General features: G+C 41.2%; 2 protein-coding genes across 2 annotated transcripts in view; one reads left to right on the plus strand and one right to left on the minus strand.

Annotated features, from left to right (window-relative positions):
- SLC27A2 (solute carrier family 27 member 2) overlaps positions 1-20520 on the minus strand; it is a 29577-nt gene extending 9057 nt beyond the window's left edge. The window contains exons 1-6 of the mRNA XM_070763503.1: positions 19953-20520; positions 12707-12916; positions 11495-11653; positions 10867-10991; positions 2844-3038; positions 14-104 (exon numbers count right to left, since the gene is read on the minus strand). Of these exons, the coding sequence (XP_070619604.1) occupies positions 14-104; positions 2844-3038; positions 10867-10991; positions 11495-11653; positions 12707-12916; positions 19953-20436 (1264 nt within the window). The 5' untranslated portion in view covers positions 20437-20520. The remainder of the gene's footprint in view (positions 1-13; positions 105-2843; positions 3039-10866; positions 10992-11494; positions 11654-12706; positions 12917-19952) is intronic.
- A 13256-nt stretch (positions 20521-33776) lies between these two features.
- Positions 33777-53673, plus strand: GATM (glycine amidinotransferase). Its single transcript, XM_070763467.1, has 9 exons — positions 33777-33966; positions 39461-39691; positions 43295-43490; positions 45137-45327; positions 46223-46360; positions 49360-49524; positions 50759-50822; positions 50932-51048; positions 52808-53673. Exons 1-9 carry the CDS (start codon positions 33898-33900, stop codon positions 52918-52920), a joined length of 1284 nt encoding a protein of 427 aa, XP_070619568.1. The 5' UTR covers positions 33777-33897; the 3' UTR covers positions 52921-53673.
- The last annotated feature ends 18416 nt before the right edge of the window (positions 53674-72089 follow it).

Here is a 72089-nt window from a genome sequence, read left to right on the forward strand (position 1 = left end):
AAAACATAGGTACCTTTAGGAACTTTTATGCAATAGCCATTTTCATCTCTGACAGGCTCATCTTTTTCCACATCATACTTAATGAGCTCGTATTGTACTACTTTCTAAGGGAAGCATAAAAATTGGCAAATTAGGGGTTTAAAACAGAGATTCAAATGCACTTTTATTTTTATATATTTGCAGCCTCTCCAGATAGGTTTAAGAGCTGCAATCTTAGAACATTTAAAAAAATTGTCATTTAAGAAACAAGGCCAATAAATACAGTATCAATACATGTGACTCCATTTTCATTTCGTATAGATAGATTATATTACAGTGGCAGTTGGATGTCGAGAAAACTTCCTCCCCTCTTTAAGTATTATCTCCAGTTCTGCTTGCTAGAAAGATAAGGAACTGAAAAAAAATTATTGCTTTAACATGCTGTTTGAGATACATTTTTGGTTTAGTTTGTTATACAAATGAAATAAATGAATAAACCAGTTTGTTTTTGTTAAGAAGTTAAATAAACTAAATTTATTATTGTCTTGCTGCAGGGATGCATGGTTTGATAGAGAGGATTATCCTTGGTTTGTTGTTGTAAAAATCCTCTAACCAATCCAGAAATGTTTGTTTGTTTATGTTTATGTTTATTTAGATTTGTATGCCACCCCTCTCCACAGACTCGGGGCGGCTCACAACAAAGTGAAAAAAAACAATTTACAACAAATCTAAATTTCTACTAAAAACATTTAAAAAACCCCATTTTCTAAACATACATACATACACACATACCATTCATAAATTGTACGTGCCCGGGGGAGATGTCTCAGTTCCCCTATGCCTGACGACACAGGTGGGTCTTAAGGAGCTTACGAAAGGCAAGGAGAGTAGGGGCAGTTCTAATCTCCGGGGGGAGTTGGTTCCAGAGGGCCGGGGCCGCCACAGAGAAGGCTCTTCCCCTGGGGCCTGCCAACCAACATTGTTTAGTTGACGGGACCCGGAGAAGGCCCACTCTGTGGGACCTAATCGGTCGCTGGGATTCGTGCGGCAGCAGGCGGTCTCGGAGATATTCTGATCCAGTGCCATGAAGGGCTTTAAAGGTAATAACCAACACTTTGAATTGTGACCGGAAGTTGATCGGCAACCAATGCAGACTGCGGAGTGTTGGTGAAACATGGGCATACCTAGGTAGGCCCATGACTGCTCTCGCAGCTGCATTCTGCACAATCTGAAGTTTCCGAACACTTTTCAAAGGTAGCCCCATGTAGAGAGCATTACAGTAGTCGAACGTCGAGGTGATGAGGGCATGAGTGACTGTGAGCAGTGAGTCCCGGTCCAGATAGGGTCGCAACTGGTGCACCAGGCGAACCTGGGCAAACGCCCCCCTTGCCACAGCTGAAAGATGGTTCTCTAATGTGAGCTGTGGATCGAGAAGGACGCCCAAGTTGCGGACCCTCTCCGAGGGGGTCAATAATTCCCCCCCCAGGGTTATGGACGGACAGATGGAATTGTCCCTGGGAGGCAGGACCCACAGCCACTCCGTCTTGCTGCAGGGATGCATGGTTTGCTAGAGGCCTCCAGGATTATCCTTGGTTTGTTGTTGTAAAAATCCTCTAACCAATCCAGAAATGTTGTACATACACTTTTAAAATGAACTAGAAAATGTCCAACAGGCATTGGATACTTAATTTTGGCTTGTTAATCTACAACAGGTAGGGAACTGGGTTTGCCTTCCCATAATCATGAAGAAATATAATACAGGGTCAACTCAAGCTGATTTAAAATGTAGGGGAGCATAAACAATTTAGGTATTTATTTTATTTGTTAACTGATTGCTTGAAATTTTGCATAGATGAAAAATTTGGAATGAAAAAAGTAATTTTAATCTCAGTGTTCAGCTGCGGCTAGGGTCCTCATGCAATAAGAACCATTTTTTCTTCTCCAATTTAGCAAGGAAATTGAACTTTACCCCTCTAGGTTGTCCTATCCTTGCTTGTAGATAAGATTACTAGCACATAGACTTGAGGGAAACATACAATTCCTTCAATCCAATTCTTTATTCCAAATCAAAGTGCCCCCAAATGTATACCTTTTATTTGTATTATTCTATAAAGAATTCATCCCCTTCTTCAGTTTTGGATTTAATTGTGGATGTATAATCTAGAAAATAGATAATAGAGACCTATCTCTACAATAATTACATTTTTTAGGAAAACCCCATACAAATTACTTTTCAAAGAAAGTTCATGGTTGACCACCAATAGCTGCTAGGAAAAAAAGAAACAATTAGCAAATACAAGTCCAAAGAGCATACATACATCTATGGTTGACCTATCCAGATTCCTAAGAGGTCAGTAAGGGGCAAGTACAAGTGTACTAGAGTGCCTTCCGTCCCCTGTCCTATTGCTCTCCTATATCTCCTATACCTTTCTTCTATTCCTATATCTCTTCTTCTATTCTTTCATTGATATGTTTTATTTCTATATCTTTTCTTCTATTCTTTCTTAGATATATTTTACTATGAGTATCTCCTCTATAATCTTCATCATGTATTTTACTATGTGTGTGTGTATATATATATGTAGATTGTTCTGAGTTCGGGTTTTCCCCCGTGTAATATTTTGAGTGTCTATGCAACGTTTCGGTGAAATCACATTCACCATCATCAGGCTGCAGTTATAAGCTTTGTGCTGCTGTAAATATATGTAAATATGTATGTATGTATGTATGTATTTTATGTATGTATGTATGTATGTATGTATGTATGTATGTATGTATGTATGTATATATATATATATACCCACTAAAACCCTCATTGTGTATTGGACAAAATAAATAAATAAATAAATGATACTTTTTCATACCTTGTGGAAGTAATTCAATCTTCCCACAGCTCCGATTTTTCCAGTATAATTAACAAATCCAACATTGGCTTCGGTGGCCGCGTAAAACTCATAAATACGCATGTCTCCAAATCTTCTAATGAATTCCCTCCAAACATCAGCCCGTAAGCCATTACCCACAGCAAGTCTTACCATGTGGTTCTGATCGTTGCCTTTCTGGAAAGAAACAAATCACAATTTCAGAAAAGTGTAAAAGATTTCTTGGAACAGAACAAACAAATCAAGGGGCTTTCAGCCAGAGCTGGGATTCAGCAGGTCTTGATCAGTTTTGGAGAACCAGTAGCAAACATTTTGATTAATTTGGAGAACCAGTAGCGGAAATTTTGAGTAGTTCGGAGAACCGGTAAATACCACCTCTGAGTGGTCCCACCCCATCTATTCCCTGAGTCCCAGCTGATTGGGAGGGAATGGGGATTTTGCAGTATCCTTACCCTGCCACGCCTACCAAGCCACGCCCCACCAAGCCCCACCCACAGAACTGGTAGTAATTTTTTTTGAATCCCACCACTGCTTTCAGTCTTATAGTTATAGAAACATTCTATGCTGATTTATCGGGGGGAATGGATTTTTATTTAGGAACAGAATATGTTGTCCTGTTGAAGTTAGTCCAATATTTCTCAGGTTGTGGTACTACTTCCTACTACTAATTCATCCCCTTCTTCAGTTTTGGATTTAATTGTGGATGTATAATCTGGAAATAAATAGATAATAGAGACCTATCTCTACAATAATTACATTTTTAGGAAAGCCCCATACAAATTACTTTTCCTGTTATACTTCTTATAACAGGAAAGCGATTTAGGCAAGCTCTCTCTGTCTCTTTTTCTCTCTCTCTCCCTCCCTCCTTCCTTCCTTCCTCCCTCCCTCCCTCCTTCTCTCTATCTCTGTTGCCAAAGTAGGGAAACAGTAAACTAGACCAAGAATAATAGGATGATAATCATCTACAACCAATGTAGATGATTGTAAATTGAATATTATCTGAACCTCCGATTCAATCTAAGACATTTTATTTATTTATTTTGTCAAGCGTGTATACGAATACAAAGTACAAACATTAATATGACTACAGTGTTCCCTCATTTTTCGCGGGGGATGCATTCCGAGACCGCCCGTGAAAGTTGAATTTCCGCGAAGTAGATATGCGGAAGTAAATACACTATTTTTTGGCTATGAACAGTATCACAAGCCTTCCCTTAACACATTAAACCCCTAAATTACAATTTTCCATTCCCTTAGCAACCATTCAGATTATTACTCACCATGTTTATTTATTAAAGTTTATTAAAAAAAAAATTTATTAAAGGCAGACGAAAGTTTGGTGATGACATATGACGTCATCAGGTGGGAAAAACCATGGTATAGGGAAAAAAACCCGCAAAGTCTTTTTCTAATTAATATTTTTAAAAAACCGTGGTATAGACTTTCCGCGAAGTTCGAACCCGCAAAAATCGAGGGAACACTGTATATAAAAGTACAAGCATGGTTTTGGGTAGATGATATTTTCTGACATCTTCTTTCATGACACTTCATGACACTTCATGACATCCTAGGGGAAGAGCCTTCTCTGTGGCGGCACCGGCTCTCTGGAACCAACTCCCCCCGGAGATTAGAATTGCCCCTACTCTTCCTGCCTTCCGTAAACTCCTTAAAACCCACCTTTGCCGTCCGGCATGGGGGAACTGAAACATCTTCCCCTGGGCATGTTTAATTTATATTTGGTATGCTTGTGTGTATGTCTGTTAGTATATGGGGTCTTTTAAATCTTTTAATTTAAATTTGTTAGATTGTTTATGATTTGTTTCCACGTGTTGTGAGCCGCCCCGAGTCTTCGGAGAGGGGCGGCATACAAATCTAAGTAATAAATAATAAATAAATAAATAAATCTTCTGGCAAAATGGTTGAACTAGAAGTGAATCTTCTTCCTATGCCATCAGAAAAAAGCTTTCACTCCATCTGTGCAGCCACCAAACATGGTGTTAAACACACTTCACTAAATGTGCATTAAGGTGTTGAGTATAAGCAACTGGGAAGCTTTATGTATTTATGTGTTCCGGGACACTTTCTTACAGAATTTAAAATTTGCGGATTGTTTTAATACACAATACAGTGGTCCCCCGAGTTTCGCGATCTCGATCATTGCGAAACGCTATATCGCGATTTTTCAACCCGGAAGTAAAAACACCATCTGCGCATGCGCGGCCTTTTTTCTATGGCCACGCATGCGTAGATGGCGCCGGGCAGATCAGCTGCTGGGCGGCTTCCCTGGGTCTTCCCCCTCTTGCTGGCGGGAGGGCGAGCGGCGGGCATCAGCGAGGAGTTTGCGTGGGCGGCGGGGAAACCCCAGCGCCGCTTCCCAGCTGAGTCCTGAAGCCAAACGCGGAAGTTCGCTTCAGGACTCAGCTGGGAAGCAGCGCGAGCGAACGGCGTGGGCGGGCGAAGGGCGGGCGCGCGGGCAGACAGGCGGTGGACAAGTGGCGGGCGGACAAGCGGCGGGCGCGGCAGCAGCGAGGAGTTTGCGTGGGCGGCAGGGAAACCCCAATCTTCGGCTCCTCGCTGCTGCGGCGGAAGTAAAAACACCATCTGCGAAAAACCGATCATCGCGAGGGGTCCTGGAACGGAACCCTCGCGATAATCGGGGGACCACTGTACACAAACTGGTAAAAGTGGCTAATTCTAAATAACTTGGTATATTAAGACATGGATCTATCGGCTCATTTGCCATTTTTTCCTTTTCTTAACTTTCGTCCCCTTTTCTCCTTTAATTGTGGACCTCTGAGATTAATTTTTCCACTTAGTAAAGTTTCTCTAGGGGGGTAAACAGACTATTATCCACCTCTGCGCCTGCTGTTTGTTTGTGTTTTTTGTTTCTCATTAATCCTTTTGTGCGTTAAGGAGAAAAATAAAAGCAGCTGCCATTAAAACAGCTGTGAAAATAACCACAAAAGTAACACACCTGCAAAATTATGTCAGAGAAAATATGGAACAAAATGGCTTGGATTTGTTGCTGCAATAAACATCTGTACAACATATATTGTTCACTTACGTGTAACCCTGCCCTGAGAAATTCATTTAGATGTGGTAACCAATTATTGCTATGTTGTATACAATAGTATTATGCATGAATACGTCTGAAAGTGCAAAAAAGAAATTCCTGCTTTTCCTGTTACCATAATAGAAATTGAGCAATATGCCTCCCAGATTAATTGCCAGAGAAGAAAATCTTTACTGGTACAGATTTATAACACCTGTAGGCTAAGCACCTTCCACCATTCAATGTCTCCTTGGATCATATTATCCCATCATTATCACAAATACATGTTATTCAGTCTTGTGAGCACTTCCTTGGTTTATGCAACTATTGTACTTATTGTATTTAAGGGAACGCCTTCTGCCGCATGAATCCCAACAATTGGTTAGGTCCCACAGAGTTGGCCTTCTCTGGGTCCTGTCGGCCAGACAATGTCACAAAGCCTTCTCTGTGGTGGTCCCGGCCCTCTGGAATCAGCTCCCTCCAGAGATTCGCACTGCCCCCACCCTCCTCGCCTTTCGCAAGAGTCTCAAGACTCATTTATGTTGCCAGGCATAGGACAACTAGATCAAGCCCCCTTCCTCTGTCTATGAAATGTAATGTGTAGTTGTGAATGAGTTGGTTGACTGATTTTAATATATATGGGAGTTTTAGTAGTAATTTTAATTATTAGATTTGTTGTTGGGCTGTTTTTTGTATTCTATTATTATTTTGTATTATTATTATTATTATTATTATTATTATTATTATTATTATTATTATTATTATTATTCTTCAGACTCTATAAAGAAACAGATGAAACAATCGATCACATACTCAGCTGCTGCAAAAAGATTGCACAGATTAACTACAAGCATAGACATGATGCTGTGGCACAGATGAGCCACTGGAACTTGTGCCGGAACTACCATTTACCAGTGGCAAAGAACTGGTGGGATCATAAGCCTGAAAAAGTGGTTGAAAATGAGCAAGCAAAACTACTGTGGGACTTCCGACTTCAGACTGACCGAATTCTGAAGCATAACACACCAGACATCCTGATTGTGGAGAAAAAGAAAGTATGGATCATCGACATCGCAATCCCAGGGGACAGCAGAATTGAGGAGAAGCAGCTAGAGAAATTAATGAAATACGAAGATCTGAAAATCGAGTGGCAACGACTCTGGCATAAGCCAGTGAAAGTGGTCCCAGTGGTACTTGGCATGCTGGGCGCAGTGCCAAAGGATCTCAGCGGACATTTGAAAACCATTGGAATTGACAAAATCTCCATCTGTCAATTGCAAAAGGCTGCTTTACTGGGATCGGCAAACATAATTCGCCGCTACATCACCCAGTCTTATGTGCTTGGGAACCGCCCGACTGGTGATGAAATACGAAATCCAGCATAGTGATCTCGTTTGCTGTGTTGTACTGACATAATGATAATGATAATGATGATGATGATAATGATGATGATGATGATGATGATAATAATAATAATAATAATAATAATAATAATAATAATAATAATAATACTGTATGTTGGACAAAATATTGTTAAATTCAGTATTAGGATCAATTTGGCCAAAAGGGCACTCTCTTTATCTTATATTGAAGGTGTTTTTGTGCTAAAACTTTTCCCCCCTTTACATAATCTGCTTAAATGTAACATTCATTGATTTGCCTAGATCAAATAATAGTATAAAAAAATGTCTACAGATGGAAAAGAGTTGTGGAAAGTATTTCAGAAGAAACCCTCCTTAGTTTTCTTGAAAGAAGGGGGAAATACTATCAGGCTTGCAATTTGGTTTTAGATCCAACAGGAAAATTGTTCTGTTAATGTAAACTTGTACTAAATGTAATGTTAATAATTACAGTTGGCGCTTCTTGTCTAGATTATCTCACGGAGCCAACAAAATGCCAAGCCAGCTGGCTTGAAATCAGACAATTAAATTATTCATGTTTGGCTTGCTGTCCCCTTGGAAAAATCGTTCAATCAGTAGATAATAGATAAGTTAATTTTTACTAATTGATCTTAATTATTTTAGCTATAACTATATAATGATTAGAAAGTATTCGAAAGTTTAGATTTTTATGTTATTATTGTATACAAAGAGATATTTCATTGACAAGTTTACTTTTCTGTATTGATCTAAACTAGAATTAGTCTTTTTTCTGTATTAAGAAGACTTCTATACTTAGTGGAGCAATGGTAGCTCCTTTACATGTTAAATGTTGTCTGTTTTGTTTTGTCTTATATTTTAAAAAATCAATAAAATATTTTTTTAAAAAAAGGAAAAATCTTTCAGACGTCTTTCTCCCCAGGCATCGTGTGGCTTTATGTCTTTTTAAAAATCAAACAAACAACTCCAAAGATTCTTCCATAATCTCGACCAGATTGTTTCATAAACTGCTTGTTTCTGTTTGGTTTGTAGACGAGGGGGTTGCAGCTGATATAAATATTTAGAAATGTAAATCTCCGCTTTTTATATTTACAGAAATACACTTCTATTTATTTGGAATTAACGGCTTCTCCCAATTGTCTTGAGCTGAGTGAAAAATTCTTTGCTTTTAATTCTTTGCTTTTAATTCGAACCATTTTATATATAAGGCAAGCACACACCCCTTTCATCCCAGCTAGCAAAAAAAAAAAAGTGGTTTGATGTTTATTGATTGAACATTATCAAAAAATTGGCAAAAAGCAGGGAGAGCCACATGAACCAGAATTAAAAAGAATTAAAGTGTTGGTTATGACCTATAAAGCCCTCCATGGCACCGGACCAGATTATCTCAGGGACCGCCTTCTGCTGCACGAATCCCAGCGACCAGTTAGGTCCCACAGAGTTGGCTTTCTCCGGGTCCCGTCGACTAAACAATGTCGTTTGGCGGGTAACAGGGGAAGAGCCTTCTCTGTGGCGGCCCTGGCCCTCTGGAACTCTAGAATTGCCCCCACCCTCCTCGCCTTTTGTAAGCTCCTTAAAACCCACCTCTGCCGTCAGGCATGGGGGGACTGAGATACTCTTTCCCCCTAGGCCTTTACAACTTATGCATGATATGTTTGATTGTAGGTATGATTGGTTTTAAAATAAGGGTTTTTTAGTTGTTGTAGTATTGGATTTACATTCTGTTTTTATTATTGTTGTTAGCCGCCCCGAGTCTACGGAGAGGGGCGGCATACAAATCCAATAAATAAATAAATAGATAGATAAATAAATAAATAAATAAATTAAAAAAAAAGAAAAAAAAAGGAAGAGGCCTCACTATTTATTATCTCCATATTATCTATCTGTCTACATCAAAAGACACAGAACATTCTAAAGCCGCTAAAAACAATATTGAAGGTAATTAGCATGTGCTGTCCCATAGGGACTGCCCTTTGGATATTCCACTTTTAACCTTTTTATGCCTATAATAATATCAGAAGAGAGATGGAAAGTAGAACACCAGGCACTTTCCTCTATACAAGAGAATATTCAGAGTTCCAGATTGAACTGTGGAGTCCGAGCTTGGTTGTTTTCTTGCAGATGTTTCATTATCAAACTAATGAAGCGCATTGATAACATTACCTAGTTTGGTAATGAAACGTCTGCAAGAAAACAGCCAAGCTCAGGGAGCACAGAGGACCGTATCAGAGCTGGACTTTCGGAAGCTAGCCAGCCCAAGCAGCAAACCAGCCCAACCTGATAAACAACCCAACCAACCAGCCACAGACCAGTAGATATGGAATTGAAGTCTTCAATGAAACACAGCAGCAGTAGGAAGCCTTGGAAAAATATATTTACTACTTATTTACACTACTAGTGTATACTATCTTTACTATGCATACTGTACATTACACTAGTATCTCACTACAACTATCTCAGTTACAATAACTCACAGGAACCAACGAATCAATACAGCAACTTCAAAGCACACTTCACACAGAGCAGGATCAGAGATCAGAGAGAGCGTGAACGAACGGAACAGCAGCGAGCAGAGAGCTCTTGCCTATTTAAATACTTTTCAGCTGATGAGGTTGCTGCATGCTTAATTGCCTCAGAATGACTCAGCATTCTCTATGTGGGCCTTCCTTCTGCATATTACCTCAAGATATGCTTAATCCTGAAAGACTGCGCCTTTCTCTATTCTGCATGTTGAAGGTGGCATGAAAGTTCCTTCATGGCACCAGACCAGACTATCTCCGGGACCGCCTTCTGCTGCACGAATCCCAGCGACCAGTTAGGTCCCACAGAGTGGGTCTTCTCCGGGTCCCGTCAACTAAACAATGTCGCTTGGCGGGACCCAGGGGAAGAGCCAACTATGTGGCGTCCCCGGCCCTCTGGAACCAACTCCCCCCAGAGATTAGAATTGCTCCCATCCTCATTGCCTTTCGTAAGCTTCTTAAAACCCACCTCTGCCGCCAGGCATGGGGGAACTGAGGCCCCCTAGGTCTTTACAATTTTATGCATGGTATGTCTGTATATATGTTGGTTTTACAATAGGGGTTTTTAACTGTTTATATTGGATTGTCATATGCTGTTTACTACTGTTGTTAGCCGCCCCGAGTCTACGGAGAGGGGCGGCATACAAATCCAATCCAATCCAATCCAATCCAATCCAATCCAATCAATATTTATATATATATTTATTTATTTTTATTGTTAACTGTACTTTTTTATTTTGTTGTAAGCCGCCCTGAGTCCTTTCGGATTGGGCGGCCTAGAAGTCGGATTAATTGATTAATAATTAGACATATGCCACCCAATCCCGTAGGACTCAGGATAGCTCACAACAATAAAAAAACCTGTACAATAAAAAGTCAAATTCAAACAATTACTAATGGTAAAAATGCCTCAATGTAACCCCATTAATAAAGACTAAAAACCCAATAATATTAATAATAACAATAAAAAATCATTAGATTCAATCAATAAGTAATCCGTTTGGTGAATGGGGACGATGTATCCAACAGGGATAAAGAGGTCAAAGTAGGGTTACCTTAGGCACATGGCATAAATAACGAAGCACTTCTCCAATGTACTGTATGACGGTCACCTTGTATTTTCTACAATCATCCCAAAACTGAGAAGCAGAGAATTTGGAGCGTAATACTAGGGTAGCGCCTGGGAAGGAAGGGAAAATGGGAAATAATTACACATTTATATTATTATAAATATAAATATAATTTATACTATAACAGTATATTATTTATTTATTTATTCATTTGTCCAATACACAAATACATAGGAAGAAAAATAGATATGTAGTAATATATATAAGGGTAAAGTGAACTTAGAGGAGAGGATATATGACAGAAAGAAAATATATATGATAAGTGAGAGAAAGGAAAGACAATTGGACAGGGGACGAAAGGCACACCAGTGCACTTATGTACGCCCCTTACTGGCCTCTTAGGAACCTGGAGAGGTCAATCGTGGAGAGTCTAAGGGAGAAATGTTGGGGGTTAGGGGTTGACACAATTGAGTCCGGCAATGAGTTCCACGCTTCAATAACTCGATTGTTGAAATCATATTTTTTACAGTGAAGTTTGGAGCAGTTCGTATTAAGTTTGAATCTGTTGCGTGCTCTTGTATTTTCTTTTTTAAAAATTATTCAGACTTCTTACCTTGCATGATGCAACCATTGACCCCAAGCAAGAGGGCAGAGCTGTGATATAAGGGCAGAGTGGTATAAATAATGTCCTCCGAAGTGACACCGCTCAGTATGATCAAACCACAAGCCACTAATACACGGTAATGTGAGATCACTGCCGCTTTGGGGAGACCTATGTGGGGGGTTGGGGAGGGAGGAAGGAAAGGTTAGCTGACTTCCCAAAGATGTGAACATATCCCCTTCCTTCAGGGAGGGCATACAGCAGCATCTGTGACCTGCAATATTTATCTATCTATCATCTATCTATCTAATCATCATCTATGATCTATGATCTATGATCTATGATCTATGATCTATGATCTATGATCTATGATCTATGATCTATGATCTATGATCTATCATCTATCATCTATCATCTATCATCTATCTAATCATCATCTATCATCTATCATCTATCTAATCATCATCTATCATCTATCTAATCATCATCTATCATCTGTCATCTGTCATCTATCATCTACCTATTGAGGTATCCCCAGGCTAATATGGTTTATGTATGGTATGACTGAGTTGTATGGTTATTTTAATGATATGGGTTTTTTAGATGTCTTTTTATTGGATTTGTTGCATTGTTTATCACTGTTGTGAACTGCTCCGAGTCTCCGGAGAGGGGCGGCATACAAATCTAATAATAATAATAATAATAATAATAATAATAATAATAATAATCATCATCATCAATCATCTATCATCTATAAATCATCTATCCATCCATCCATCCATCCATACTTCCCTCCTTCCCTCCATCCATCCATCCATCCATCCTTCCATCCTTCCATCCTTCCCTCCATCCATCCATCCATCCTTCCATCCTTCCATCCTTCCATCCTTCCATCCTTCCATCCTTCCATCCTTCCATCCTTCCATCCTTCCATCCTTCCATCCTTCCATCCTTCCATCCGTCCATCCATCCATCCAATCTCCAGTATTTCTGTATTTTCCAAATTACACATCGATTTACTTGGGAGTATTTAACTTATTGAATTCAATGTTCAATCGAACTTCTCAGTAAAAGTAAGAGTTGTCTTGCAAATCCTACTCCCCAGATAGTTTTTGCTAAGATAATGTTCTCCCAAATACATAGAATATCTTCCGTCATTCCCAATCACCACGTCCAATCCTTAAGAAAGCAGGAGCCAATGTAGTGACTTTTCGTTTACTCTACCTGTCGTTCCAGAGGTATAAATGTACATGGCGGGGCTTTTGAAAGAGACATCTGATCTCCAAGACTCTGGAATGGGCTCATCTGAAGCAGCTTCTATCTTGTCAAGGAAACTGTCCACCCCTTCAGTGTCGGATGTTCTACTTAAGAAATAAACAAGGACGTTTTCTTGCTTCAGGGTTGGCAATATGTCTTCAATGGATGCTTTTAAGTCTTTAGAAGAGAAGAAGAGAAGTTATTGTGTTAAGAAGGATATAGGGATGTAGGAAGCACCTGTACTTTCTTACTTTACATGGTCCGAGTGATGGGCTGCCAAAATTTTTACTGCCACACTATGGGTGTGCCTTATTTTGTGGGTGTGCCTTGATGGTTATTTTGTGGGTGTGCCTTGATGATCATGTGACTGGGTAGAAGTGGTTTGCCAGCCATGTGACCAGGTGGGAATAGCTTGACAATCATGTGACTCGGGTGGCTTGAAGGTCATGTGACTGAGTGGGTGTGGCTTACTGACTAAGATAAGTTTTGAAATAGGCGCTTGGACTCTTTTTCAGTGGATTAAGTCACATTATTTGAATAGCCACAAAAAGGACAAATGATAGACAGCATTATTTGATGAGGAGCACATTTTAACATTTTAAGGTTTTGTACTGAACCCACAAGGTTCAGTATGATAACAGATTAGGCAAGTAGCTCAATTTTCTTCAATTGCTATAAAAGTCCAGTTCTAGATAACAAACTTCCCAATCTAGCAGCCCCAACTAGGTGCTAATGATCTTCCCAGCTCTTACCTTGCAGTTTCTTTCATTGTTACTCTTTGCCAAGAATATTTTCCAAGCCCTAAGTGTTTGCAGGATTGTTTTCATTGCTCCAAATGTTTCTTTCCAGCCCTAACCAGGTTCTAACAATGTTCCCAGCTCTTACTGGCTTGCAAACTTGCAAGCTTTTTCATTGTTACTCTCTCTGAATAAGATTTTTAAAAGCCCTAACCAGGGGATAAAATAATGTGCTGAAACTGACCAGACTAAAGACACTAGCCAGATGAATACCTGGTAAAGTAGTGATGGGCGAACCCAACGGTGTTCGGGTTCGGCAAGTTCAGATGAACTTTACGCCAAATTCGGCCAAACCCGAACCGAACCTGAACCCGAACGGGGAATCCCACCAAGAGATTCCGGGGGTGGAGCTTTGATGTCACGTATACTGGCAGGTTGCTAAGGACGCCAAGGTGATCACTTCCTGGATTCCATGGAATCCAGGAAGTGTTCACCTTGGCGTCCTTAGCAACCTGCCAGTGATGTCAAGGCTCCTCCCCTGGAATCTCTTCATGAGAGGGATTCCCAACTCCTCCAAAGGGAGGTCTTCATGTAAAAATAAACATTGTTATTTTTACATGAAAGGACCGCCCTTTTCTTGCAGCGCCGCTGCGGTCTCCTTTCACATAAAAATAACAATGTTTATTTTTACATGAAGACCTCCCTTTGAAGCAGCTGGGGAATCCCTCCCACGAAGAGATTCTGGGGGCAGAGCCTTGATGTCACCGGCAGGTTGCTAAGGACGCCAAGGTGATCACTTCCTGGATTCCATGGAATACAGGAAGTGATCACCTTGGCGTCCTTAGCAACCTGCCGGTGACATCAAAGCTCTGAATGCCGAACACAACCGCGAACTTTTCCCGAAGTTTCAAAAAATTTCGTGTTCGTGTTCAGCATACCGAACACCGCAAAATTCAGTACGGACCCGAATTGTGTGGGTTCAGTTCGCCCATCACTACTGGTAAGCAGATTCTGTTCCCTATTTTCCTCCTCCAAAACTAAGGTGCGTCTTATAGTCTGAAAAATATGATATATACTCTCTTGAAAAACAGGCAGCAGAATTTCGTTTGGGCCAGTGCGTTTGCAGTGATAAAAAAATGACAATAAAGTTATCTTATTTTGACGATACATTTGGAGCAGTATCAGCCACTGAAGTTGCATAACGCCTTGTCTTCCTTGTACTGAAAGGTTTATTCTGGAGAGGGAGGGGCTCCTCTGCCTCCCCATCTCTAAGTGAGCTAAGCTATTTCCTAGGTGAGGGTGATTCAATATCCCAGGGAATTTCTTTGCTCTTTCATGCACTGGGTTTGTTTGTTTTTTAAAAGACGCCTGTAATGACGTGAACGAATAATTCTGCGGATTATTCCTGCGCTTCTGTTCTACGGCTCGTGAAACTTTGCCAAAAAGAGCCACGATGGCATTGTTCTCTTTTTGGAAAGCTTTGTCAAGAGAATAAGTCATTAATGATATACCGCAGCCTGTGTAAATCAATCAGCACAATCCTGCAAATTCGGATCGAGTGAAATCTACAGAAAAGGGCAGGTTTCATTTTAAGTGCCCTGGTGGGCTAGATCGGGTAATCTGCTGCCCACCAGATTTTGGGACTACAACTCCTATAAACCCCACATGACCATTGGCACCAGTGTTGTTGTAATAATTTTGAAAATCTATTTATTTGTTTTTGTCAAGTACGTATTGATGGTATACAAAGATATAATAATATTTATATAGATGATACTAGTAAAAGAGAAACATTAGGACAGGGGACGGAAGGCACGCTGGTGCACTTATGCATGCCCCTTACTGACCTCTTAGGAATCGGGTGAGGTCAACAGTGGATAGTCTAAGAAGGGTAAAGTTTTGGGGGTTAGGTGATGATACTAAAGAGTCAGGTAGTGAGTTCCATGCATCAACTACTCGGTTACTAAAGTCATATTTCCTCCAGTCGAATTTTGAACGGTTTACTTTAAGTTTGTATCTGTTGTGTCCTCGTGTGTTGTTGTGGGTGAAGCTGAAGTAGTCGTTGACAGGAAGGACGTTGTAGCAGATGATTTTATGGGCTATGCTTAGGTTGTGTTTAAGGCGACCACAAGTCCACAAATCATAAAGTTGCCAGGTTTGGGGACCCCTGCTAGAGCTGGCAGCCCCCCTGCCTACAATTTTGGAAGGCCTTGAAGAGTTAGATCTTCCCACCAGCATTGGGGTAGAGTGATAAAGGTGTAGTAAAGTATTTTCTTTGAGGGGGGGCAAGTGGGCAGGATTTTATGTAATAATTCTATAGTTTTTTAATGTTTTCGCTGCTGTTTTGCAAGCCTCTTTTTCCCCCCTGGGTTACGGTACATAAGATAAGTGGCTATACAATTCTTTTAAATATATAACATCAAGACGGTAAATCATTGTTATCCCAGATGTGTCCTTAAGTTTAAGTCAACTAAGTCTTTCTGCTTAATTGATCCCCATGCAGAATGGGGAAAAATAATAAGAAGACTGGCCAAAATGAACCAAAATATATCAGGAACATTGGATCATATTATTATCATATTATCATATGTGGTGGGAATGCCACAAAGCAAGAGATTACTGGGAGAAAATTAGGCAATGGCTGGAAGAGATTTTAGAGATAAAACTCAATCTGAAACCCGAATTATTTTTATTGGGAACAACCATTGACAAATATGAGAAAAAGAAAATATATTTAATGTTACATATTAACTGCGGCAAGGATAGCATACGCCCTGAAATGAAAAAATAAAGATGCTCCTACAGCAGGAGAAATCTTATTTAAAATTTTAACATGTGCGGAGATGGACAGACGGACGTTAGAGTTGAAGGACACATTAGATACCAATTATTTTGAAACCTGGAACAAATTATATAATTGGATAAAGAGGAGAACCAAGATTAAAGGCTAGAAAATATAAAGGAGAAATTATAAATTAATTGAAACTTAAACAGATATTGGAAAATTAATAGAGGGGGGAAAGGAATAATCAATGTATATGCTGAATAGATTATCATATACCTTTTCTCTTTTTTGTTATCTGTTTGTATTGTGTAATATTGTGATGTATATGTTATGTTTTAAAAATGTTTTATAGAAACATAGAAACATCGAAGTCTGACGGCAGAAAAAGACCTCCTGGTCCATCTAGTCTGCCCTTATACTATTTTCTGTATTTTATCTTAGGATGGATATATGTTTATCCCAGGCATGTTTAAATTCAGCTACTGTGGATTTATCTACCACGTCTGCTGGAAGTTTGTTCCAAGGATCTACTACTCTTTCAGTAAAATAATATTTTCTCATGTTGCTTTTGATCTTTCCCCCAACTAACTTCAGATTGTGTCCCCTTGTTCTTGTGTTCACTTTCCTATTAAAAACACTTCCCTCCTGGACCTTATTTAACCCTTTGACATATTTAAATGTTTCGATCATGTCCCCCCTTTTCCTTCTGTCCTCCAGACTATACAGATTGAGTTCATGAAGTCTTTCCTGATACGTTTTATGCTTAAGACCTTCCACCATTCTTGTAGCCCGTCTTTGGACCCGTTCAATTTTGTCAATATCTTTTTGTAGGTGAGGTCTCCAGAACTGAACACAGTATTCCAAATGTGGTCTCACCAGCTTTCTATATAGCGGGATCATAATCTCCCTCTTCCTGCTTGTTATACCTCTAGCTATGCAGCCAAGCATCCTACTTGCGTTCCCTACCGCCTGACTTAAAAATAATTTATAATATGCTATCCTTGCCACGGTTAATATGTAACATTAAATATATTTTCTTTTTCTCATATTTGTCCATGGTTGTTCCCAATAAAAATAATTCGGGTTTCAGATTGAGTTTTATCTCTAAAATCTCTTCCAACCATTGCCTAATTTTCACCCAGTAATCCCTTGCGTTGTGGCATTCCCACCACATATGATCATAGGATCCAATATTTTTTTGGCATATCCAACATGTTCCTGATATATTTGGGTTCATTTTAGCCAGTCTTAACCACTTTTCCTGTCTCATTATTTATAAAACCATTTAATGAAAAAAAAAGAGAAAGGAAAACTGATGCAAATGTTCAGTGACATATATACAGATATAGCCTTGTGTCTTTTAGAACAATTCAACACCTAATCTGAACTATTAATTTATTCATTTTTATTTATTTATTAATCAGATTTGTATGCCGCCCCTCTCCGCAGACTCGGGGCAGCTAACAGCAATATGGAGAGTGAAACTGCACAGATTTCAAATCAATAAAATGGAAATTAATTTAAAAAAAACAAAACAAAAGGACCAAGCTAAAATTATTATTTTTACCAATTCATTGGTGGAATGACTTGCCTTCAGAAATTATGGATGCTCCAACATGGAAGGTTTTCAAGAAGAAATTGGACGATTGTTTGTATGAAATAGTATAGGGTCTCCTTTTTGAGCAGGAGATTGGACTAAAAGACCTCCAAGGTCTCTTCCAACTCTGTTACTCTGAAAATCCCAAGTTGGGGGCATAGTTCCCTCTAAGCTGAGCAGTGAGCAATCGCTCACTTAAAAATCATCATCAACTCAGAGTTTTCCAAACCTGCCCAGAAGCCGAGAGGGAAAGAGTGAGAGGGAAGGAGAGAGAGAGGAAGAGAGGAAGAGAGAGAAACAGATAGAAAAAAGAGAGGAAGGAAACGAGAAAGAAAAAGAATGGGAGTACGGAAGAGAGAAAGAAAATCAAAATCTAGTTTGAAACTAGCTCAACTATTCAAGTGGCATTTTGATATTGATAGAGTTGCCCTATTATGAGCTCACTGTTATAGACACACAGTACAGTATTTTATTTTGAAATTCTCTGAGGCAAAACAGGGTGGTTTGTTTATTTATTTATTTATTTGTTTGTTTGTTTGTTTATTTATTTATTTATTTATTTATTTATTTATTATTTCTGTGCCGCCCAGTCCCGAAGGGACTGCCGCTCAGACACTATACTTTTCTGCCCCCCCCCCCAAAAAAAAAAAATTAGAGGGAACACTGGTTGGGGGTGTGGATTTGGAAGTTCTCCCTTTAATACGAGAGTTATCCAGATAGTAAGCTACAAAAGGCACATAGCTCTTGCGGGGAATGTTCACGGGGGAAGTTGGTATTACTATCATGTAGCGGGAAGCCAGCAGGACAGAACGAGCCATGCCAGTGGTCAGTAGATCATTGACTGGCATGGTGGTGAAGGTTAGAGATGATTCCGTTTCCCTCCAAGTGCAAAGTGCACACTGTAAATACGCTACCTGGATGCTACGGGCATGAACGCTGCTGCGATTCATGGCGGAATCGTTTCAGTTTATGGAGAGGACGTAATGTCGATACAGCGTGTGACAAAATGGGTTAATTTTCTGCACCATGTCATCAGTCACAATGAACGGCCGTCCACTTCTATCTTCATTGTGAATTTTCGTCCTTCTGAAATGGAAATTCCATCTCCATTTTTGTACTTTGCACTTGGCAGAAAATGTAATGAGGACGCTCCTCTCTAACCTTTGCCACAATGCCAGTCGATGATCTACTGGCCACTGAAACCGCTCGTTTGCTTCTGCTGGCTTCTGGCTACACGACAGTGATACCAACATTCCCCGCGAGAGCTTTGTGACTTGTAACCTCACTTTCTGGATAACCCTCGTACATTTCCCTTTCCCCTTCGGATGACAATCATTAAGTGTTGTACTACATGATTCTTGACAAATGTATATTTTCTTTTATGTACACTGAGAGCATCTACACCAAAGACAAATTCCTTGTGTGTCCCATCACACTTGGCCAATAAAAAATTCTATATTGTATTCTATCCTACCCTACCCTACCCTACCCTACCCTACCCTACCCACTCTACTCTACTCTTTATTTTATTTATTCATTTGTCCAATACACAATACGTAGGAAGAAAAATAGACATGTGATAATATAAAAGAGGGTGAAGGTGAGCTTAGAGGAGAGGATATATGAAAGGAAGAGAATATATAAGATAGGTGAAAGAAAGGAAAGACAATTGGACAGGGGACGAAAGGCACACCAGTGCACTTATGTACGCCCCTTACTGGCCTCTTAGGAACCTGGAGAGGTCTACTCTTCTGGGACCATGGACAGCAAGGATGAAGTTCTCATTTTCTGATTCAGAAAGGCCTCAAAGCCTTTGAGAAGGGGAGGCTCCCCTTGTATGGAGAGGGGCGGCATACAAATCTAAATAATAAATAAATAAATGAATAAATAAATGGACCCCACCCTTCTTCACATGGCCACAGAATTGGGGGTGGGGGGGTTGTCTGCGGGCCAGGAATCAAGGCGACCTCTCTCCATCTCCAACCTTTCCTCACAGCCTCAACCCCCTTCTCCACGCGACACACCTAGCCGGGACTTGGTGCATTGGAGTCCCAACCCTGGAGAAGGGAAAGGAGACCCCCTTCCTCTCCTCACCTGGGTCGGCCAGCAAGACTTTGGCCCCGCTGGCTTGGAAGCTGTGCACCAGCGACCGTCCCCGGACGTTGCAGTTGAGGCAGGCCAGGGCGCAACCCAGCTTGGCGCAGCCCAGCCAGATCCAGAGGTAGGCGGGCTGGTTGGCCAGGTAAAGGGCCACGCCGTCGCCCTGCCGGAGCCCGGCGCGGTCCCGCAGAGCCCGCGCCACCTGGTTGCTGCGCCGCTCCACCTGCCCGTAGGTGTAGACCTCGTCTCGGAAGAGCAGCAGCGGCTTCTCGGGCGCCCGGCGCGCTCGCTGCCCGAACACCTCCACCAAAGTGCGCGGGGGGCGCCGCGCCGCGCCCTGCCTGGCCCGCCGCCCCACGGCCATCAGCCTCAAGAAGAACCACAAGTCCTGGAAGAAGTAAGGGCACGCCAGCCTCCCCAGCAACGGCGGCAGGAGCAGCAGCAGCCCCGCCAGAGCCGTGCACAACCAGGTGAGCATGGCAGGTGGCCCCTTCCCCAGACGGCGCCGTCCCCTGTTGGCCGAGTTGGCAACAGGTGCGCTAAAGGAAGCAGCCACCGGGCGCCCGGGGGACCCAGTGGCACCGGGGGAGGGGCGTGTCCACCTCCTCGCCTCTCCCCCCTCTCTCGCCCTCCCCCCCCCACTAGCCCGGAGGCGCAGCAAGAGGCGCAAAGTTGCGCGTAAAGCGGGCCCGCTGGAACGCCTGCTGCGATGCTTGGCTTCCAACCGGGTTTCCACCAAAAGTTTCTCTTCTCAGACTGTCTCCCAACTTTACGCAGACAGGTAAAGAGTCTGGGGGCACTTGGAAGGGAGAAGGTAGTGACTCCCCCCCCCAATTTTTTTTAAAAAAGCATTACTTATTTGTACTCTACGGCAATCATTAACTGTTGGACCTCATGGTGCTTGCCAAATGTATATTTTTTTTAATGTACACTGAGAGCATCTGCACCAATGAGAAATTCCTTGTGTGTCCAATCATACTTGGCCAATAAAGAATTCTATTCTATTCTATTCTATTCTATTCTATTCCATTCCATTCCACTCCACTCTACCCTACCCTATTCTATTCTATTCAATCCTATCCTATCCTATCTTATCCTACTCTATTCTTGACAAATGTATATTTTCTTTTATGTACACTGAAAGTATATGCACCAAAGACAAATTCCTTGTGTGTTCCAATCACACTGGGCTAATTAAAGAATTATATTCTACATATTCTATTCTATTCTATTCTATTCTATTCTATTCTTGACAAATGTATCTTTTCTTTTATGTACACTGGGAGCATATTCACCAAAGAAAAATTCCTTGTGTGTCCAATCACACTTGGCCAGTAAAGAATTCTATTATTTTTCTCCATTATGTTGCAGATCTGAATAATTAATAAAAATGTGTAATTATGAGTAACATTCATAATTACACATTTTTATTAATTATTCAAAACCCCATAATTTATACTGCTCTTACGTCAACCAACATCGGTGTGCCCCTCTTTTTCCCTTTTCTTGCATTCCCCTTGCTCTCTCTCTCTCCATCTCCTCCTCCTACCTACTTACTCCTTCACTCCCCCTCTACCTCTGTTGTTGTTGTTATTATTATTATGTCAGTACAACACAGCAAACGAGATCACTATGTTGGATTTCGTATTTCATCACCAGTCGGGCGCTTCCCAAGCACCTAGGACTGCGTGATGTAGCGGCGAATTATGTTTGCCAATTCCAGTAAAGCGGCCTTTTGTAATTGACAGATGGAGATTTTGTCAATTCCGATGGTTTTCAAATGTCCGGTGAGATCCTTTGGTACTGCGCCCAGCGTGCCAAGTACCACTGGGACCACTTTCACTGGCTTATGCCAGAGTCGTTGCAGCTCGATTTTTAGATCTTCCTATTTCACTAATTTCTCTAGCTGCTTCTCCTCAATTCTGCTGTCTCCCGGGATTGCGATGTCGATGATCCATACTTTCTTTCTCTCCACGATCACAATGTCTGGTGTGTTATGCTTCAGAATTCGGTCAGTCTGAAGTCGGAAGTCCCACAGTAGTTTTGCTTGCTCATTTTCGACCACTTTTTCAGGCTTATGATCCCACCAGTTCTTTGCCACTGGTAAATTGTAGTTTCGGTACAAGTTCCAGTGGATCATCTGTGTTGTTGTTGTTGTTGTTGTTATTATTATTATTATTATTTATTGGATTTGTATGCGGCCCCTCTTCGAAGCCTTCTCTTCCTCCCCTTCCTACTTTCTCTTCCATCCTCTCTGTCTGTCCCTGAGTGTTATTTATCCTAACTCACCTCCTCTTTCTCCAACACTCCACGAGTTGCATTGGTTGCCGATTAGTTCCCGTACGCAATTCATAGTGTTGGTTATGTCCTATAAAGCCCTACATGGCAATGTGACAATAAAAAAATAAACCAGGTACATAAATTGGTTCTTGAAAACCACGTTTCTATTATACATGGGTTCATATCATGTCTGAAACTTACGTTTCCCTTAATGTAGTCATGACATCCTGATTTTCATGATCTGCTAAATAAAGATTGATTTTTCACTATTTGGGCATAAATGTCATGGCTTTCTTATTTTATGGTTTATACTCTGCTGCTTTTTGCTGTTGATACCTGTACTGCTAAAAAAAATAAAGGGAACACTTAAACAATATAACTCCAAGTAAATCAAACTTCTCTGAAATCAAACTGTCCACTTAGGAAGCAACACTGATTGACAATCAATTTCACATGCTGTTGTGCACATTCAACTTTGTACAGAAAGTATTCAGTGAGTATATTTCATTCATTCAGATCTAGGATGTCTTCTCTGAGTGTTCCCTATATTTTTTTGAGCAGTGTATTTATTACTTTCACTTTAAAATGTTCACCAATTTTAAAAAGGTTGTTAGATATTGGAATACTGAAAATTCATGCCTAGTAGGATAATTCTTTTAAATTCTGTAAGGCTTGTAAATTCACTGTTTCTTTTTTTCCCTTTTCCATGTTAAAATATTTAATAAAACTATAATAATAATAAAAGATGAAAAATAGAAAGCATGCCCTATATAGATGGATGCTTTGGGAGACTGTTAAAATATCCACTAGAGGGAACATTTTACTGTAAAGTCTCCGTTTTGTTTAAAACAAATACAGTACCCAGTTCAGTAGCAATCATATTGTAATCAGCATGTGGAAGTAGTAAACCAATCACAAACATACATACACACACACACAGACACACACAGAGAGAGAGAGAGAGAGAGAGAGAGAGAGAGAGAGAGAGAGAGAGAGAGAGAGAGAGAGAGAGAGAGAGAGAGAGAATACAGATCATCCATTTGGAACCCAGATCATCCATTTGGAACCCATATCGCATCTCAGATATCAACACCCTTGAAAATGTCCAAAGACACTTCACCAGAAGAGCCCTTCACTCCTCCACTCGAAACAGAACACCCTTTGAGACTAGACTTTCAATCCTGGGCCTAGAAAGCCTAGAACTAAGACACCTTAAACAAGATCTAAGTATTGCCCACAAGATCATATGCTGCAACGTCCTGCCTGTCGGCGACTACTTCAGCTTCAACCACAACAACACAAGAGCACACAACAGATTTAAACTTAATATTAACCGCTCCAAACTTGACTGTAAAAAATATGACTTCAGTAACCGAGTTACCGGACTCCATAGTGTCATCCCCAAACCCCCAACACTTTACCCTTAGATTATCTATGGTTGACCTATCCAGATTCCTAAGAGGTCAGTAAGGGGAGAGTACAAGTGCCCTAGAGTGCCTTCCGTCCCCTGTCCTATTGCTCTCCTATATCTCCTATACCTTTCCTCTATTCCTATATCTCTTCTTCTATTCTTTCATTGATACATTCTATTAGTATATCTACTTTTCTATTCTTTCTTAGATATATTTTACTATGAGTATCTCCTCTATAACCTTCATCATGTATTTTACTATGTGTATACCCACTAAAACCCTCATTGTGTATTGGATAAAATAAATAAATAAATAAATAAATAAAGAGAGAGAGAGAGAGAGAGACTTAAGCAAGTTATGTTGCTTTTGTGTTTAATTGTTGCAATGCTCATTATTATTTTTATTGAATCACAAGACTTGGAAAGGAATAAAAGGATTGTGTTCACTCCCCCTTTCATTTTATTTTTAATTGAAAGACAACTTTTTAGATTGCTCCAAGGTAAACTGAATGTTAAAGATAAGCATGTCAATGCTAGTTAACATAAAAGTCTGGCGTTTGAAAGGTGTTTTTTCTTTGGCTTGATTTTTAATCCTACTTTGGGGTGTGATTTTGCTGGGTTTTCTTGCATTTTCAGCCATAGTCTCTGACTGTGATCTTACTTTGGTCTGATATGTACTTACAGCCAAGCATTAATGAATGGTGGTGAGCCGGCCAGCTTTTATCAATGATATCAGCTGTATGCAAGCAAGCTTTTGTGTCAGGACTTTCTTTGGCCCTTCTATTTTAGGCCTAAACAGGAATGACACTCGACTGCATGCCTTGTTCAGTAGGTCAAGAATTATGATACTTCGGGTGCCGTAGACTGCAGCTGGTACAGGAAAGGGGATAAGGGAACACTTAAACAACACAATATAACTCCAAGTAAATCAAACTTCTGTGAAATCAAACTTAGGAAGCAACACTGATCGGCTATCAATTTCACATGCTGATGTGCACATTCAACTTTGTATTCAATAGCCCTATGTCTTTGCAGGGGTTTTTTTCCATTACTCGAACTTGCTCCGAGTAACATTCTTTCCAGCCCTAACCAGGTGCTAACAATGTTCCCAGCTCTTACCCACTTGCAAGCTCATTCATTGTTATTCTCTGCAAAGAAGAATGTTTTCCAAGCCCTAAGTCTTTGCAGGGTTTTTTCCATTGCTCCACTTGCTCAGACTGTTTCTTTCCAAGTGCTGATGATGTTTCCAGCTCTTACTAGCTCTCTCAGTATTACTCTCTCAGAATAATTTTTTTAAACCCCTTAACCAGAGGATAAAATAATGGGCTGATGCTGACCAGACTAAGGCTGCTAGCCAGATGAATACCTAGTAAGCAGATTCTTTTCTCTATTTTCCTCCCCAAAAACTAAGGTGTGTTTTATATTCCGGTGCATCTTATACTCTGAAAAATATGGTAAACTGTTCTATAGTAAAGCTGCTTGCTGCTGTGAAAGCAACAGTGAAACTGAAAGACTCTGCTGGTGTTTTGCATTTGGATCAGGTGGGGAGTGGGGAGTAGAACTCCTTAGCATCAGAGCTTCTTAATAATAATGTAAGAAATACTCATGCTCCAATGGTTATTTTGAAAAATCCTTTCTTATTGAGCACCTAGAAGGCAAGAGGAATAAATGTGGCAAATTTCAAGTGTCTAGGCTTTACGGTCCTGGAGATTTCGTGATTAATGTGTGAATGGTTTCCCCTTTAATATACCGTATATATATTTCCCATCTTTATTTATTTATTTATTAGATTTGTATGCCGCCCCTCTCCGTAGACTGGGGGTGGCTCACAGCAGTGATAAAACAATATACAATAGCAAATCTAATATTAAAGTCTAAAATAAGTTTTACATTAAAAAAACCCTTATATAAAAAACATAAAACTACCGGTACATGGCAAGGGGGAGATGTCTCAGTTCCCCCATGCCTGACGGCAGAGGTGGGTTTTAAGAAGTTTACGAAAGGCAAGGAGGGTGGGGGCAGTTCTAATCTCCGGGGAAAGCTGGTTCCAGAGGGTCGGGGCCGCCACAGAGAAGGCTCTTTCCCTGGGTCCCGCCAGCCGACATCTTCATCTCTTATGATCGCATCACATTTAAATATTAGCAATTAATATCATTCCCATCAATTCATTTATAAAGGGGGTAACCATAGGCCTTTTCTCTCTGTTTTTTCCTCTTATTTTTGAAGAAGCCAATAAAGTCTCTACCGTTCAAGTAAATCTACCGTTCAAGTAAAACTTTATGGCTTGTTATTCTCTGACCTTCTCAGACACTTCTCTTTTGTTCCTTAATTAGTTTAGCTGGAATGTTGCCCCTATGTATGACATGTCCTGGAGACCCCATGTACGTCGTGTCCTGGAGATTGTCTGGTTATTTATTAACATGCAATTGAAAGAGAAGTTTTGGTGGCTCAGCCACTGAGTTTAGAAGAAACAAACCAAGAGGTAGCCTTCCAGTTGCAGAAAGAGATTGTGCTAACTCCAATAACGGTCCCACCTTAGGAAGGCATTTCTTTGGCTGTCATGTAGTGCTTTTGTGGCATGTAGTTGGACTGGATTCCTGATGAAAAGCCCTCTCCCTCTTTTCCTGGGAAAGTTACAAGGCTCCCCTTCACCCTATTTAGATTTTGATCCTTCATCCTATTTAGATTTTGTTAACTATCCTCCAGTCCTGGTAGTGTGTCAACCAAAACACTAACCCAGCTCAATCCCATTTAGCTTCCAGAAGCCTTCCAAGAAGGCTTCAAGAGTTGTAAACCTAATCCTACGTAGCTTCTGCTCTGGCAATCTCACACTACTGACCAGAGCTTACAAAACCTTTGCCAGACCCATCCTTGAATACAGCTCATCTGTTTGGAACCCATACCGCATCTCAGACATTAACACCCTTGAAAATGTCCAAAGATACTTCACCAGAAGAGCCCTTCACTCCTCCAATCTAAATAGAATACCCTACGAGACTAGACTTTCAATCCTGGGCCTAGAAAATTTAGAACAAAGACGCCTTAAACAAGATCTAAGTATTGCCCACAAGATCATATGCTGCAACGTCCTGCCTGTCGGCGACTACTTCAGCTTCAACCACAACAACACAAGAGCACACAACAGATTTAAACTTAATATTAACCGCTCCAAACTTGACTGTAAAAAATATGACTTCAGTAACCGAGTTGTCGAAGCATGGAACTCATTACCGGACTCCATAGTGTCATCCCCAAACCCCCAACACTTTACCCTTAGATTATCTACGGTTGACCTATCCAGATTCCTAAGAGGTCAATAAGGGGCGAGTACAAGTGCACTAGAGTGCCTTCCGTCCCCTGTCCTGTTGCTCTCCTATATTCTTCTATTCCTATATCTCTTCTTCTATTCTTTCATTGATATGTTCTATTACTATACCTTCTTTTCTATTATTTCTTAGATATATTTTACCATGAGTATCTCCTCTATAAGCTTCATCATGTATTTTACTATGTGTATATAGATATATATACCCACTAAAACCCTCATTGTGTATTGGACAAAATAAATAAATAAATAAATAAAAAATAAGATCCCCATGGACAATTGGAGGGCCACTCTGGACTTGATGGGCTTTGGCCTGATTCAGCATGGCTCTTCTTAGGTTCTTATGTTCTTACATACACATACAGTTTATATAGATCATGTATATTTTTGTATGCCTGTGTGTAATATGTGTGTACAGGTATGGCACATATACATAGAATTAAATAGCATATTTTGGATGTTCAGTAATAGTAAATGGTAAATAGATAGGAAAATCGTATCTTTTTGAGGTGAGGGGAGGCCAAGCGCCCTAACCCTAACCCAAGCCAAACCCTTGATGTGAATGACGTCAAGCTGGCCACCTTTAAGCCAGTCACATGACCTTTAAGCAGGGGTGGGCTACTGCCCAGACTGGGGGGGAGGCGCAGTGAGGTAGCAAAAACAGAGCTCCACCCTAGATCACCCAAATTGCATTGAAAGATGTTGAAAAAAAATGCAGGGTGTCCTGCATAAGCCACGGCCACAGTGCGGCAGTAAAAATTTGGGTAGCCCTTCACTGCCTTTAAGCACCTCCCAGTCACATGATCGTCAAGCCACTCCCAGTTGGTCACATGGCCAGCATACCACACCCACAAAATAAGCCACGCCCACAGTGCGGTGGTAAAAAAATGTTGCATCTCTTCACTGCTTCCAGCAAGATAAAAATCAGCGGACAGCTTCTCTCTACTAAAACCATCTGAAGTCACCAAAGCCTCTCGGGACTTTTTATGGTTTAACATTATAATGTTGTTCCTTGAGATTATTAAGGCTAAAAGGATTCTAATGCGCATAATATCAAGAAATCTTTGAAGCTCTACCAAGTTGTCTTTCTTCATTTATACCAGAAGTGTTTTTGCACAGCATAAGCCCCTCAAGGGACAACATTATTCCTGCAAAACGAGCTGCTGGGAATCATTGTTGACGTGTTCCTCATCTCCTTCCCAGGGTGTGTGCATCCAATTTTCTGGAGGATCTTGGTATGAATGAAATCTACCCTCCCAAATTCGGCGTCTTCAACTTGCCATGCTATTCAGGGGTCACTGCTGCCTTTAAGGAATAGCAGGGTATAAGATGTCAGTCTTGTATTTATGGCCCAAGGCACATCTACTCTGCAGAAATGAGGATCAGCCATTTGGGAAACAGGCCTTCTGGGCATACAGTATGTTCTGCCGGGCTCTCTGGTAGGAGCCTCCCGAAAATTCAAGGGTACAAATTTCAGACACACACACACACACGTTTGAAAATTCAAAACAATGTTCTTTATCCCCAAATTCGAAATAAACTAAGCACTCTTTTTGTATTGCAAAGAGTACTTGTCCCAAAACAACCGGGGAGTCTGTACAATTTCCCTTAAGCAGTCATTAAGTACTTAGCTAGCAGCCGTGAAGAAACTTCACACCCCTTCTTCTTCCAACGAAGTGAGACACACACACACACACACACACACACACGTTGCTATGCTTTGTTTTCAAAGGCGTGAAAAAGCAACAAAGTCCAGAAAACACAGGATTCCTGACGAACTGCGATCAGATACTCTTCCTCAATGGCCAAACCCACATGCTGCTATTTATAGCAGCAGCCCTAATTACTGGAGCCCCACCCAAACACAGGTGGCCTCCCTTATCGCCTGTAATATGTCCTTACTTGGTCTCTTCTACGCATAATTCTGCCCTTGCGTGGGTCCAAAACGTCTTCATCCGAATCAATGAAGATAAGGGAGATTGACTGCCATGGGACAACTCTGGGGGACAACTCTAAGTTATTAACAATTTTATGTGCTTATTTAAAATATTTTTTGACATTCACATTTCGTTCTCTCCTTCCTTTTGCACCCTTTCTTTAATTATTCTATTCCACCATTCCTTTGATACTGTAGTAGTGTCACTTCTTGTCCTGCAGTGAGTTGATTATCACGGTGAGTTGACCATGGTGAGTTGATGATGGTGAGTTGGCTGTGGTGAGTTTATGATCATGGTGAGTTTATCATCATGGTGAGTTGATCATAGAGGTTGGCTATGGCAAGTTGATCACGGTGAGTTGGCTGTGGTGAGTTGATGATCATGGTGAGTTGATGATCATAGAAACATCTAGTCTGCCCTTATACTGTTTTTGGTATTTTATCTTAGGATGGATCTATGTTTATCCCAGGCATGTTTAAATTCAGTCAGGCCGAAGTCTTCATGTGGAGTTAGAGAGTTCAGCCTGACATACTGTGGATTTACCAACCACGTCTGCTGGAAGTTTGTTCCAAGCATCTACTCCTCTTTCAGTAAAATAATATTTTCTCATGTTGCTTTTGATCTTGTATTGGCAGTTCTGTGTTAGCAAATACTTCAAAAGAAAAGGATTTAGGGGTAGTGATTTCTGACAGTCTCAAAATGGGTGAACAGTGCAGTCAGGCGGTAGGGAAAGCAAGTAGGATGCTTGGCTGCATAGCTAGAGGTATAACAAGCAGGAAGAGGGAGATTATGATCCCGCTATATAGAATGCTGGTGAGACCACATTTGGAATACTGTGTTCAGTTCTGGAGACCTCACCTACAAAAAGATATTGACAAAATTGTTTTTAACAGGAAAGTATACACAAGAACAAGGGGACACAATCTGAAGTTAGTAGGGGGAAAGATCAAGAGCAACATGACAAAATATTATTTTACTGAAAGAGTAGTAGATCCTTGGAACAAACTTCCAGCAGACGTGGTAGATAAATCCACAGTAACTGAATTTAAACATGCCTGGGATAAACATATATCCATCCTAAGATAAAATACAGAAAATAGTATAAGGGCAGACTCGATGGGCCATGAGGTCTTTTTCTGCCGTCAGACTTCTATGTTTCTATGTTTCTATGTTTCTATGATCTTTCCCCCAACTGACTTCAGATTGTGTCCCCTTGTTCTTGTGTTCACTTTCCTATTAAAAACACTTCCCTCCTGGACCTTATTTAACCCTTTGACATATTTAAATGTTTCGATCATGTCCCCCCTTTTCCTTCTGTCCTCCAGACTATACAGATTGAGTTCATTAAGTCTTTCCTGATACGTTTTATGCTTAAGACCTTCCACCATTCTTGTAGCCCGTCTTTGGACCAGTTCAATTTTGTCAATATCTTTTTGTAGGTGGGGTTTCCAGAACTGAACACAGGATTCCAAATGTGGCATCACCAGCGCTCTATACAGCGGGATCACAATCTCCCTCTTCCTGCTTGTTATAACTCTAGCTATGCATCCAAGCATCCTACTTGCTTTTCCTACCGCCCGACCATCATGGTGAGTTGGCTGTGGTGAATTGATGATCATGGTGAGTTGATTATGGTAAGTTGATCATGGTGAGTTGGCTGTGGCAAGTTATCATAGATGCGACGGGGTTACCACATTTGGTACATACATAGTGCCCTATGCTATACCAGTGATAGAAGCTTCTGGGTGGATCAATAATCAGACGACACAGTTCCTGGGAAATACTTCACTAGCTAGAGCTGTAATTCCCATCTTTTCTTTGTATGTATGATGTGTTTTTTTTAAAAAAAATAATGTATTCTTATTTTAGGTTTTTCTTCTCTTTGTTTTGGGGTATGGCAAATGGTTTATCGGATCTGCACTGCTCTTTGGTTGTTTTCCTGAAGACATTTCATTACCCAGCTAGGAGACATCATCAGTGTTAACAGGAAAACATTGATATAGAAAGTAGAGTTCTGACCACTGAGGACTGTGTGCTTCTCTGCCAACCCTTTACTTCTTTTTTTGAGTTTCAGAGAAGATGACACTATTTCATCAATATGCCGATGATACCCAGCTTTACATCTCCACCCCATGCCCAGTCAACGAAGCGGTGGAAGTGATGTGCCGGTGCCTGGAGGCTGTTGGGGCCTGGATGGGCGTCAACAGACTCAAGCTCAACCCAGATAAGACGGAGTGGCTGTGGGTTCTGCCTCCCAAGGACAACCGCATCTGTCCGTCCATCACCCCGGGGGGGGGGGAATCATTGACCCCCTCAGAGAGGGTCCGCAACTTGGGCGTCCTCCTCGATCCACAGCTCACATTAGAAAACCATCTCTCAGCTGTGGCGAGGGGGGCGTTTGCCCAGGTTCGCCTGGTGCACCAGTTGCGGCCCTATCTGGACCGGGACTCACTGCTCAGTCACTCATGCCCTCATCACCTCGAGGTTCGACTACTGTAATGCTCTCTACATGGGGCTACCTTTGAAAAGTGTTTGGAAACTTCAGATCGTGCAGAATGCAGCTGCGAGAGCAGTCATGGGCTTACCTAGGTATGCCCATGTTTCACCATCACTCCGCAGTCTGCATTGGCTGCCGATCAATTTCCGGTCACAATTCAAAGTGTTGGTTATGACCTTTAAAGCCCTTCATGGCATCGGACCAGAATACCTCCGAGACCGCCTCCTGCCGCACAAATCCCAGCGACCGATTAGGTCCCACAGAGTGGGCCTTCTCCGGGTCTCGTCAACTAAACAGTGTCGGTTGGCGGGCCCCAGGGGAAGAGCCTTCTCTGTGGCGGCACCGGCTCTCTGGAACCAACTCCCCCCGGAGATTAGAACTGCCCCTACTCTTCCTGCCTTCCGTAAACTCCTTAAAACCCACCTGTGCCATCAGGCATGGGGGAATTGAGACATCTACCCCTGGGCATGTTTAATTTGTGCATGGTATGCTTGTGTGTGTGTCTGTTAGTATATGGGGTTTTCTTTTAAATTTTAAATGTTTTAAACTTACTCGGATTATTTATGATTTGTTTTTCTCTGTTGTGAGCCGCCCCGAGTCCTCGGAGAGGGGCGGCATAGAAATCTAATAAATAAGTAAGTAAGTAAGTAAGTAAGTAAGTAAGTAAGTAAGTAAATAAATAAATAAATCCCCCGATTATTCAGCATTCTTCTCAATGTTTCAGAGCTGCCCAGAATTGTCCTGATGCATATTTTTGATACCTTGACTTGACATTCATTTCACTTTCCTGTCGTTCTGGAAGGAAGCCCAGGTGAGGGAAGCTGGGAACAAAGCCAGGAAAAGCAGAATAAAAACTTGGTTCACTTGTGCACCTCTGGGCATAATTGAATTCCAGGGAGAGCAGAAGACCTGAATTGAATTAAGAGGTGCTTGGTCATCTCCCTTGATTAAATTTAAATGAACCCTTTATAGAGCGCTGGTGAGACCACATTTGGAGTACTGTGTTCAGTTCTGGAGACCCCACCTACAAAAAGATATTGACAAAATTGAACGGGTCCAAAGACAGGCTACAAGAATGGTGGAAGCATAAAACGTATCAGGAAAGACTTAATGAACTCAATGTGTATAGTCTGGAGGACAGAAGGAAAAGGGGGGACATGATCGAAACATTTAAATATGTCAAAGGGTTAAATAAGGTTCAGGAGGGAAGTGTTTTTAATAGGAAGGTGAACACAAGAACAAGGGGACACAATCTGAAGTTAGTTGGGGGAAAGATCAAAAGCAACGTGAGAAAATATTATTTTACTGAAAGAGGAGTAGATCCTTGGAACAAACTTCCAGCAGACGTGGTTGGTAAATCCACAGTATGTCAGGCTGAACTCTCTAACTCCACATGAAGACTTTGGCCTGACTGAATTTAAATATGCCTGGGATAAACATAGATCCATCTTAAGATAAAATACAAAAATAGTATAAGGATGGATCATGAGGTCTTTTCCTGCCGTCAGTCTTCTATGTTTCTATGATCATCAACTCACCACAGCCAACTCGCCAGCATCAACTTGCCATAGCCAACTTCTATGATCAAGTCACCACGATCAACTCGCCATGATCATAAACTCACCACAATCAACTCACCATCATCAACTCACCATCATCATCAACTCACCATCATCAACTCATGACCAACTCACTGTGATCATCAACTCATTGCAGGACAATAGGTGACACTACTACAGTATCAAAGGAATGGTGGAATAGAATAATTAAAGAAAGGGTGCAAAAGGAAGGAGAGAATGAAATGTGAATGACAAAAAATATTTTAAATAAGCACATAAAATTGTTAAGTTGTTCCATAACTTAGAGTTGTCCCCCAGAGTTGTCCCATGTCGAATTGTCCTGCACCAGGTTGGCCTTAGCCAGTTGTCCCATTCCCCTAGCATAGGGATAGGCAAAGTTGGCTCTTCTATGGCATGTGAACTTGCATTTCTAGCATGATTGGCTCAGGAATTCTGGGAGTTGAAGTCCACAAGTCATAGAAGAGCCAACTTTGCCTACCCCTGCCCTAGCAGAATTTTATCCCTCGGCTGGGATAGGCTCTGATATGTTTTTCGTCTGGTTAGGATAGAATCCAACCGGTGGTTAGGCGTCTCCCCTGCATCCTGCTGAGAGTTGGGAACGAGAGCCAGCGCCCAGGACCCTTCCCTGTTCATTTTAAGCTATAAAAAGCAACCCAGAAGGCGGAACGCGGCCCCGGGCTAAGTTGGGGCTGTGTTCGCCTGGCCCCCTTTCACCCCCCCCCAGCTGGGCCAGCCAATGGGCGCCGCGCAAGGGGCGTGCGCAAAGCTGCGCTCAAAAGCGCCCAGCCTTCAGCTCTTCTTTGGCTTGGAGCTGTAGGCGCGAGCGGGATTGGTTGCGCGCGCGCACGGTCGCTCCGGACAGGATCCGAACCAGCCCGGGAGGGAAAGGAAAAAAAAAAAAAAGCGAGGATGCTGCGCGTGCGGTGCCTGCGCGGAGGCAGCCGAGGGGCTGAAGCCGTGCACTACATTGGGTCGAGGGTAAGCGCCCCTGCAGCCGGCTGGGAAAGCAAGCACCCTGGTTCCGTTCACACAACCCGCTGAACCCGGGGGTATTAGGACAGCTCCTTGAACTCAGGGCCGCACAAGAAGCCCCCTAACCCAAAGTTGGAAGTTAACTTCAGCTGAGCCTTGTGCTTTGAATTCAAACTCTTGCTGGGGCTTGTCCAGACCTGATTCAGCGCGTTGTGTGTGCGCGCCAACAAACCAAGTTTAGGATAGTCTGAGCAACCGGGAGAGGCACGTCAGGGTTTCGGAGTCAAGAGCGTTTGATATTCAGTCGAGGGGGGTGGTCGCGATCCGAGCAATGCTTTGGGGGGTGCGCCGCAGAAACCTCTTCCACGCGCAAAGTCACAGGTAAGCAGAGGGAATTGCGTAGGTGTGATTTTTGAGGAGGTGCGGCTGGAAGGCGTGATCCTACTTGCCCATGGATCCCCCCTGAAGTGAAGCTGGGTTTAAAAAACCAAAGTAAAACCAAACGAAAAAAAAACCCCGAGATGAAAAGATAGTTAGGAAGATCCTAGATTGTGCAGAAATTGAGAGGTCGAAATTACAAAATTCAACAGAAAGAAGATGTAGAATAGTATCCAACATGGGGTCTGCACTGCTAAAATAAATAAATAAAGGGAACCCTCAAAGAACACATCCTAGATCTGAATGAATGAAATATTCTCATTGAATACTTTGTCCTGTACAAAGTTGAATGTACTGACAACAAAATGAAATTGATCGTCAATCAGTGTTGCTTCCTAAGTGGACAATTTGATTCCACAGAAGTTTGATTTACTTGGAAGTGTTCTCTTTATTTTTCTGAGCAGTATATTTTACCAATGTTTGGGGGGAAGGATGGAGATTGAAAATGTAAATTTGTATTGTTAAGCAAATTAAATACCCCAGAGCACATGATATTTATTAAGCGCTAAGAAATGTATTTTATTGAAAATCAATTTTAAAAAAGGAAAACCTCAGAGTAAACTTTCGAAAGGTGCCTTTCGGTTGTTTCTTTGCATTGAAAGATTCAACCAATTCGCAAAAGTTTGGAACTTTGAAAGGAAAAGTTCAGATCAGAATAGAGATTTTTATTTTTGTTGCCAAAAATGTGACACTTTTTGCCAATCAAATTTAAATGTCCTTGGAAATTCTTGCCTTCCCCTTTTCTCTCCAAAGAGCTTCGATTCCAATCCATTCATGTCTTTGATCCAATTAGGTTAATTTTGATTATATCCTTTGTTCCATTCATACAAGGGGAAAAAGTTGTGAAAATTAACTACAACTAAACCCCCTCTTGAACTAGCAACTGTTCACTTGCCTCAATCTGATCTATAGGCTCTCTGGCCTAAAGTCTATAATAAAAATATTGATTTTGACTTGTTCTTGGGGAAAAAAAGATTTAGCTCACCTTCCCCCCATCATCCCTGAATCTTGAAGTCCAGAGTCTAAATTGACATATGACATGTAGCTGCCTATCTCTGTTGTCCTGGGCAAATTTGGGGACAGTGTTTCTGTGCCAAAGTTTAATCTCAGGATGGAGGTGTCAACAGACTTATTCTTTAGATGCTCTGTAACAGACTGAGAGGCAGTTTGGTGTAACTACAGAAACTACAGAGTCAGGTAGTGCATTCCAGGCATTGGTCTCTCTATTGCTGAAGTTGTGTTTTCTGCAGTCAAGTTTGGAGCGGTTTACATTTAGTCTGAATCTATTAGGTGCTTGCGTATTGCTGCGGTTGAAGGCGAAGTCGTCATTAACAGGAAGGACAGCTGGGTATATGATTTTATGATTCTCCCAATGGAACCTGACAGACTCCCAAAAATGTGCTTAGAAGAACAGATGGGCACACCCAAACCCACTACATGGGTCAACCAACTTTCTCAAACCACCCTATATTTTGGTTTCTCAATGCAATACCTGCTTTCAGCTGGACATCAGGCCAAGGCAATATTTAAACAAAGAGTTTTAGATGTTAATGCACAAACTGATATTGAGGCACTTTCTAAGTGCAGGTCACTGAAATGGTTAGCCAAGAACAAAACAGCTTTTCAACTAGAAAAATACCTGACAATGGGTCTGACCCAATACCATAGAACAGCACTCACTAGGGCAAGACTTGAGCAGTTAGATTCTATGGTCAAATATGACGATTCCACCAAGTACCATATTTTGAGAGAACATGCATTTGCGGTGCACCAGAAATAGAAGACATTGCACATGTGCTACTCAATTGTAAACTATACTCCTCAGTAAGACCTCAGTATTTACAGCCCCTACTTGACAAAATCATACACTGGGACTGTAATAAACAATTATCATATTTTCTTCAGGGTACAAATATATATGTAGTTTCTAGAACTGCTAAGTTTATAGTCAGGGCTGTTCAGATGAGAATACGTTTTATAGAACATATTGGGGTGGCATGCAAAGGAGATGAACTCACTTAAGAATATTTTATATCAGTATCTTAGATTTGTTTAATATAATCCTTTGCACGAGTTATATTCTCATGTTTTACTACTCAATTTTAGCATATTGTAGTGCATTTTAACTTATTATTTATTCAAATTCCCTCTATTTTAGCCAATTTTATTGTGTATTTTAACCAGTCACAGTTTTATGACGACCGATGTGATCCTTTTCCTCGCTTTGATATGGTCGATTGACTAATCAAATAAAGTTGATATTGATTGATTGATTGTACAGTATATGATTTTATGAACTACGGTTAGATCAGTTCGGAGGCGATGTAGTTGCAAATTTTCTGATTGCAGTATTTCAAGTCTGGTGGAATAAAGTATTTTGTTGCGAGTGGCGGAGGGGAGGACTCTTCTTGTGAAATATTTCTGGACTCTCTCGGTTGTATTAATGTCTGATATGCAGTGCGGTTTCCAGACTGGTGAGCTATAGGCAGCTCTTCCCCACTCTTCAACTTTTTGCTGACCCAGCACAGATTCCTCTCTTCCCATTTTGGGCTGGGAATGTTGACCATTTACACACTGCAAGAAGATAGGGCATACTTGCTCCAAGGCAATTTGTCAGTCTAGTTTTTCCCAACAGCTGGTAGAGAACATTGCACCCTCTTCTGCTAAGGCTCGAGTAGAAGAACTTAGCTAAAAGTTGAATATCCTCTTCTTATAATACCGGAACATAGAAACGTAGAAGACTGACGGCAGAAAAAGACCTCATGGTCCATCTAGTCTGCCCTTATACTATTTCCTGTATTTTATCTTAGGATGGATCTATGTTTATCCCAGGTGTGTTTAAATTCAGTTACTGTGGATTTACCAACCACGTCTGCTGGAAGTTTGTTCCAAGGATCTACTACTCTTTCAGTAAAATAATGTTTTCTCACGTTGCTTTTGATCTTTCCCCCAACTAACTTCAGATTGTGTCCCCCTGTTCTTGTGTTCATTTTCCTATTAAAAACACTTCCCTCCTGGACCTTATTTAACCCTTTAACATATTTAAATGTTTCGATCATGTCCCCCCTTTTCCTTTTGTCCTCCAGACTATACAGATTGAGTTTATGAAGTCTTTCCTGATACGTTTTATGCTTAAGACCTTCCACCATTCTTGTAGCCTGTCTTTGGACCCGTTCAATTTTGTCAATATCTTTTTGTAGGCGAGGTCTCCAGAACTGAACACAGTATTCCAAATGGGGTCTCACCAGCACTCTATATAGCGGGATCATAATCTCCCTCTTCCTGCTTGTTATACCTCTAGCTATGCACCCAAGCATCCTACTTGCTTTCCCTACCGCCTGACTGCACTGTTCACCCATTTTGAGACTGTCAGAAATCACGACCCCTAAATCCTTTTCTTCTGAAGTTTTTGCTAACACAGCACTGCCAATACAATGGAACGTTTGAAGTGCTTGTGGGAGGGAGCCAATGATATCCCAAAATGGACGGATGCTGGGCGGATGTAGAAATTGAAATTAGCTGGTTCAACACCGTGCTTTTAGTTGCTCTTTGCCACCTCGTTCCCAGACTCTGCTATGGTTTGTTTAAGTCAAGTTGCATCACTATACTGCTAAGAGGATGGGTAGGTGTGGTACACTGAGCAAGAACACACGAACGCACAACAGGTACAAACTTAAAGTAAACCGCACCAAACTCGACTGCAGGAAATACGACTTTAGTAACCAACTTTAGTTGATGCATGGAACTGACTACCTGACTCTGTAGTATCATCACCCAATCCCCAAAACTTTACCCTTCTTAGACTATCCACTGTTGACCTCTCCCAAATCCTAAGAGGTCAGTAAGGGGTGTGCATAAGTACACCAGTGTGCCTTCCATCCCCTGTCCTAATGTTTCTCTCTTTCTCTCTTCAATCTTAGTATTTTACTAGATTGCTATACTGTACATACATTGTATATAAACATTGTTATACCTGTCACATGTTTTTTGCTCAATTTGAAAATGAAGGGAGACTAGGATAGATCTATTTCGGCCTTATTTTGGCCTCATCAGCTAGCCATACCCACTGGGACTTGAACCTGCAACCTTTGCCTTGTAAGGCAGAGAATTATCCTCTAGGCTACAGTATCCAATCCCTTCAGCTCTGCACCAGGGAAGGGTTACATATTTTTGTGTCGAATTGTTATATCTTTGTATACCACCAATACGTACTTGACAAAAACAAATAAATGAAATAAAAATAAAACTGATTCATAAGGCATCATGTTTGCGCACTGCCCTGGGTGAGATTGACAGCTGTCTAAATTTAATTCATAAGTAACAAATGTGGGAACTTTTCCCTTGCTTATTTACAGCAGGTCTCAATGGTCCTAATTTCTCTTTGTTGGTATAATTTGCAAGGCTCAATGATAAATAGAAATAGAAACATAGAAGACTGACAGCAGAAAAAGACCTCATGGTCCATCTAGTCTGCCCTTATACTATTTTCTGTATTTTATCTTAGGATGGATCTATGTTTATCCCAGGCATGTTTAAATTCAGTTACTGTGGATTTATCTACCACGTCTGCTGGGTTGGCCAAATAAATTCAGTGTTTAAATTCAGTGACTGTGAATTTACCAACCATGTCTGCTGGAAGTTTGTTCCAAGGATCTACTACTCTTTCAGTAAAATAATATTTTCTCATGTTGCTTTTGATCTTTCCCCCAACTATACGCTAAATACGCTTAGCTTGTCAATCAAAAGATCGGCAATTCAGCGGTTCGAATCCCTAGCACCACATAACGGAGTGAGCTCCCGTTACTTGTCCCGGATTCTGCCAACCTAGCAGTTCGAAAGCACGTAAAATATGCAATTAGCAAAATAGGATTCCATGCGCCTTTGGTGTTTAGTCATGCCAGCGTGCTATAGGTTTGCCATCATGTCCCTACACAATTTCTGACAAACGGCGGTCCAATCATTGTTTCCCGAGAACCTGAAACCTTACGACGGGCCCCGTCTAGTCACATCGCTATAATTTCCCGCCCCCTTCCGATTGTTGTTTTTGCTTTCAAATTTTCAGTTTGCAAGAGTTGTCACGGGATGGGTGCAGCGAACTTTCCAGAGCACCCAGGCTGCAGCGGCTTCCAATTCTCCCTGCCCTGCTACCGCTGCGGCTGAAACTTCCAAAGTTCCTGATCTGAGCCCAGAAAATTGTCCTGTCTGCTCCTACAATGAATGGGACCCATTGGAAGAAGTCATTGTGGGGAGAGCCGAAAACGCCCGTGTCCCTCCTTTTACAGTGGAGGTCAAGGTGAGACTTTACTCTCTGAAATTCAAGGAACGTTGAATGTGATAAGGCTGTCTTTTTATTTCTCCTAACATTGTTGGCCTATTCCTCCACCTTTTCCTTCCTTCCTTCCTTCCTTCCCTCCCCCTTCCTTCCTTCCTCCCTTCCTCCCTCCCTTCTTTCCTCCTTTCCTCCTTTCCTTCTTTCCTTCTTTCCTTCTTTCCTTCTTTCCTTCTTTCCTTCTTTCCTTCTTTCCTTCTTTCCTTCTTTCCTTCTTTCCTTCTTTCCTTCTTTCCTTCTTTCCTCCTTTCCTCCTTTCCTCCTTTCCTCCTTTCCTCCTTTCCTCCTTTCCTCCTTTCCTTCTTTCCTTCTTTCCTTCTTTCCTTCCTTCCTTCCTTCCATCCCCCTTCCTTCCTCCCTCCCTCCCTTCTTTCCTTCTTTCCTTCCTTCCTTCTTCTCCTCCTCCTCCTTCTTCCTTCTCCTTCTTTTCCTTCTTCCTCTTCCTCCTTGATACCGTATTTTTTGGAGTATAACATGCACCTTTTTCCTCCCTAAAAGAGGCTGAAAATTCAGCTGGGTCTTATACTCTCAATGTCGCTTTCCCCCCCCAACCCTAACTAGGTGCTAACAATCTTCCCAGCTTTTACATTGCAGATTCTTTCATTGTTACTCTTTGCGAATAATTTTTTCCAAGCCCTAAATCTTTGCAGGTTTTTTTCATTGCTCTCACTTGCTCCAAATAAGGTTCTTTCCAGCCCTAACCAGATGCTAACGATGTTCCCAGCTCTTACCCACTTGCAAGCTCTTTCATTGTTACTCTCTGTCAAGAATGTTTTCCAAACCATAAGTCTGTGCAGGGTTTTTTTCATTGCTATACTTGCTCCGAATGTTTCTTTCCAGCCCTAACCAGGTGCTAATGATTTTCTCTCTATAAATAAGATTTTTTTTAAAGTCCTAACCAGGGGCTAAAATAAGGTGCGGAAGCTGACCAGACTATGGACGCTAGCCAGATGAACATCTAGTAAGCAGTTTCTTTTCCCTATTTTCCTCCCCAAAAACTAAGGTGTGTCTCATATTCCGAAAAATAGGGTAAGTAAACTTTTAGACTCTTATATGAGTTTCCAGACTGGGAATCCTATTCATTTCTCCCCCCAGCAAAAGCAATGATTGTGCTTTAAAAAAACAACAGAGGGATGATGACCTGAGCTTTCATATATCCAAGTCCACAGAGGGCATGGAGGGTGCAAGCTGAAGTCGTCACATTTGCCAACGTGGCCAACCTGATGGTCTCAGATGACATTTAGAAGAACCCAACCCCCCCCATAAATAACATGAAAACATAACTTGAAAGTTGCTGAGCTGGTTGTTTGGGGTCCAGTCCGCATGACCACCAGCTTATCTCGGAAACTTTAGAGGACTATTACTCGTTGCTGGAAAAAAATCTCTCTTGGCCCTTGAACCCTACATGTGATTGAAACGGGGACTGCAGTCATTCCAGCAGCACAAATCTCGCAGTCTGAGTGTCAACAACAATTGGGGCATTGAGTTGAGACTTGTGGGAGGTGTCTTCAGGATCAGGAACGGCCTGTTCTCTAGTCTTCATAACCATTGTTAGGAATGTCTTTTCCTTGACTCCTCTGCTGTGTATCTTCTTCAGCAGCTCCCGATATGGACCAGTTCTTAGAACCGGTAGTAACAGTAGTGGGAGGCTCCGCTCACCCATCTCCTAAGTAGAAATGTATGGTTTTTCTTCCAAATCCATCTGAGCTAAGAAATTCCACACTTGTTAAACGAATCATAGAAACATAGAAGATTGACGGAAGAAAAAGGTCTCATGGTCCATCACGTCTGCCCTTATACTATTTCCTGTATTTTATCTTAGGATGGATATATGTTTATCCCAGGCATGTTTCAATTCAGTGACTGTGGATTTACCAACCACGTCTGCTGGAAGTTTGTTCCAAGCATCTACTACTCTTTCAGTCAAATAATATTTTCTCATGTTGCTTTTGATGTTTCCCCCAACTAACCTCAGATTGTGCTCCCTTGTTCTTGGGTTCACTTTCCTATTAAAAACACTTCCCTCCTGGACCTTATTTAACCCTTTAACATATTTAAATGAATTGATCATGTCCCCCCCTTTCCCTTCTGTCCTCCAGACTATACAGATTGAGTTCATTAAGTCTTTCCTGATAGGTTTGATGCTTAAGACCTTCCACCACTTTTGTAGTCCATCTTTGGACCATTGCAAGCAGGCACATAAATTGGTAGCAGAGCTAGTTAGAACCTGGTACTGATCTTTTTGTACCTTTTTGGGACCAAACCATTAGTGATCTCTCTATCAAACCACCTGGTGGAGGGATGAGTTACCTTGCTCTGTCTGGATGAAACCCAACAGAATTACTGTATTTTTCAGAGTATAAGACACACCAGAGTATAAGATGCACCTTAGTTTTGGAGAAGGAAAATAGGAGGGAAAAATCTACCTTCTAGGTAGTCATCTGGCTTGCATCCTTAGTCTGGTCAGCTTCAGCACATCATTTTATCCCCTGGTTAGGGCTGAAAAAAAATCATGTTTGGAGGGAGTAGCAATGAAAACAAACCTGCAAAAACTTTGAGCTGGAAAAAACCTTATTTCGGAATAGCAATGAAAAAAATCTGCAAGCCGGGATTATTGTTAGCACCTCATTAGGGCTGGAAAAAACCTTATTTTGGAGTAGCAATGAAAAAAATTTGCAAGCCCGGATTATTGTTAGCACCTCATTAAGAGCTGGAAAAACCCTTATTTCGGAGTAGCAATGAAAAAAATCTGCAAGCCTGGATTATTGTTAGCACCTCATTAGGGCTGGAAAAAACCTTATTTCGGAGTAGCAATGAAAAAAATCTGCAAGCCGGAATATTGTTAGCACCTCATTAGGGCTGGAAAAAACCTTATTTCGGAGTAGCAATGAAAAAAAATTGCAAGCCGGGAATATTGTTAGCACCTCATTAGGGCTGGAAAAAACCTTATTTCGGAGTAGCAATGAAAAAAAATTGCAAGCCGGGAATGTCGTTAGTACCTCATTAGGGCTGGAAAAAACCTTTTTTAGAGGGAGTAGCAATGAAAAGAAGCCTGCAAGCTAGGAAAATTGTTATCGCCTTGTTAGGGCTGGGGAAAAAAGCTTTGGAAAAGCTGCATTTCGAGGGGGCAAAATTGTTGAGGGCAAGAGGCTGATTCTGTAAACCACTTAAAGAAGAGTGCAAAGCATTGTGAAGTGGTATATAGATCTGAGATGGCTCAGTGGTTAGAGTGCAGTACTGCAGGCTACTTCGGCCGACTGCTAGTTGCAGTTCGGCAGTTCAAATCTCACCGGCTCAGGGTTGACTCCGTTTTCTGTCCTTCCAAGGTCAGTAAAATGAGGCCCCAGATTGTTTGGGGGAAATACACTGACTCTACAAACCATTTAGACCATATAAAAGCACTATGAAGTGGTATCAACAAACCACAACGAAGTGTGATATGGATTTTCCCCTTCTTAGGGGAGAAGGGGAATCTTCTTTTGTTCATCTGTTGAAAAAAACATTCATGCAATTGTCTAATCAATTGTTTCAGACCGACTTTGTTTTGTTTTGTTGTTGTTCGTCCAGGCTAATACCTATGATAAATACTGGGAATTTTATCAGAAGTACGGAGGCCAGAGTTTCCCCGAGGATTATATCAAGAAAGCCGTGGTTGAAATTGAAGAAATGTGCAATATTTTGAAGATGGAGGGAGTGGTTGTGAAGAGGCCAGAAGTTCTCAACTGGTCAACCAGATATAAAACACCCGATTTTGAATCTACAGGTACTTTTTACTGAAACTTCCAACCAAGTTTAGTCCTTTCCATCTGTGTATTTTCTGTAGTCTGCCTACCGTATTTTTCAGAGTATAAGAGGCACCTAGATTTTAGAGGTGGAAAACAAGAGAAAACGTATTCTGAACCAAATGGTGTAGTAATATATTATTTAATAAAATACCAGTGTAGCAGAATACTGTTTACAACCATGTACACTTTTTACAAACTTCAAACTTGACAGCTTTAAGTCTTGTGGACTTCAACTCCCAGAATTTCTCCTCCGGTCATGGTAGCTCAGGAATAGGAGTTTATTTATTTATTTATTTATTAGATTTGTATGCCGCCCCTCTCCGTAGACTCGGGGCGGCTCACAACAATAATAAGAACAATGTAAAAACAAATCTAATAATTTAAAAAACACTAAAAACCCCATTATTAAAAGCAAACACACACACAAACATTCCATGTATAAACTGTATAGGCCCGGGGGAGATGTGTCAGTTCCCCCATGCCTGATGGCAGAGATGGGTCTTAAGAACTTTACGAAAGGCAAGGAGGGTGGGGGCAGTTCTAATCTCCGGGGGGAGCTGGTTCTAGAGGGTCGGGGCCGCCACAGAGAAGGCTCTTCTCCTGGGTCCCGCCAAATGACATTGTTTAGTCGACGGGACCTGGAGAAGGCCAACTCTGTGGGACCTAACCGGTCGCTGGGATTCGTGCGGCAGAAGGCGGTCCTGGAGGTATTCTGGTCCGATGCCATGAAGGGCTTTATAGGTCATAACCAAGACTTTGAATTGTGCCACAAGTCTTAAACTTGCCAAATTTGAATACCCTTGCACCCCTTATGCCTAACCCAAAGGTCTTCAAACTTGACAAACTTTTCATTCATTTATTTTAAATAATTTTTATTAAATAATTTTTAAAAATGAAACAACATACAATACAAAAAAGAAATATACATAGATACAAATCAAACATACATAAAACTATACACTAATAGAAGCATAACCTAACCAAACCTAGAAACGTAAAACATACAAAAATAATATATATGTATTACAGCATTAAGTATCGTTATTATGTTCTCAATTCCTAATTCCTTCCAACGATCAAAAATCAATATATTTTTTAATTGTTAACTTATTCTTTTAATCACCCACATTTTGATTTGTCATAGAATTCTTTATTGGCCAAGTGTGATTGGACACACAAGGAATTTATCTTTGGTGCATATACTCTCAGTGTACATAAAAGAACAGATACATTTGTCAAGAATCACGAGGTTGAACCCTTAATGATGGTCACAGGGGTCAAACAGCAATGAAGAAACAATCAATATTAATAAAAATCTTAAGGATACAATACACAGTTACAGTCATACAGTCATAAGTGGGAGGAAATGGGTGATAGGAATGATGAGAAAAAACTAGTAGTAATAGTAGTGCAGACTTAGTAAATAGTTTGACAGTGTTGAAGGAATTATTTGTTTAGCAGAGCGATGGCGTTCGCGGAAAAAACCCTGCATCATAAGAATAGCAATCGTGCTGGAAATGTTGAACGTTGTGTGTGTATATCAGCAGTAAGCCTTGTACACAGCCATGATAAAGCACAGAGATGGAATAACAGGCTACTACGTGTGTGTTGATTTCCCTGGCAGGCATGTACGCAGCTATGCCAAGAGACATTTTACTTGTAATTGGGAATGAGATCATTGAAGCGCCGATGGCGTGGCGTGCTCGCTTCTTTGAATATAGAGCCTATCGCCCGGTCATTAAAGAGTATTTTCTCCAGGGAGCCAAATGGACAACAGCGCCGAAGCCCACGATGTCGGATGAGCTTTATGACCAGGTAGCATCTTCTGATTCTCCCAAATAATAAAATAGGAGAGAATATTTGAACTCTGGGATCCTTGGGGCTCTGTAAGCTTGGTTGTTTTCCTGCAGATGTTTCATTATCCAACTAGGTAACCAATAGAGTGGGGTTTGTGGAGAGTAGTAGTAGTAGTAGTAGTAGTAGTAGTAGTAGTAGTAGTACCAGGATTGTGGAAACTTTGATGCTTTCTGAACTTAGTTGTTTTGCAGACATCTTATTATCTAACTAGGTAATATTATCAGTGCTAAGAGGGAATGGGGTTTGTGGAGTGGAGAAAGAGGACCACTGTGGGATCTTTGATGCTTTCTGAACTTGGTTATTTTCATGCATCTCTCTCTCTCTCTCTCTCTCTCTATCTATCTCTCTATCTCTCTATCTCTCCATCTCTCCATCTCTCCATCTCTCTCTCCATCCACCCACCCACCCACCCACCCACCCATCTCTCTCTCTCTCTCCATCTCTCCATCTCTCTCTCTCTCTCTATTTATCTATCCATTTCTCCATCTCTCTCTCCATCCATCCATCCATCCATCCATCTCTCCATCTATCACTCTCTCTCTCTCTATCTATCTCTCCATCTCTCCATCTCTCTCTCTCTCTCTCCATCCATCCATCCCTCTCTCCATCTCTCTCTCTTTATCCATCCATCCATCCATCTCTCTCTCCATCTCTCTCTCTCTCCATCCATCCATCCATCCATCCATCCATCCATCTCTCTCTCTCTCCCTCTCCCTCTCCCTCTCCCTCTCTCTCTCTCTCTCTCTCTCATCCCCTGGGGAATGCAATTTGCCGGCTACAGCTCCTAAGGCTGTATGTTTTTTACCGTCTCTGGGTCCCAGGGACTATGTGCTATGTCTCTCTTAAAAATTAGGATTATCCCATCCGCACAGTGGAGGACAGGCACAAATTGGCTGCCCAGGGGAAATTTGTCACCACTGAATTTGAGCCTTGTTTTGATGCTGCAGACTTCATAAGAGCTGGAAGAGATATCTTTGTGCAAAGAAGTCAGGTGAGTCAATGAAGACGCCTCCCTCAGGTTTTCCTTAAATCTTATACAGTATATGTCTCCAAATCAGTGATGAAATCCAATATTTTTTTACTATCGTTTCTGTGGGCGTGGCTTGGTGGGTGTGGCTTGGTGGGCGTGGCAGAGGAAGGATACTGCAAAATCCCCATTGCCTCCCCACTCCTGGGTGATGGATATTGCAAAATGATCGACTGGTATGCATGTGTGTTTGGATAATTCGTTAGGGTTTTTATTATGTTTTTTTTTTACTGTTTTTATTATCTATATTTAACTTTTGTATCTTTGTATTGTATTATTCATTGTTGTAAGCCACCCTGAATCCCAAGGGGTTGGGCAGCATGGAAGTCCAAAGAATTAAATTTAATTAAATTAAAATCTCCATTCCCACCCCCAATCTGGGGCCAGCTGGAAGTGCTATAAATTCTATAAGTATACAGTTACATACTACACTGCTCAAAAAAATAAAGGGAACACTCAAAGAACACCTCCTAGATCTGAATGAATGAAATACAGTAGTCCCTCACCTATCGCTGGTGTTACGTTCCAGACCTGGCCGCGATAGGTGAAATCCGTGATGGGGAATTTATCGACTGATAGTACTTATTTAAGTATTTATATTGCAATTGTTTGGTAAGTTTTCATTGTTTTAAGTGTTTATAAACCCTTCCCACACAGTATTTATTTTAGATACAGTATTTTAGATACAGTATTTACAATTTTAGATTTATTTTTTTATAAAAACCCTGCCGATCGAGTTCGGCGGGCTGTTTAAATCTGCCGATCGACTTCTTCAGAAACCCGCGATGAAGTGAAGCCGCAGTAGGTGAAGCGTGGTATAGCGAGGGACTACTGTAGTCTCATTGAATACTTCGTTCTGTACAAAGTTGAATGTGCACAACAGCATGTGGAATTGATGGTCAATCAGTGTTGCTTCCTAAGAGGACAGTTTCATTTCACAGAGGTTTGATTGACTTGGAGTTATATTGTGTTGTTTAAGTGTTCCCTTTATTTTTTTTGAGCAGTGTATTTTTTTCTTTTTTTCAAAGTGTTAGCAAGTTAGCAATAAGGGGCGAGTACAAGTGCACTAGAGTGCCTTCCATCCCCTGTCCTATTGCTCTCCTATATCTCCTATACCTTTCTTCTATTCCTATATCTCTTCTTCTATTCTTTCATTGATATGTTCTATTACTCTATCTTCTTTTCTATTCTTTCTTAGATATATTTACTATGAGTATCTCCTCTATAACCTTCATCATGTATTTTATTATGTGTATATAGATATATACACACTAAAACCCTCATTGTGTATTGGACAAAATAAATAAATAAATAAAAAGTTCAAAAGTTCAAAAAAAGAGACGGGGTGGCACAGCAGGTAGAGTGCAGTACTGCAGGCCACTGAAGCTGACTGTAGATCTGAAGGTCAGCGGTTCAAATCTCATCACCGGCTCAAGGTTGACTCAGCCTTCCATCCTTCCGAGGTGGGTAAAATGAGGACCCGGATTGTGGGGGCAATAGCCTAGCTCTGTTAAAAAGTGCTATTGCTAACATGTTGTAAGCCGCCCTGAGTCTAAGGTGAAGGGCGGCATAAAAATTGAATAAATAAATAAATACTGATAATTTGATGTTTTCAGGGATACCAACACAAAATTATTATTTTTTTAGTTTTTTTTTTAAAAAACCCACCTTTATTACTTTACAAGTAACTCAAGGTGAGGATTCTATCTAAAACTCCTTTCTCCTCCTGTTTTCCCCACAACAACAGCCCTCTGAGGTTGTGTTTAGACATGTGGAAACTAGAATTGTCTCCTTCTCCAGTGTTCTGCCAGGCTCTCTGATAGGAGCCTCCTGAAAATTCAAGGGTACAAATTTCAGACACACACACATTTGAAAATTCAAAACAATGTTCTTTATCACAAAATTCAAAATAAACTAAGCACTCTTTATGTACTGCAAAGAGCACCCGTCCCAAAACAACCGGGTAGTCTGTACAGTTTCCCTTAAGCAGTCATTAAAGTTAGCAGCTGTGAAGAAACTTCACATCCCTTCTTCTTCCAATGAAGTGAGACACACACGTTGCTCTGCTTTGGTTCAAAGGCGTGAAAAATCAACAAAGTCCAGAAAACAGCAACACGCGATTCCTGAAGAACTGCGATCAGATATTCTTTCACAACGGCCAAACCCACATGCTGCTATTTATAGCAGCAGCCCTAATTACTGGAGCCCCACCCAACCACAGGTGGCCTCATTTTCTCTTGTAATAATCCTTCAGTTGTTGTCTCCTATGCATCACTCTACGCATGCGTGGATGTGTCATTAATTCTTGTTCAGAATCCAAGGATGATACAGATGATTGATCTCCTCCTGGGCTGTCTACCAAACTCCCCTCTTCCCTGTCACTCAGGTTTCATCGGCAGATGCCATCGGGAGCAAAACAGACCTGCGGCATGTGGATGTCTCCCCCACATCCATTTGCACATTTCTTGGGGCAGGAGCTGGGCCAGAGCTAACCACAACATCCAGTGGTAGCTCTAAATAAATTTATCATATCTTGGCTAGTCACTGTTACCCAGAAAAAATAAACAGAACACGTAGCAATAGCGCTTAGACTTACTGTATATACCGCTATACAGTGCTTCACAGCCCTCTCTAAGCGGTTTACGGAGTCCCCAACAATCTGGATCCTCATTTTACTCACCTCAGAAGGATGGAAGGCTGAATCAACCTTGGAGCCAATCGGGATCGAACTGCCAAACTGCTGGCAGCCCGTAGTCAGCAGAAATAACCTGCAGTACTGCCTTCTAACCACTGTGCCACCAGGGCACACATACCTGGGAATGCCGCTGTAACAGGACAGAACTTACAAAATTTGGGAAAATCCAAATATCCTCTTTGATTCAGATTATAGCGGGAGATTTGATTAAGTTTGTCTTCAATTATAAACCAGATGCATTTTTGCATTCATTTCTCCATTGTCGCAGGTTACGAATTTCATGGGCATTGAGTGGATGAAGAGACATCTTGCTCCGGATTATAGAGTCCATACTATTTCTTTCAAAGACCCCAACCCGATGCACATCGATGCTACTTTTAATATCATTGGCCCTGGGATCGTGCTTTCTAATCCAGATCGCCCCTGTAATGAGGTAAGTATCCAGATATATGCAGAGTTATGCAGGGGGACTAGATTAGATACCAGAATATTATTATTATTATTATTATTATTATTATTATTATTATTATTTATTAGATTTGTATGCCACCCCTCACCGAGGACTCGGAGCTGCTCACAACAAGAAAACAGTACAAATCCAATTTTTAAAACAGTTTAAAACCCTTAACATAAAAACAATCACACATCTCATACAGACCATACATAAAGTGGAAATGGCCCAGGGGAATCAATTTCCCCATACCTGACGGCAGAGGTGGGTTTTGAGGAGTTTGCGAAAGGCAAGGAGGGTGGGGGCAGTCCTAATCTCCGGGGGGAGTTGATTCCAGAGGGTCGGGGCCACCACAGAGAAGGCTCTTCCCCTGGGTCCCGCCAGACGACATTGTTTCATCGACGGGACCCGGAGAAGGCCAACTCTGTGGGACCTAACTGGTCGCTGGGATTCGTGCGGCAGAAGGCAGTCCTGGAGATATTCTGGTCCTATGCCATGAAGGGCTTTATAGGCCATAACCATATAATGTGGCGATTAAAGAACCAGATAAATGACAATTTAAAATGACAATTTGCTCACAGTCACTCATGTCCTCATCACCTCAAGGTTTGACTACTGCAACGCTCTCTACATGGGGCTAACTTTGAAAAGTGTTCGGAAACTTCACATCGTGCAGAATACGGCTGCGAGAGCAATCATGGGCTTTCCTAGATACGTCCATGTCGCATCAACTCTCCGCAGCCTGCACTGGCTGCCGATCAGCTTCCGGTCACAATTCAAATCTTTCCCCAAGATCATTCACACATTCCGTTAGACTTTATGGAAACTGCAGTTTAATGTTTCCAAATGTAAAAAAATGCACTTGGGCCAAAGGAATCCTCAATCTGAGTATTGTATTGGCAGTTCTGTGCTAGCAAAGAACTTCAGAAGAGAAGGATTTAGGGGTAGTGATTTCTGACAGTCTTAAAATGGGTAAACAGTGCGGTTAGGCGGTAGGGAAAGCGAGTAGAATGCTTGGCTGCATAGCTAGAGGTATCACAAGCAGGAAGAGGGAGATTGTGATCCCGCTGTACAGAGGGGCGGCATACAAATGTAATAAATAAATAAATAAATAAAGTAAGTAAGTAAGTAAGTAAGTACGGAAGGAAGGAAGGAAGGAAGGAAGGAAGGAAGGAAAGAATTCTATTCTATTCTATTCTATTCACGACTCTCTTAGATCGATCTCTTCAAGAAGGCAGGCTGGACAGTCATTCATCCGCCACTCCCTCTCATCCCGGACGGTAGGTTCAGCTCTGTTTCCATACGGAAGCCCTGACTTGAGAAGGCAGCGTTCTATTGTTGATGGTTGCATGGTGAGACCTCCATAAGTGCTGATGTTTTCATCTCTAGATCATCCGCTGTGGATGTCTTCCAAATGGCTTTCCATGAACGTCCTGATGCTGGATGAGAAACGGGTGATGGTCGATGCCAACGAAACCCCGATCCAGAAGCTCTTTGAAAGCCTAGGTAAGACCAATTTAGCCAGAGGGGCCCAAAATTTCATGGAACCCTCATTTTCAGAGTTTGTGTCTCTGAAGGATACTTCAACCCAGATTCCTCCAACTCAGTGTTTCTCCAACTAACTGTGCTCTAGAAGCGTGAATCTCTTCTAGATCCAAAGTTCAAGTTGGAGTTTGGAAGTTCAACATCTTTGAAGGACACCAAGTCAGCAAAAGCTGCTGTATGCCCAAAATGATGAACTTTATACCTGATCAGTCCTTTTGAGATGTGGCTGGCCTCTTAACCTTCAAGATGTCTGCCTGTACCTTGACCTTTCTTCAAGGTTAAGAGAAGGCTAGATGTCCTTCATATTTTAGAGATAGGTGAGGTCTCCCTCAAAGAGATACCACTTAATCTTTCTGTTCAGCCCTGGGGGAAAAAAGAAGAAGAAGATATAAGATGTAAGAAGTTCGATTTTGAGCTGCTCAAAGTTGACTCAGTCTAGCATCCTTCTCGGGTTGGTAAAATGAGGACTCAGATTGTTGGGTGCAAGAGGCTGAGTCTGTCAAGCACTTAGAGAGGACTGTAAAGTCGTATATAAGTCTAAGTGCTATTGCTATGAGTCCTCCCTTTACCAACTCAGAGGCACACAGAGTTGGCCTCCTCTAGGTCCTGTCAACCAAACAAGGTAGACTGGTGGGACTTCGGGGGAGAGCCTTCTCTGTTGCCGCCCTGGCTCTTTGGAAGCAACTCCCACCCAATGTCTGCACTGCTCCCACCCTGCTGGTTTTTCATAAGGCCACAAAGACATGGCTATGCCAGCAGGCTTGTGGATCCTAAATTAACACCAACTTGACCACCTGTACGAACATGAGTTCGTGAATAGTATGTATGTGGGTCATGTGTTGCCTTGTTATGAGTTTTTTAATCAGGGTTTTAGAATTTTACTTTTTTATCTTGACTTCTTCTTATTGCTATTTGTAATTTTATAATTTTGTAATTTATATTTTTTGATAATTTTATACTGTTGTTAGCCTCGGGATTCGGCGGCATAGAAGTCTCTGAGTCGACGGAGAGGGGCGCCATACAAATCTAATAAATAAATAAGTCAAATGAAATAAATAAATAAATAAATAAACAAACTCCCAGGTTGGTAAAATGAGGACTCAGATTGTTGGGGGCAAGAGGCTGACTCTGTCAACCGCTTAGGGAGGGTTGTAAAGTGGTATATAAGTCTTAAGTGCTATTTATTTATTTGTTTGTTTGTTTGTTTATTCATTTATTCATTCATTCATTCATTCATTCATTCATTCATTCATTCATTCATTCAATTTTTATGCCGCCCTTCTCCTTAGACTCAGGGAGGCTTACAACATGTTAGTAATAGCACTTTTTAAACAGAGCCAGCCTATTGCCCCCACAATCCGGGTCCTCATTTTACCCACCTCGGAAGGATGGAAGGCTGAGTCAACCTTGAGCCGGTGATGAGATTTGAACCGCTGACCTTCAGATCTACAAGTCAGCTTCAGTGGCCTGCAGTACAGCACTCTACCTGCTGTGCCACCCCGGCTCATATTGCTATGAGTCTTCCCTGATTGCACAAATATTGGGGCCATGGGACTCGAGACCTTCGTAGAGTCTTCTAACCAAGGCTTACATATGCAATATCATAACTAGAAATACTATTGCTTTGGCCGTGTATGCCTGTGTCTGACTTCTCATTCATTCACGAGGAGGTGGGGGGAAATTACCTTCCAGAAATGGCCTTCTCTTCTTTTGCTTGCAGGCATTTCAACCGTCAAAGTCAACATCCGTCACGCCAATTCTTTGGGAGGAGGGTTCCACTGCTGGACCTGCGACATACGTCGCCGTGGCACCTTGAAGTCTTATTTTGATTAGGAGGCGGGCCTGTCCGATGCCACAGGCTACCATCCAATGGGAATGCATGAGTCGTAAGAGGAAGTTAGCTTCCCCTGGATCCTTGAAAACAATAATGATTGAAACCAATGTAGATGCATGAGTTGCTGTGCTTTGAATCAGGTTCCTTCTCCTTCTAACTCAGTGTTTCCCAACCTTGGCAACTTGAAGCTGTTTGGACTTCAACTCCCAGAATTCCCCAGCCAGCGTTCGCTGGCTGGGGAATTCTGGGAGTTGAAGTCCAAAGAGCTTCAAGTTGCCAAGGTTGGGAAACCCTGTTCTAACTTGTGCCCCCTTCCGTCCCCTAAGGGTCTATCCACATATTATACACAGGGAACGAGGGCCAGAGGTAATTAGTGCTTCTTGATAAATGGTTGGCGTTTGAGGGATGGCTTCCATTATTTGAACCTAAGAAGAGCCCTGCTGAATCAGGCCAAAGTCCATTGAGTCCAGCATTCTGATGTTAGTAAGTTGGTGAAAATGCCGCTGTGGGTGCCGCCATCTTGGATTTTGCTTCTGCGCATGCACAGAAGCTAATTTATGCCTCTGCGCATGTGCAGAAGCTATTTTTGATTGCTGCGGCAGCGCGGGCACTAGCAAAACAGACACGTAAGTAGGGCGTCACCCTGAGCAAACTGGCAGCAAAAGGATCCAGAACCCACCCCTGCTACACAGATAACATGCCATCAGTGAAGATGGGTTAAATAAAAACCCTTTCTGGCCACGTGCCACATTGAATGGTCTCGTTTCGTCATGACTTTAGAGATGTAGGCATTGAAACTCAAGCAAGGAGAAGCATAGGACTTCGGGGTCATTAAAAGTTGAGCCTACGGGGGCTCTACTAAGCCCCCATAGGGCTCAATATTTCAGGACCATGGAGAGCAACTTTATACAGGTGGTCCTTCCCTAATGACAGTGATGGTGAACCTTTTTTTTCCTCAGGTGCCGTGCTATAGTGCATGCACAAGTGCCTACACCCATAATTCAATGTCTGGGGAGGGCGAAAACAGCTTCCCCCACCCCCTGGAGGCCAAAAACGGCCTGTTTCCGAACTTTTGGTGGGCCCAGTAGACTCGTGTTTCGTGCTCCCCAGGCTCCAAAGGGTTCCTTAAAGCCATGAGAGGATAAAAACACCCTCTTCCATCCCTCCAGAGGCTCTCTGGAAGCCAAAAACGCCCTCCCAGAGCCTCTGTGCGAGCCAAAAATGAGCTGGCCGGCACACACATGCCTATTGGAGCTGAGTTAGGGTGACGATTCACGTACCAGCAGATACGGTTCTGCGTGCTACCTGTGGCACTCGTGTCATAGGTTCGCCATCACTGCCTTATGATAACCATTGAGATTGCAACTTCCTTTTTAAAAAAAATATATTTTATTTTTTAATTTTTTTTAAAAAAAACCAAGGCAGACACATAAAAACACACAACATAAAAGAAAAATACACATACAGTGATACCTCATCTTATAAACGCCTCATCATACAAACTTTTCGAGATACAAACCCAGGGTTTAAGATTTTTTTGCCTCTTCTTACAAACTATTTTCACCTTACAAACCCACCGCCGCCACTGGGATGCCCGCCTCTGGACTTCCGTTACCAGCGAAGCCCCCGTTTTTGCGCTGCTGGCTCCCCTCCATGAGGCTCCCCTCCATGGGAAACCCCACCTCCGGACTTCCATGTTTTTGTGATGCTGCAGGGGAATCCCAGCAGTGGAATCCCAGCAGCGCAAAAACAGGCACTTCACTGGCAACGGAAGTCCGGAGGTGGGGTTTCCCAGTGAGGGGAGCCTCAGTGAAATCGCAGCATCGCAAAAACACAAGGGTCTGGAGGTGGGGTTTCGAGGACTTTGGTGTTTTTGCGATGCTGTGATTTCACTGATGCTCCCTTTGCTGGGTAACCCCACCTCCGGACTTCCGTTGCCAGCGAAGCGCTTGTTTTTGTGATGCTGGGATTATCCTGCTGGGATTCTCCTGCAGCATCGCAAAAACACAGAAGTCCAGAGGTGGGGTTTCCCATGGTAGGGAGCCTCAGGGAAATCCCAGCAGTGCAAAAATGGGCGCTTCGGCTGGCAAAAGGGATGAATTTTGGGCTTGCACACATTAATTGCTTTTCCATTGATTCCTATGGGAAACATTGTTTCGTCTTACAAACTTTTCACCTTAAGAACCTCGTCCCGGAACCAATTAAGTTTGTAAGACAAGGTATCACTGTATCTGGGATGGTTCACATTCCAATTTTCATCACAAGCATATACGGAGTTATATACATTTTTACATCAATTGCGAACATTTTTGTCTATATTCACTGTGATTGCAACTTCCATTGCTAAACGATACAGTCATTTACTGAGTTATATCTGATTTTACAACCTTTTTTTTTCTTTTTTGGCCATGGTGGTTAAGTGAATTTGCATGGTCGTTAAGCCAATCTGGCATCCACCCATTGGCTTAGTTCATTGGAAGCCTCTCGCCAATCCCATTGAAAGCAACATATAGATCCTACATTCTTTGAATATGCAAAGCCCTTCCTGAAATAATGTGTGGTCAACTGGCCCTGAGACCCTTTCTGCTATCTCAGCAGTGAAGAGGGGTCCTCCAGCTGGCATTTGAGACAACACTGGGCTCTCCCTGTTTTTAAGTCTTCACTCCAAGAATATACAAACTTTTATGACAATCTACTCGATTCCTGAGTTTCATGGTTGACATTACAAATCTACCTCTGTTTAAACTTATTACAGGAAGGCAGCTAGACAGGATTAGACCTCAATTAAACGGGAATCGTTCCATTCCCATTTAATAGTCTTTAAGAACAATGTGAAATTTAAGATAAAACAGAACAAAGAAAGATTTCTACTACTTTTGTATTTTACACTATTTAGATTAAGCTATACTCCCCCTAGAATGCATCCTTATGCAGATGTTACTTAAATTACTCCAGGTTTGTGAACTGATGACCTTTATAAACCTTGCTAGACGCAATGATTGCATCAGACTACAATCCCAACTAATCCCAACCAAAGTTCGAACGATTAATCAATGGAACGAGGTTGTGGGTACTCCCAACACCCAAGGTTTTAAAGAAGAAATTGGGCAACCACTTTGAAATGCTACAGCTGAGCAGGGGTTTGGTTTAGAAGACCTCTAAGGTCCTTTCCAAATCTTACTCTGCTTTTCTATTAATGTCCAGTTGCTGCACCTTGATCAGAAGTTGTAGATGGTTGGTGAAGTCCCATTTGGGATTGTTGGAAGTAGAGTGAGAGTTATTCATGTTTGGATATCAAAGCTATTTCCCCCCACCAGGAATAGGTAGCTATTAGATGGATCTAAAAAGAGATTTGCATTGCTGGACAAAGAAAATATTTGTCCTACAAATGTATGGTGTGTCTATTCCCCAACTTAAGTAATCACACTTATATGCTTCAAAAGAGTTATATCCGCTGCTATATATTAGATTTCTAAATGCCTCTTTTTAATTTCCTTCCTCCCAAATCTTTGATTAGATGCCTTTAGTCAGCAAATGCTTTTTTTTTTACCCAATGTACCTCCGATCTTTGAGTATTTTGTACACTTTTCGTTTTTGCCTTACTTTGTTTTCAGTCTTTCCTTGATTTGATGCCAATCTTTTGGGAGAATCTGTTTACATAAATCAAATGTACTTAATAATTCTCGGCAGAAAGCACGTGATTAACCCATTGCTGTTTTCTCTACGTATTTATGCCAATAAAATAAATTTGCACTCATGCAGTTTGGAGTTTGTTTCTTTTGTATGCGACCGGGTTGTATAATGGGCAGATTGATTTTTGCTTCCTGGACAAACTACATTGCTCAAAAAAATAAAGGGAACACTCAAAGAACACACCCTAGATCTGAATGAATGAAATATACTCATTGAATACTGTGTTCTGTACAAAGTTGAATGTGCTGACGACATGTGAAATTGATTGCTTCCTAAGTGGACAGTTTGATTTCACAGACGTTTTATTTACTTGGAGTTATATTGTGTTGTTTAAGTGTTCCTTTTATTTTTTTTTTGAGCAGTATATTCAGCTCAGAGGCTGACCTCCTTTGCCATGCTTTTCCATGTGGCAGACCTCAAATTTAACATCTGGCAGCAGAGTAAGACTGGAAAAGAACTTTAAATGTATTCCTTGTTTAGTAACTACTCCTACTCTTTTCATCCTATACATCAATGACCTCTGTGATAATATCGCAAGCAACTGTGTGCTTTTTGCCGACCATGTGAAACTTTTCAACACCACCGACAACACACCCACTCTCCAAAAAGACCTCAACTTTGTCTCAGATTGGTCTAACACCTGGCAACTTCAAATATCAACCAACAAATGCTCTACCCTCCACATAGGCAAAAAGAATCCAAACCACATTTATGAACTGAATAAACAAATTCTCGCAGCCAACCCACACTCAGTAAAAGACCTTGGAATACTAATATCAAATGACCTAAGTGCTAAAGCCCACTGCAACAATATCGCCAAGAAGGCTTCCAGAGTTGTTAACCTGATCCTACGTAGCTTCTGCTCTGGCAATCTCTCACTACTGACTAGAGCCTACAAAACCTATGCCAGACCCATTCTCGAATACAGCTCATCTGTCTGGAACCCACACCACATCTCAGACATCAACACTCTTGAAAACGTCCGAAGGTACTTCACCAGAAGAGCCCTTCACTCCTCCACTCGTAACAGAATACCTTACGAAAATAGACTAACTATCCTGGATCTTGAAAGCTTAGAACTGCGACGCCTAAAACACGATTTAAGTATTGCCCACAAGATCATATGCTGCAACGTCCTTCCGGTCAATGACTACTTCAGCTTCAACAGCAACAACACAAGAGCACGCAACAGATTCAAACTTAACATCAACCGCTCCAAACTTGACTGTAAAAAATATGACTTTAACAATCGAGTTGTCGAAGCGTGGAACTCATTCCCAGACTCAGTGGTGTCAGCCCCCAGCCCCAAACATTTCTCCCTAAGAGTCTCCACGATTGACCTCTCCAGGTTCCTAAGAGGCCAGTAAGGGGCGTACATAAGTGCACTGATGTGCCTATCGTCCCCTGTCCAATCTTCTTTCCTTATCTCATATATCATACATTTTCTCTCCTTTCCTCCAACTTCTCTTCTTTCTTACTTTCTATCATTATATATATTACTTAATGTCTATTCTCCTTCATATGTATTGTATATGGGACAAAGAATAAATAAATAAATAAAATAAATAAAATAAAAATAACCAAGCTTTGGACCAGCAACTTCCATCACAAAGTGTGACATTGTGTGATGGCCACTGGGTTTCCTGCTTATAGGTGACAAAACTAATCAGTTCCATACTTGCCCCTCCCCAGCCCTTTGGAAGGTTCATCTTGATGCTGGAATAATTAGCACGCTGGAATTGATGTATGCATTTACATTGGAGAGGAAAGGATTATAAGAGAGTAAACAGGCACGCACGGGGAATACGCATTGAAAGTGTGAATCTAACTGTCCTCTCCCTACTTTGTTCTAAAACCATTTTTCTCACCTGGTGGTAAAAGCTTTGATTCCCCCTGGAGATGCCTTGGCTAGTCGGTGTTTGCTTTTCTTATTTTAGTCATGTTTTGATTTCTTTTGGAAAATTGCACCCTCAGGAAAAGCAACAGAGGCGGAAATTGCGCTAGAGGGCAGTGTGGTAGCATCAAACATTGCAGGACTATCCCGTACTTGTAATATACATAGATATAACATTAATCTACTATCCCGTACTTGTAATATAACATTAATCTACGAAAACAGAATATAACATTGTTTATGTACATAAGATGGATACTGATAAGAGGGAACAATTTGACAGGGATGGTACTCTTATGTATGCCCCTTACTGATCTCTTAGGAATCGGATGAGATCAATAGTGGAGAGTCTAAGGGTAAAGTTTTTGGGGTTAGGTGATAAAACTACAGAGTCAGGTAGTGAATTCCAGGCATGAACCACTCTGTTACTAAAATTGTATTTTCTATAATTAGGTTTGGGGCGGTTCACTTTAAGTTTGTATCTGTTGTGTGCTCTTGTATTGTTGTGGTTGTAGCTGAAGTAGTCATTGACAGGAAGGACGTTGTAGCAGATGATTTTATGAGCTATGTTTAGGCGGTGTAGTTCTAAGCTTTCTAAGTCCAGGATTTCAAGTCTGGTTGTTTAAGATATTCTATTAGAAACATAGAAACATAGAAGTCTGACGGCAGAAAAAGACCTCATGGTCCATCTAGTCTGCCCTTATACTATTTTCTGTATTTTATCTTAGGATGGATATATGTTTATCCCAGGCATGTTTAAATTCAGTTACTGTGGATTTATCTATCACATCTGCTGGAAGTTTGTTCCAAGGATCTACTACTCTTTCAGTAAAATAATATTTTCTCATGTTGCTTTTGATCTTTCCCCCAACTAACTTCAGATTGTGTCCCCTTATTCTTGTGTTCACTTTCCTATTAAAAACACTTCCCTCCTGGACCTTATTTAACCCTTTAATATATTTAAATGTTTCGATCATGTCCCCCCTTTTCCTTCTGTCCTCCAGACTATACAGATTGAGTTCATTAAGTCTTTCCTGATACGTTTTATGCTTAAGACCTTCCACCATTCTTGTAGCCCGTCTTTGGACCCGTTCAATTTTGTCAATATCTTTTTGTAGGTGAGGTCTCCAGAACTGAACACAGTATTCCAAATGTGGTCTCACCAGCATTCTATATAGTGGGATCATATTGCAAGTAGAGGAGTGGAGGGCTCTTCTAGTAAAGTATCTCTGGACATTTTGTAATGTATTTATGTCCGATATGTGGTGTGGGTTCTAGACAGATGAGCTATATTCAAGGATTGATCTGGCTAACGTTTTGTATGCTCTGGTTAGTAGTATGATATTACCGGAGAAGAAGCTACATAATAATAATAATAATAATAATAATAATAATAATAATAATAATAATAATAATTTATTGGATTTGTATGCCGCCCCTCTCCATAGACTCGGGGCGGCTAACTACAATAATAAAAACAGCATGTGACAATCCAATAATAAAACAACTAAAAACCCTTATAATAAAACCAAACATACACACAAACATACCATGCATAACTTGTAATGGCCTAGGGGGAAGGAATATCTCAACTTCCCCATGCTTGGCGGTATAAATAAGTCTTGAGTAATTTACGAAAGACAGGGAGGGTGGGGGCAATTCTAATCTCCGGGGGGAGTTGGTTCCAGAGGGCCGGGGCTGCCACAGAGAAGGCTCTTCCCTTGGGGCCCGCCAAACGACATTGTTTAGTCGACGGGACCCGGAGAAGGCCTACATAGATTAGGTTAACAACTCTTGAAGCCATTTTGGCGATGTTGTTGCAGTGGGCTTTGGCGCTATTTTTCCATCCTGTCCCACTCTTAACTTGGAGATTAGGGGGTCTATTGTGAGCTCAGCTGAGCCATCTCAAAAGGCAAGCCCATTTTACTCCTTACCCATTAGGCATTACAATCCTCAAAGACCCATATGAAAAGGAAGGTTTAAGTCAGGATGGATGGAACCTCTTATGGGAAAGATTTGTGTCTGTTTCCCCTCCCCCCTCTTTCTGGATCCCATCTTGTTTTCTTCTGTATTGTGTTTTTATTGCTCGTTGTGAGTTACCCAAGCGAGCAGCACCTGAAACAAACAAGCAATAAATAAATACGATTTCCAAAAGCTTGAGCAGGGCTAAGCAAGTCTCCAGGGAAACCTTAAGAAAGATATTCCTAGACACCTCTTTGTCGGTAGGCTTGGGGCTGTTGAATATAGACACTGTGTTCCAGCCCATGTTTTTTTTAAAAAAAATATTTTTTATTAATTTTTAACGAGTTTAATATACACACAACATAAAACAGTGCATAGTGAAATGTGCCCACCACCCAGACACACACACATTCCCCACCACCAAATCGGGGGTGTTTCTTATATAGGCCACTTGACCCAAGAGCAATATATCTATTTACATATTATAGAGTGATTCCAATTTATTTGTTGTAGCTTGGTCTCGGATTCTGCTCATCGTATATCGTCTTACCTTGTCCCACCGTCCCATCAGTTGTCCCAATTCAGTTTCATTATACAAATTTATCCTTTTATCCATAATTTCAAATGGAATATGGTCCACCATGTACCTATACCAATTTTGCATTGTCCATTTTGTCGCATCCTTCCAACCCAAAACTATTACTGCCTGAGCGCTTTCTATTGCTGCTTTTTTTATTTCTCTAAGTTCTCCCATCGCATTACTTTTAACTGGTACTGCCATTTCCTTAGTGATTGTCCATTGTATATTTAGCATTCTATTGATATCCTCTTTCACTTTTTGCCAAAATTCCTGCACTATCGGGCATTCCCAAAACATATGCATAAACACTCCTTTATCTTGACACCCATGCCAACAATTACCCCTGACATTCTGCTGAAAGTGTGCGAGTTGAACGGGAGTAAAATACCACTTATGTAACATTTTCCTTCTCATTTCCCTGATTCTTGTATTTTTAATTTTCCTTATATTTTCTACTATATTTTCCATCTCTTGTACCTCTACTTGTATCTCATTTTGCTGTTCCACCCCATGCTATGACAGAATCAGGGATGAATGTGAGTGAATGGTTCTAAATAACATGGTTTTTTTAGATTCGATAAATTAGTTTTTAGCATGTTTAAGGGATTTAGTTTTAAACTCTTAGTTTTAATTTTTGATTTCTACTGTCTCCTGCCGCACAAATCCCAGTGGCTGATTAGGTTCCACAGAGTCGGCCTTCTCCGGGTCCTGTCAACTAAACAATGTTGTCTGGTGGGACCCAAGGGAAGAGCCTTCTCTGTGGCGGCCCCGGCCGTCTGGAATCAACTCCCCACGGAGATTAGAACTGCCCCCACCCTCCTCGCCTTGATTCCTAATTTCTGGCCAGTTCGTAAAATCTAAACTCTATTTGATACATACTTTAAATTAGAAATAAACATACATACATATATGTATTGTGTATTGGACAAAATAAATAAATAAATAAATAAAATAAATATTAAAACACCTATCAAACAAAATTAAACTCACTATTAACGCATATTTTATCATTGTATATATTTATGCCAATTCATCCTCTATGACTATGCGCAACTTTTTCTCTTTGATAAGCACATCTGTCAGTTGACTTTCGTTGCTATGCAACTTAGAGATGCATTTAATTTTGTTGTACGAGGTGCAATGACAAGAAAGTGAACTAACTCACTCCATCGTTCAACTCTGAGTTACAGATATATTCTCTTCTATGGGCAAACAAACTTTTGATCTGAAATTCATGCAAATAACAAAAAGTAGCATCGGAGGGTAGAAATTTGACAAGCATCTTGATAAGCGGTTGGACTCTTCCCATTTTGCAACCGAGAAACGTTGTCAATTGATTCATAAAGTTAGCTCTGAAAAAGCAGCCACGGCGGCTGACCTTGAAAAAGAACCAAAATAAACCAGTTCTCAACAACACAAAGCAATTCGAAATTTCAGGTTGGCTAGCTGCCTTCTTCCTTCCCAGAATGAATGAACCCAGTAGGGAATTGGTGACCAAATTAAAAATGTGGATCCTAAACTCTTTATAAGGAATGGAAGAAAACAGTGCTCGCATATTGGGGATTTGGCTAACACCGCCGATCGTAAAATAGAAGCATCCTTTCTCAAGGGAGCACACAAAATTGTTTTATTTAAGGCGCAAACGAAAACATGTGTGTTTTATTTAAGGATTCACAAAGCTGGGCCGGCTTGTTTTTGTCCAAAGGGCTAAGTGAGACAGCGTTCAATCAAGTGCTCCTGACCACATTTACGAAAATCTGTGTTTATTTCCCAGGCATTCTGCTAATTTTTCTCATTGGGGATCCCTTGCTAAAAGCATCTGATTTTCCCAGAATAATAATTCTTTTGGATCTCTCTCTTCCTAAATCTCTGGAAATTTAATCCCCCAAACGATGCATTTTATCTCATTTGCAAGAGCATTTAGATGGAAACATGTAGACATGGCCATGTAAACATCTCCAGTCCAGCAACAGAAACGACAACCCAAATAGGAGAAAGAAATACTCTTACTGTGGGAACTATCAACAAAAGGGGTTGGATTAATTTTGCTCCATTGTGGAATAAGATTCATACTTATAACTCAATAGGTTCCATTGTTAAAGTAGAGATGACTACCTCTGCCAATCCAACCTTGACACCTTTCTCTTATGATGTGTCAACAACCAATTTTACAGATACAGTGATAACTTAATTGGTTCTGGGATGCAGTTCTTAAGGTGAAAAGTTTGTAAGACGAAACAATGTTTCCCATAGGAATCAATGGAAAAGCGATTAATGCGTGCAAGCCCGAAATTCACCCCTTTTGCCAGCCAAAGCGCCCGTTTTTGCGCTGCTGGGATTCCCCTGAGGCTCCCCTCCATAGGAAACCCCACCTCTGGACTTCTGTGTTTTTGTGATGCTGCAGGGGAATCCCAGCATTGTAAAAACGAGCACTTCGCTGGCAACGGAAGTCCGGAGGTGGGGTTTCCCAGCGAAGGGAGCCTCAGTGAAATCGCAGCATCGCAAAAACACTGAACTCCTCAAAACCCCACCTCCGAACATCTGTGTTTTTGTGATGCTGCGATTTCACTGAAGCTCCCCTCGCTGGGAAACCCCACCTCCGGACTTCCATTGCCAGCAAAGCGCCCATTTTTGCACTGCTGGGATTCTCCTGCTGCATCACAAAAACACAGAAGTCTGGAGTTGGTGTTTCCCATGCAGGGGAGCCTCGGGGGAATCCCAGCAGCGCAAAAACAGGGGCTTCGCTGGCAACGGAAGTCCGGAGGCGGGGCATCCCAGTGGTAGCAGCTTGGGTTTGTAAGGTGAAAATAGTTTGTAAGAAGAGGCAAAAAAATCTTAAACCCTGGGTTTGTATCTCGAAAAGTTTGTATGACGAGGCGTTTGTAAGACGAGGTATCACTGTATATGGAAACAAGCCATATTGAATTGATAGTTATCTGTCAAATTCAACTTATTGCTTAGAAATTAATAGTATAATGTAATTGCATTTTTAAAATTATAGTCTTACTTCATTTGCAGGCAATCCTTAACAATTAATCCTTTTTCCTCTCTTTCTATTCTTTTCTTGCTTAATTGCCAAAATAAGAGTTATGAACTTGCAGTGATCAAAGGAATAAATCACAAGTAGGTGTATTATTTAGTTAAAAAAACCTGTATGGACTTGTCACATCCCAAAGTACATTGGAATATCTTTGTATGAATATATATATAAAAATATAAAAGTATATTGCCTTCTTTATGGTTAAAATAAAGGAAAATTTAAAGGAAGGTTGAATTAAGCATGCAGGCAAGTTTTGGGGTGAACATATTTTTTAGGATTCTTTGATTAAAATGCACCATTAAATAAATCTTGCTTAAGGCTTTAATGCTGGGTGGTGGCTATTATCCATGATTAGATTTTCCCAGAAATTATAGTTTGAAATCCCCCAAATACAGAAAGAAAGAAAACACACCCTTTGGGCATCAGGGTTTCTAAATTCCCCCATTTTCCATTGTTGGGGAAAATAGTGGAAAGTCTGAAGAAATCTGTCACCTCTGTCTGTCTGTCTGTTTATATCTATCATCTATCATCTCTATTCCCATCTATCTTCAATCATCATCATCATCTTTCGTTCTCTCTCTCTCATCTATCTATCATCTCTGTCTCCATCATCTATCTGTCATTTGTCATCATCTATCATTTCTCTCCCTCCCTTCTCTCTTCTGCCTGCCTGGCCCCACCCCTTTATCTATCTATCTATCTATCTGTCTGTCTGTCTGTCTGTCTGTCTGTCTATCTATCACTAGAATGCCTTCCATCCCGTCCTATTGTTCTCCTATATCTCCTATACCATTCTTCTTTCCTATATTTATTCTATTCTTTCACTGATATATATTTATTCCTATTTCTTCTCTTCTATTCTTTCTTAGATATATTTTAAAGTATATCCTCTATAACCTTCATTATATATTTACTACATGTATACCCAATATAACTCTCATTGTGCAATGGACAAAATTAATCAATCTCTCTCTCTCTCTCTCTCTCTCTCTCTCTCTCTCACTAGAATGCCTTCCGTCCCCTGTCCTATTGCTCTCCTATACCATTCTTCTTTCCTTTATTTATTCTATTCTTTCACTGATATATTTTATTCCTATTTCTTCTCTTCTATTCTTTCTTGGATATATTTTTATAGTATATCCTCTATAATCTTCATTATATATTTACTATATGTATACCCAATATAACTCTCATTGTGCAATGGACAAAATCAATCAATATCTATCTATCTATCTATCTATCTATCTATCTATCTATCTATCTATCTATCTATCTATCTATCATCTATCTATCTATCTTTCTAGATACCTAATCTATCTATCTATCTATCTATCTATCTATCTATCTATCTATCTATCTATCTATCTATCTATCTATCTATCTATCTATCTTTCTTTCTAGCTATCTAATCTATCTATCTATCTATCTATCTATCATCTATCTATCTATCTAATCTATCTATCTATCTATCTATCTATCTATCTTTCTAGCTATCTAATCTATCTATCTATCTATCTATCTATCTATCTATCTATCCATCTATATCTATCTTTCTAGCTATCTAATCTATCTATCTATCTATCTATCTATCTATCTATCTTTCTTTCTAGCTATCTAATCTATCTATCTATCTATCTATCTATCTATCTATCTATCTATCTATCTATCTATCTATCTATCTATCTATCTTTCTAGCTATCTAATCTATCTATCTATCTATCTATCTATCTATCTATCTATCTATCTATCTATCTATCTATCTATCTATCTATCTATCTATCTATCTATCTATCTATCTATCTATCTATCTATCTATCTATCTATCTATCTATCTATCTAATCTATCTATCTATCTATCTATCTATCTATCTATCTATCTATCTATCTATCTATCTATCTATCTATCTATCTATCTCTGTTTGTCTGTCTGTTGGTCTGTATGTCTTGTCTGCCTGCCTGCCTGCCTGCCTGTCAATCTATCTATTAGATATATTGCAAAACCTCTGGAGCATAGCTTGTTAAAGAAGGGAACTGCAGTTAAACTTCAGAATCCAGCAATTCCAGGCCTACTAAATGACACCCAAATGCTTCAGGTTTTGTAACATTAGCAAACAGGAGAGCCGAGGGTCCATCAACATGATTGTTACTGTTTTTTCAGCCTCCTTGAATTCTTCTTTATTATTATTCAGCAAAAAAAGTTACCATGCCTGCAGGGGATGCTTCATATTAAACACGCACAAGGCTGTCCCAAAACATAATGGTGCTTCAGGGAACAGGATGTGTGTGTGTGTGTTTGTGTGTTTTCCTTCTGTAATCATAATTGTCTTTTGATTGAAGTGTTTGAAAATATCAGCTGCACAGGAGAAGCTGCCGGTGAGCCTCTTGCATTGTTTTGCTGTAACTAATGACGTAAGCAGAAGCAATTGTAATAAAATGTGAAATGTGTGCGTGTGAAAGAGAGAGAGAGAGACAGAGAGAAAAAAGAGAGATAGAAAGAGAGACAGAGTGAGAAGGACAGAGAGGAAAGGGCTGTTTTGGGACTATAGATCTGAAGGTCAGCGGTTCAAATCTCATCACCGGCTCAAGGTTGACTCAGCCTTCCATCCTAGAAACATAGAAACATAGAAGACTGACGGCAGAAAAAGACCTCATGGTCCATCTAGTCTGCCCTTATACTATTTCCTGTATTTCATCTTACAATGGATATATGTTTATCCCAGGCATGTTTAAATTCAGTTACTGTGGATTTACCAACCACGTCTGCTGGAAGTTTGTTCCAAGGATCTACTACTCTTTCAGTGAAATAATATTTTCTCATGTTGCCTTTGATCTTTCCCCCAACTAACTTCAGATTGTGTCCCCTTGTTCTTGTGTTCACTTTCCTATTAAAAACACTTCCCTCCTGGACCTTATTTAACCCTTTAACATATTTAAATGTTTCGATCATGTCCCCCCCTTTTCCTTCTGTCCCCCAGACTCTACAGATTGAGTTCATGAAGTCTTTCCTGATACGTTTTATGCTTAAGACCTTCCACCATTCTTGTAGCCCGTCTTTGGACCCGTTCAATTTTGTCAATATCTTTTTGTAGGTGAGGTCTCCAGAACTGAACACAGTATTCCAAATGTGGTCTCACCAGTGCTCTATATAAGGGGATCACAATCTCCCTCTTCCTGCTTGTTAACCTCTAGCTATGCAGCCAAGCATCCTACTTGCTTTTCCTACTGCCTGACCACACTGCTCACCCATTTTGAGACTGTCAGAAATCACTACCCCTAAATCCTTCTCTTCTGAAGTTTTTGCTAACACAGAACTGCCAATGCAATACTCAGATTGAGGATTCCTTTTCCCCAAGTGCATTATTTTACATTTGGAAACATTAAACTGCAGTTTCCATTGCTTTGACCATTTATCTAGTAAAGCTAAATCATTCACCATATTACCGACCCCTCCAGGAATATCAACCCTATTGCACACTTTAGAGTCATCGGCAAATAGGCAAAGCTTCCCTACCAAACCTTCCCCTATGTCACTCACAAACATATTAAAACGTGGGTAAAATGAGGACCCGGATTGTGAGGGCAATAGGCTGGCTCTCTTTAAAAAAGTGCTATTGCTAACATGTAAGCCGCCCTGAGTCTAAGGAGAAGGGCGGCATAAAAATCGAATACATTTTTCTAATGGTTCTGCGTTCCTGACCATACCTATAGGAGCCCATCATTGCACATTGGACTCCAAAGATGAGGTTTCCAAATGAAATTCTCTTCGATCCTGAGGTATTTCCCCCCCCTCCACCCCAGCAACAGTGTTTATTCAATCCGATGCCTCGCATGGCTGTAAGTTGACTTTATTACCTGTAGTGACGTAAACAGAGGGGGTTGCTAAGCAACCATGCCTCTGATAGACAGAACCGCACATTATAATATCTGGAAACAGGACTGGGGTAACCGATTGGATTTTCTTTCGCTTTGGGAACTTTCACTCTTCCCCGGGTGTCCTCGAATGCAGGTTAGACAGCTTACCTGGTTTGTTTTGCAAAGAGAGCTAATCTGAAGAATAAGACCAGAAACCAGCTTATGTTGATCGCATCTTCCGTCACAGCTGAGGATAACCACGTTGTTTGGCTCCTGAGAACACCTCCTGTGGTTTGGTGCAGCTTAAGAACTCGGTGAGGTAACGATGTGGCCATTAAGGATTTCGGTTCTTAAAGAGAGCTTTTAAAAACACCAGCCAAAAGCTTTCTCTTTGCAGAGAAAGCTAAGGAAGCTTAGAGAGAAAGCTATCTCTCGCCCTTAGCGGGAAGTCGCAGTTTGGGTGAAGAATTGTGAGTCCAGTGATAACCTTAGACTATCTACAATTGACCTCTCCCCCTTTCTAAGAGGTCTGTAAGGGGCGTGCATAAGCGCACCACTGTGCCTACCGTCCCTGTCCTACTCTTTTGTTACTTTTTATCATTAGAATAGAATAGAATTTTATTGGCCAAGTGTGATTGGACACACAAGGAATTTGTCTTGGTGCATATGCTCTCAGCGTACATAAAATAAAATATACATTTGTCAAGAATCATGTGGTACGACACTTAATGATTGTCATAGGGGTCAAATAAGCAACGAAGAAGCAATATTAATAAAAATCTTAGGATATAAGCAACAAGTTACAGTCATACAGTCAACATGGGAGGAAATGGGTGATAGGAATGATGAGAAAAACTAGTAGAATAGAAGTGCAGATTTAGTAGAAAGTCTGACAGTGTTGAGGGAATTATTTGTTTAGCAGAGTGATGGCGTTCGGAAAAAAACTGTTCTTGTGTCTAGTTGTCTTGGTGTGCAGTGCTCTGTAGCGACGTTTTGAGGGTAGGAGTTGAAACAGTTTGTGTCCAGGATGTGAGAGGTCAGTAAATATTTTCCCCGCCCTCTTTTTGACTCGTGCAGTATACAGGTCCTCAATGGAAGGCAGGTTGGCAGCAATTGCTTTTTCTGCAGTTCTGATTGTCCTCTGAAGTCTGTGTCGGTCTAATGTTTTACTTGTACAAATTACCACCCTATAATTGTTTGACAAAATAAATAAATTAAATAAAAGTGTGCCATGGGTTTTGGCAGTTGCGATCACAGAGGGTGGAGGTTGGGGAAATCAAGGAAGGCGTGTATGGGTTCTGTAGTGGAACTGCAGGTTGCCTGCTCTCAATCTTAGCAAAATGGCTTTGGTTTCTAGGTCTTAAATCTAATCGCTTGAATAATTCAAGTTGAATTCCTGGTTTTGTGTGTGTGTGTACGCGTGCGCATGTGTTGTACGTGGTGGTCAATTCATCTTTGATGATTAGGGATGGCCAAATTTTGCGGTGCTCGGTATGCCAAACACGAACCCGAAATTTTTTCAAACTTCGGGCAAAGTTCGGGGTCATGTTCGGTGTTCGGAGCTTTGACGTCACCGGCAGGTTGCTAAGGACGTCAAGATGATCACTTCCTGGATTCCATGGAATCCAGGAAGTGATCACCTTGGCATCCTTAGCAACCTGCCGGTGACGTCAAAGCTCTGCCCCTGGAATCTCTTCGTGGGAGGGATTCACCGTTCGGGTTCCGCCAAATTTTGCATAAAGTTCGTCCGAACTTGCCGAACCTGAACACCGTTGAGTTCGCCCATCACTAATAGTGATTTCTGACAGTCTCAAAATGGGTGAACAGTGCGGTCAGGCGGTAGGGAAAGTGAGTAGAATGCTTGGCTGAATAGCTAGAGGTATAACAAGCAGGAAGAGGGAGATTGTGATCCCGCTGCATAGAGCGCTGGTGAGACCCCATTTGGAATACCGTGTCCAGTTCTGGAGACCTCACCTACAAAAAGAGATGGATAAAATCGAACGGGTCCAAAGACGGGCTACAAAAAGGGTGGAAGGTCTTAAGCATCAAAAGTATCAGGAAAGACTTCATGAACTCAAACTGTAGAGTCTGGAGGACAGAAGGGAAAGAGGGGGACACGATTTAAACATTTAAATATGTGAAAGGGTTAAATCAGGTTCACGAGGGAAGTGTTTTTAATAGGAAAGTGAACCCAAGAACGAGGGGCCACAATCTGAGGTTAGTCGGGGAAAAGATCAGAAGCAACGTGAGGAAATATGATTTGACTGAAAGAGTAGTAGATGCTTGGAACAAACTTCCAGCAGATGTGGTTGGTCAATCCACAGTAACTGAATTGAAACCTGCCTGGGATAAACATTTATTTTATTTATTTATTTATTTATTGGATTTGTATGCCGCCCCTCTCCATCCTAAGATAAAATACAGGAAATAGTATAAGGGCAGACTAGATGGACCAGGAGGTCTTTTCCTGCTGTCAATCTTCTATGTTTCTATGAAACAGCATTCCTTCTTCTTCCCTCCTCCAATCTTCCCCCTTTAGGAAAAGTCCCTGTGGATCGTCAACAGCTCTCTCTTTACTTTGGATGTGCTTCTAATGTACTCCCGAATGCCGATGGTGGTGACCTTGTCCTCAGTTCACATATCGCTAGAGTGGCCATTTGGACATCCAGTTTAAAAAAAGCAACGGAGGGCCGGCAGAAGGAAAAGAACCTCTCCCCGTATTATTTCCTATGGGTGAGAAAAGTTGCGCGTTGCCAGCTGGGCCAGGTTCAAGGGTTTATATTAATCCTATCCTGTTCCCTGAGTGAAACAGGTCAGGTTTTCCAGAGAAAGGCAAGTGGTTTTGAGTGGGTATATAATCTGTCTCTCTGTGTGTATGTATGTGACATATATGCATGTATGTAATGTATGTATGTACATGTGTATATATATGCATATATGTGTATGTATGTGTATAGATGTATGCACATGTATATATGTATGTGTCTGTATATATATATGTTGTGGTTAGCTCTGGCCCAGCTCCTGCCCCAAGGAATGTGCAGGTGGATGTGGGGGAGACACCCACATGCCGCAGGCCTGTTTTGCTCCCGATGGAATCTGCCGACGAAGCCTCCTCTGACCAAGGAAGCGTGAGTGACAGGGAAGAAGGGAGTTTGGCAGACAGCCCAGGAAGAGATCAATCATCTGTATCATCCTTGGATTCTGAACAAGAATTAATGACACATCCACGCATGCGTAGAGTGATGCATAGGAGACAACAACTGAAGGATTATTACAAGAGAAAATGAGGCCACTTGTGGTTGGTTGGGGCTGCTGTAATTAGTGCTACAGATAAAAGGGCAACCTGGTGTTTTAGTCTCATGGCAGTTTATCTGATTCATTGTTTCGTCAAGATCGTGGTTTTTGTGCTGTTCAAGATTGTGTGTGGACTCTCTGGACTTTAGAATTGGACTCAATTTCCCAGTTATTGGGTGAGCAATTGGATTGCATTTAACCTGTGCCTTGCGTGTACCAGAAAATCCCTTTGACATTTAAAAAAGGAGCTGTTTCTGTTTTTCTGTTCATAAAAACTTTTGGGTTTTCCTTTTATCGTGTGGTGTGTGTCTTCCTGGACTAATTACCCTGTAATTACGGGCGATTGAAACACGCCGGCAGAACAATATATATACTGCTCAAAAAAATAAAGGGAACACTTAAATAACACATCCTAGATCTGAATGAATGAAATATTCTCACTGAATACTTTGTTCTGTACCAAGTTGATGTGCACAACAGCAAGTGAAATTGATGGTTAATCAGTGTTGCTTCCGAAGTGGACAGTTTCATTTCACAGAAGTTTGATTTACTTGGAATTATATTGTGTTGTTTAAATGTTCCCTTTATTTTTTTGCGCATTGTGTGTGTATAGTTTATTGTTGTAGCAACAGATCATAAGACAGTACTGTATAGCCAAAGTAATCATAATATATGCTGCTCAGAAAAATAAAGGGAACACTTAAACAACACAATATAATTCCAAGTAAATCAAACTTCTGTGAAATCAAACTGTCCACTTAGGAAGCAACTCTGATTGACCATCAATTTCACATGCTGTTGTGCACATTCAACTTTGTACAGAACAAAGTATTCAATGAGAATATTTCAT

Source organism: Erythrolamprus reginae, chromosome 10 (assembly GCF_031021105.1).
Source record: "Erythrolamprus reginae isolate rEryReg1 chromosome 10, rEryReg1.hap1, whole genome shotgun sequence".
NCBI classification, from domain to species: domain Eukaryota; kingdom Metazoa; phylum Chordata; class Lepidosauria; order Squamata; family Dipsadidae; genus Erythrolamprus; species Erythrolamprus reginae.

Excerpts from the sequence above, each read along its gene's own strand:
- GATM (XM_070763467.1), top strand. The coding sequence starts at position 33,898 with ATGCTGCGCGTGCGGTGCCTGCGCGGAGGCAGCCGAGGGGCTGAAGCC. Across the intron at positions 39,692-43,294 it reads CTTTTACAGTGGAGGTCAAG|GCTAATACCTATGATAAATA; the intron begins GTGAGACTTTAC and ends TTGTTCGTCCAG. Across the intron at positions 49,525-50,758 it reads CAGATCGCCCCTGTAATGAG|ATCGATCTCTTCAAGAAGGC; the intron begins GTAAGTATCCAG and ends CGACTCTCTTAG.